The following is a 72089-nucleotide window of genomic DNA, read 5'->3' as shown; positions in this document are numbered from 1 at the left end:
ATATTTGTATATTTTTTTTATCAAAGGTTTAGACTACATACTTTTTCATAAGTTTGTTCATAAATATTTTAAGTTACAAAAAATTTAAAGTGGTCTATTTTTATATACACTCTGTATAATGATTCTTTTAATGTTAGCAATTCGATTACTTTTGAAATAATAGTTTTAGGAAAATTATTTTTTAGTTTTATATTTTTTTCATTTATTAGATATTAATTTATTCATTATACATTATAAGAGTCAACTTTACTTTTTAAATGACAACATACATATTTAACTATTTATTTAAATGTAAAATAATCTAATTCAGATAATAACTGGTCTTTAACAACTTTTGGACCAGGACTTAGAAAGTAATTAAGATTTTTATGTATAGGTGAGATGACAGATGTTACCGAAAAATATCTAATGATAAATATTGCCTTACTTCCAGTCAATGTCTAAAATGATAATAACTCTCTAAATAATAATTCAAAGGTTCTTAATTTCTATAATACTTTATGATTTATATATTACTATTAGGGCATGGAATTATATGCATAGATAAATTTTGTTCCAGCCATTATGAAGGGTCCTAATTTTGTGCTACCTATGAGTAGTGTAAAAATATATTTTGTTTTAAGAGGAATAAACCCTCCTATACTATATTACTATAATATCTGTAACAACATGTTATTAATTTCTCTAATTATTAAAAAAACAAAAAATTGTACTGGCTGATAGTGTGTTTTGAATAACTTAACAAAATTTACAAATTTATGTAAATAAGTGCCCTAATTATTATTTAACCAATTTAGATTTCGTGTCGCTGCTGTTTATTCAAATGATGATCATAAATTAGGATCAGTTTCAGAACACTTTTTTTTGAATAAAGGTCCTCCAAATAGATCTTTAATACCACCAACATTGGTTTCTGCTAAACCAGTTAATAACACTTCTATCTTATTAGAATGGCAGGTAAAAAAAATAATAGAAGTAGTATTAAATAGTTTTTTTTTTTTTTATATCATCAAATTGTTTTTAGTATTTAAATTCGGTTTTGGTGCCAGTACAAGGATTTTATGTATATTATCGTGCCACCAGTACTGCAGGAGATTATACAAAAGCTATTGTAGATGGTCAAGATGCTCGTACTTTTATTGTAACACATTTATCTCCAAACACGTCATATGATATAAAAATGCAAAGTTTCACTGTTCGTGAAGCGTCCAATTTTAGTGCAATATTTATAAATAAAACTTATGGTACTGAATTATATGTTCTTGAAAAATATTTTATTAACAATATCTAATTAAATTTTTTTAACAGGCGAACTAAAATCTATAACAGATAATCCTAAATGGATTGATAATACAATTGAAAATAATAATATTAATTCAACTATTAATGGCATGAAATCATTGTATGTTTTACTTGGAGCTATAGCATTAGTTGTAGGAGCTATATTATTGTTAATATTCTTCTTAGTATTTATGTATAGTAGACGTGTTTCATCTCAAACTACAGGTAAAAATTGATATTGATGTTTATACAGAACAAGATATGACAAATTTAATAATTTTTTATTTAGGGAATTTTTTTTTACTTTTTTATTATTATTCAAATTTGAAACTGAAGTAATAGCATAATAAGTAAAATATTTTTTATTAACAAATTTTATTTTTAATTCACTAAATAAGCTTTAGAGAGATGGTGTGGCTGAGTCGGTAATGTGGCAGTGCTTGATGAACACTGCTTTGGGTTTTAAATTCAATCACTGGTGGTATCATTTGCTGAGTGAGATCAGTTAGGTAATTTGAGTTGTCATCCCTTTCTCTGGCAACAGAATTACCACACGTATCAGTGCTTAAGAAAACCTCATTACAATAACGATTAGATCTCGCAATTTATTAATTTTCATTTAACTATACATAACTATATTTTCCACAATCTTAAATTTTTCATTAGTGTTATGTACACTTTTCAATTTAGATGTATAGTGATAATCCCACTAAAAAATAAAATTACTTAACCAGAAGTCCTCTTCTAATATTATTTGAATGAATTGAACTTTCAAATGACACTATGACACTAAGAATGCTTTCTTGAAACTGTTATGTAAATTACTTAATAAATTACTTAATAGTTCTTTGTATAGAAATTACACTTTTTATAAAAGAATATACTCATGAGAGAATTTATCGTTTAATTTTTTGAAAAATTCACTAAACCTCAAAAGAGAAGTATACCCCAATCTATTAAATTGTTCTTACTTAAATTATTTTATAAAATAACGCTACATTTATACTTGAACTTTCATAATTTATTAATTTTAACATTTATAGTTAACGAGGTAAAAATGTTTAATTTTTAGGGTAATGTCTTCAACTAGATAATATTTTTGATCTTTTGATTTATCATTGAGTATAATTTATCCTGTGAGAGCTGAGAAAAAGTAGTGACAGGCACAAAAAAAAAATAATAATAATAAAATTAAAATTAACACATTACGGTAAAATTAATAACTTTAGTTTTATGTAAAAGCTAAAAGAAAAGAGAAGCTATAAAAAATGTCAATGTATTTTATTTTAAAATTTTTTAAACAAAATAGTTTAAAAATATCTCATGTATTTTTTGGTATTCAGTTACTGTACCTTTTAATATTTGTAAAAATTTGAATTTTTGCATGTTTTTTTGACTGTATTGAACATTGTTATATGTTATAAAGAAAAGAGTAGAAGTAAATATAATCTTTTCATTATTATAACTTGTATAAAGTATGGAATTTTTTTTTATAACAATTATTATTACTTGAATGACTTCCTATCATTGAAATTATTATTTTATATAAGTGGAATTATACTATGAAAAAACTTTTAATCCCTACTATACATTGTACTGTCTTGACACTAGATATATATATTAGAAATGCATTAGAAGAATCACTTATGTGCATACTGGTAGTATCTTTTAAAAAAATTAGAAGTTATATTATTAAAATATTAACAAGATTAAAATCTATTCATTTTTTATATCTTATTGACTTAATAACTTCTTAATAAACTTCTAAATATTTATACATATGTATTAAATATTTTTATTCCCATGGCAGTAATTTAAAAGCTAAACTTTAAATATTAATATATTTGAATTAAGGTTTTTCTGCTCAAAAAATAAATTAAATCACAATATTAAAATGATGAATTTCTTTATATATAAATAAATATCAATTACCAAACTGATCTCTTACTCGGAAAATGATACTACCTGTGACTGAATTTGAACCCAAAGCAGTGTTCATCAAGCACTGCCACATTACTGACTAGGCCATACTGTCTCTAAAGTTTATTATCAAATTTTTGAACTTTTGAAAAAGCAGTAAAAGACAGTTGCTGTTTTTCTTGTGTGCATGACAAGAATTAAAATATATATCAATTTTCATCTATGTATATATTTTTAATGTAAATGAATAATATATAATAAATAAATTTAATAATAATGAGAAAAAATATGTATTTTCATAGAAAACATTTTTTTTTATGAAATTCTAGAACTAAACAAGAGTTCAGAAGCAGTATCAGGACTTGAACCTTTATCAATGAATGGATTTGCTTTAAATAATGGAAAAATTATAAATGGTTGTGCAGTACCAATAACAACAGACCATAATCTCACCCATAATAACCAATCTAATGGATATATAATTCATCCCATTAACATTACAAACAATCCACTTGCTCCAGATGCAAAGGTGAAATAGAATTTATATAATATTTCACTAAATTGATTATAATTACAATTATTTTTTAAATGCTTCTATTTACATACAATATCTTTGTAGTTGTTTTTTTAAATTATATACTTAATCATACATTGTTTTAGATACCTTGTGCAATTTTTTTAATTGTTATTAATGAATTTATTATAAAAACATTTTTAAAATTATTAAGCTTACTTTTCTTTTTTACAGAATGCCATAGAAATTTCATATTTAACAAATCATAATAATAATTGTTCAGAAAATGAAATAAATTCATTATCTAGGCGAGCTATGCCTATACCTCCTGATACACCAAGAACATGGCGTTCGAAGGATACTAAAGAAGAAAACTATGTATGATAATTTCAAGACTGATTGAATCTTAAAAATTTATTTATAAATGTTCAAGAAAAACTTACAAGACTGATGTTAAAGTCCTGTTAATATTGCTCATCAATATAATATTTTTATGTCAAAACTTTACTTAATTTTTTATGATTTTGAACTTGAACAATTATTTAAATATATTATAATAACTTTTTATTTGTGTATTATAGTTTTCTATATATATATATATATATTACATTTTTACTTAAACATTATTTTATGTTTGTTAACTAATGTCCTAATTAATTACTAATGTGATTTAGATTAAGTATAAAATAGATTTTTGTGAATTATATATTTAAAATATATATTATTATAAATTAATTTTGGTATAAAATTAGTATCAAAAATTGTATTTGACTACTTGAATTTGTAAAAATAACAGTCTTTTTTTATTTATAAAGAACCGTATTACATGAAAAAATAATTTGTATACTTTTTTTTATTTAATTTTGAATATTAAATATCAGTATTTTTATTAGTCTTATAGATATTTTACTAAACTTTTGTAATAACTATTATTTACATGAAAATAAATTGATGTCAAAGTGCAATATTTAAATGTATTAAAATAATTCATAATTATTACAAAAATAATAATAAAACATTATAATCCTTTTTTGTGAAGCCAATCATTTATTTTTGTAACATGATCCCCATGAAAACATAATTGACCGCACACCTCATGTACTTTAGTAGCTATAATCTGTTTACTACCATATAATTTTTCTAAATATTTTTTAAGTGTTTCTTCCAGAGCCCATATATTTCCATCAATATTATTAATTTGTGTAATACGTCTGGTCCCTCTCATGGATATTTTTAAGTAAACAGGAAGCATATGATTGCGAGTACGATGTACAAAGTATGGATACTGACCAAATTTAGCTAAAAATGAAACATCACAATAATTATGTTAGTATTTTATATAAGAAAATTTGGAAAAGAATAAATGATAAAATGATCATACCAAAAAAAACCTTTAAGAATTTAATACATTAATAATTCTTATAATAGGAATCAATATTCATAGTATAGTGACATGAGTACTATAAAACAATTGTAATATATCTGTATAATATGAAAATGTTCATTCTATTTATAATACAATTAATAAAACTACAAATTATTTGTTAAGAGCACAATAATAAATCAAACAATTTTGAAATTACTGTCTAGAATTAATGAATGTAAATTTTTGAATATTAAAGTCTAAAACAAGAATTCTGGGGCTGCTGAAATTATGTTATGCTCACACCTCTGAGTAACATTCCATCTATAATTATTTACCGGAGCCATTATGAACAAATGGAAAAAACCTTTTTTTACTAATAAATTATTATATTAATATAATTTTTTGGTTCACTTTGTCATACTTTTTATTATAAAAATAACTACATAGACGTTTCAAATTGTAAAAAAAAATTGTTTATTGTTCATTACTAATAAAAAGAAAAAACGAGAAAAAGTTATTTTCACATAATTTATTGAGTTAGAACTGGGGCTGCTGCAGTATCCTCAACACCCCTGCTAGTTGCACCCATGACTGTAATCCATATAAAAAGGCATTTGTTTTAGTTATAGTATTGATAATTTTTAATATTTGTATTGATTAAATCAAGTTTTTCTCAAGGGAGACAGTTTTGAAGATTTTTCATGACAACTTGAAGCATTTGCTGAGATATTATTGTCCTTTCTGTACATTAAATAAACTATTTATAATTTTAATTATTAAATTACCAGTTTGAGGCTTCCAGCCAGAAGGTAGATTTTTAGTTTGCGGAGGAGGTGGAATTATAGTTGGTGGTAGAAGTCTTTCAACATATTGCCATTCTTTTGGATCTGAAGTTACCTTAAATTTTGCATAGTGAGAAGGATCTTGAGCAATAGGACTAGAACGGTATGATGAATCACGTTTATTCAATAATTTCTGAAAGTATATTAAATAATAATTGCATATTGAACATAATGATCCTATTTAACACTATTCATTTTTTTGTAAAGAAAAAAAATTGATTACTAATTAATTTTAATTATAAAATCATATTATATAATGAAAAAGAGAAAATTTGCTATTATTGAAAAAGTTATTTAACAAGCATTGGTTTTCAAACATATTTTTTTAAGTTTTAAAGACCAATATTGATCACATGCTAATTATGCTCATAGCAATTTAGATTAATTAAGAGACATTTCTCTGATTTCAAACCTGATGCTATCAAAATATTATATGTATAATTTGTTAGATCTAGTCTTGATTACTCCAGTATCATCAGGAATCTCACTTTCAAAACATATTAATAAGATTAAGAACATACAAAATAAATTTTACAAAGTATTGAAATGAAACTAAAATAAACTCTCTTGCATTAAATGTAATTAATAATATTAACTTATTATATTTAGAAAATCTTAGAAAACTAAATGACTATTTGTTTATAAATTATTCAAAGATTTTATTGATGGTTCAGATATACTATTACTATTTTTTCTATGTGTCCCAATGCAATTAACAAAATTTACGAAGTATTATTCCTTTAAATGTACACAATATGTTTGACCAATATATTATATTAGTCAAGCATCAAGTGTAACTCACGTTTTCCATAACCATAAGCTCTTATCCGTTACTAATGAAATGTTATTAACAAACAGTACTAACTATATATATTTGTAAACTATAACTTAAAATGGGTGTTATCCCATAAAATAAAAGAGCTTAGTAACATTATTTTGAGAAAACTAATAGTGAAGATTGGAAAATTTTCTTTAGTACTTCAAATGCGTTACAAAAGGTCAGATTAAAAAAAAAAATTATTTAATGCAACCAGTCTATATTTAATTAAAACCTGAAATTTTTAATAGGCTTGTTTATAGATATTTAAGTGGTACCCTGAACATTTTATTGAAATCTGTTGGTTTTAGACAGAGCTGTTATTAGGATACTGTTTTGCAATTTTATGTATGTTTTATATTACTTTTACAAAAAAATAAAACAAATAATACAGTATTTACAAATTGTAAAGTTTTCTTTTGTATACATGTTGCGCTAAAAATGAATTAGTTATTATTATTAATATATGTTATTTATTATACTTTATTAATATTCTATTCAAGTATATAATTAAAAAATTTTGAAAATGTAAAAAAAATCTAAGTTTATACTTTGTTTTTAATTATTTGTGTACTGAATCTATATAATGTTTGATATAAACATTTTAAGTATGATAAGTTCATTGGATTTTAACACAAATATGAAATTTTCAAAATAACATCAACTATTAACATTGATTGCATACAAAAAAATGTTACACTCTTATTTTTATAGATTTTTTTTTGTATCTATATATTAGTTGTTTAAATTCTATATTAAAGTAACAAATAATTTTGAAAAATAACTCATGTGAAATTTTTTTTGCTAACACATGAAACTGAAATTATAATTATACATAAAATAATTATATATTAAATTATGTATGGTATTTTCAGTTTGTATTAATACTAAAATTAATATAAATCGTTATTTCTATTAGTAAATAATTGTATATAAATTTATATAAAATAATATATATTTATATAAAATGACTTACATGAAGAAGGATTGATGGTACATTATACTTAATATAATTATTGCCAAGTAAAACTCGGAGAGCCATCTTTATTTGTAATTAAAATTTAATCCAATCAATAAGTGACAAAAATTAATTTTTCAATAACTACTTGAGTAGATAAAATTACATAGAATAAATCATAATTTAGTCTAATGACAACATAAAGAAATATATATTTTTGTCAGTACAGTAGTACAGAATATAATCACGGATATAATATTATCTGTGATTTAACTTTATTATTATTACTTTGATATTTTTTTAATCAAATTGTACTTTGATAATAGGGATATTGTAGATATATTATCAATAATATTATTATTAATATGACCACAGATAAGATAAATCTTATTTTATCTTATCTGTATTATGATTAAGTCAGACATTTCGTCATAAACGTCAATTTCCCGCCTTTAATTTTATCAATTTTTCATATTTAGAAGAATTTTCATTCATTACACGTAAAAGTACATTTTGTCATGTGTTTTGTAGTAAAAATATTTATTGTTATGTTTGAAGACAGAAATTAGTAAAAATACATTTAAGTTAAAATTAAAATTTTTAATGGCTCCTCGAAGTAAAAAAGTGGAAAAAAAAAAAGATAGTACACTTATTGATCAATATAACAATGATAGATTAATCATCCTTCCAGGTATTTCGTTTTATTGTTTTTTTTATTATGAGTTTTAAAATCTTATGAATCTTTTAAATAATATTTTTAGATAATTTAACAAATTGTCAAATAGAAAGAGCGAAGTTTATTGATTTAAGACATCCTCAAACAAATGAATTTGTTAAGTTTTTGTATTCAGTTGAGGAAAATACATTAGCACAAATAAGGTCATTACCTTTCAGTCACAGGTATTTTATGCCATATTTAAAATGAGCACAGTAAGGTTTTCAATAATTTTTAGTTATAATTTTATATTTTTATAGGACTTTATTCCAAAAAAATGAAGTTATTCCTATTAATAAAATTGATTTTATTACACCGATTAATCCGTTATTTATTCTTTTGCCATACTTAACCAAAGTAAGTAGAATAAAGTATTTTTATAAGAATGTTGTGGTTGAAAAATATTTAAAAAAAAAGTAGTCTATTAAGAAACTTAATTACAATCTAATGAAATTTTTTTCACTCATTACTTTTAAAACAATAATTATGTTAGAAAAACTATTTTTTAGTCTCAAATATTTCTCGATTCATTTTTTATTTTATTCATTGTACATTATAGAGGAGTTAACTTTTTTTTTTTAATAGTGACAGACATATTTAACTTTTTTTTTTTAAATATGAAATAATCTAATTAAGATAATGACTAGTCTGTAACAAAATTTGCACCAGTACATCAAAAGTAATTAAGATTTTTATGCATAGGATGTAGGAAAGGTTTAGCCAAAATGATTATTATAATTCACCAAACCACCAGATGCTTCATTCGTAACATTTCCATTAATCTTTAATGATGTCTTTAGATTTTCTTTCTCGCAAAAAAATCTTGCATATTGTCTTGAGACAAGCAAGTCTTTCAAAATACTTGCTTTCTTCTTAGCTACTTTGAGGTCTATATAGTTCTTGCAATTTCTTTTGAATTTATTGGTTACTTGATTATTTACTAAGATGTTAATCGTTTCAACTTTATTGTTCACTGTGAAAGCCCTGTTAAAAAACTTTAAGTACTTCATATTGTTATATTTGTTTAACAATTCAATTCAGTAACAAATCACGACTCTTAGTCATTTTTAAGACATTTTCATTAAAATAGATTTGACAATATATTATTTGACAGAAACGATTTAGATTGTTGCTAGACTACAAAATTATTGAGATATTATATTTATATATAATTTTTAAATAAATATATTTATATCTACTTATTTTAATTTAAAATATTTTATAAAATAGTGAATAATATGCCCTCATACCAGTTTATTTGTTTTAGTTATGCCTGATTAATTCAATAGAAATTCAGGACTTCCTTTATTTTTTTTATGTGTATTTCGCGTATATCCTTAAACTACCCTGGGGAAAAGCTGTAAAGCATTACCTAAAACATAGTGACCTAATACGTAATAAGATATAATATTTTAAAAGAATATTCATAAAATTTTTAGAGAAATTAAATAAACTTTAAAATAACTAATATCTTTATGTCATATGTATTGAGTGTTATATACTTAAAACGGTAGCACTGTGGAGTTGTAACACAGTGTGAATGTGATATAGGTGGGACAAGTATAAATAATATTCGATATTTCAGAAACATTTTATGAAGTTAAATAGATAAAGTTAATTTTTTGTGTAAAAGTTGCCGTTTTGAATTCTTCTCGTGGACAAGAAAATGGTCAGATAAAAAGAAAGTACACCAAATGATAATTAAATTTCTAAGTTATCTATAAAAAAAAAAATTGTTTTTATTCATCCTTTTTTTCAAAAAGTTATGGCAGTTTTAAATAAAAAATGTTGAAAATTACCCATTTGTAAAATCGTTATTTTTTGAGGGACTTTCTCCATTTACGAAGAATGAGGAAAATTTTTAAGTGTAATGTCTTCGACTAGATACAATTTGTGATCTTTTAACGTATCATTAGTAGAAACTAGTTCTGTGAGAGCTGAGAAAAGGTAGTAATAGACAAAAAATGAAAAAAATTAATAAATAAACACATCATAGTAAAATTAATACCTACTCGCTTCGCATCGTAGCTAAAATATAGATTAGAATGAAATCCAACTACATATTAGCAGACGAAATCGTTGTGTAACTAGGCACAGAATATTTCTGAATATTATACAATACTATCTGATATAACTATACAGAATATTTCAATTGTAGTATCTTTTTAAACATCAAAGGTTACATAAAAATTTTTTTTTTTGAAATTGTTTTTATTCCATATCAACACAAAAAATATTTTAGTGAAGTTTTGTGCTTTTCTCATAAATTTACTGTTAATAGTAATTATATAAGTTCCTGATCATACATTTATCTAAACAATACAATTTTTTAAATCCTCATAAGATTTTCTATTTAATAATATCAATCACAAACTTTCAAGTTAGATTAAAAAAGTTTAAAAGTTCAACATTTTGAATCGAAATTCTACGCAGATTATTTTTAACATATTAAAAATCAAAATTAATTTATATAAGTAAATACTCATTTTTACTACTTAGTAATAATCTTAAAAAAGGTGATAGAAACAATATAATGACAAATTTAAAATTAATTAAATCAAAAGTAATTTTCGAGGTGTCAATGTTATTTTTTTTAATGGAAATAAACACATTTAACTAGCTTCTAAAATAGAAAATGATGTAATTAAGAATATAGCTGGTTGTTACAAACTTTTGGACCAATATTTCAGAATTTATTAACAATTCTAAGTAAAGATTAGAAATGAGGAATAGCTGCTGGTATTTTTATCATATTTTTTGGTCTCACTCTTCCTTTTGCCTAGGTTTAAAAATGTCAGTTACTTTTCAAATTCTTAATTTAAATTATTTCTTTACCTGAGTGTTTTCTTTTCATAAAATTATAAAAATATATTACTTTTTTTTTCTTGAACATGGGATATAAAGGTAAAATGTATTTTAACATAATAGTTTCTAGGATGATTTATAAAGAATAAACTTTTATTTTTTTTGTTAAATAATGATAATTTCATAAAAATGTATTGAATAAAACTATTTATTTTTATTAACAATGATAAATATTAATTTTATTTTATAAAAAATAATATATATAGATTTTTTATTAAATCTATCAAAATTATTTGTATTATATGAAATTTAATAACTATGTATAATGACAGGTATCAAGTAATTTATATTTATATTTTTTTACAAAATGATTATTTTATAAATTAACAGATTCAATCTGTAATCTAGATTAATCGGCATTTTATTAATCCGTTCAAAGCCCTAATTTTTACCATAGGAATTGGGAAGAACTGAGCAAGGGTATAATTACCCCTTGGGCTGCTTTATATAGAATAATGAGGCCCATTATAATTTGCATTTTCATAGTATGCTAGTGTGTAAAAGTTATTTTTGAATTATTTTGCTCATCATTTATTTTTATTGATAGAAATATTTTTGAGATGAGATTTACCACCACCATTATAGTGGCTCTCTGGACTGTTGCCTCCCAGTCTTGGATAAGTGTACTATTTATTACTTATTTTATCAGATAATCTAATATAATATATTATATTATAAGGAAAAAACTAATGCGTTTTTTTATTTTTATAATTTTACTTAAATTATTTTACATTAAATTTAATTTGTATGTTTACTTTTTAGTCTTCTTCAATGTTTTGCCCATTGGATCAAATTTTAATTGATGAAAAATGTCCTGAATTAAATACTGTATTAATGGAAATATCAAAAATTGCTAATTTACCAAGTATATGTGATGATAAAGGTACAACTATTAGTATGTTTTTAGTGGTATATTTACTCTAGTTCCATGAAGGCCATAGCCTAAAATGGCAGGTAGATTAGTGTTGTGTCAAATATGTAATATAGTCATCCTTATTATGCTTTTAAATTGTGACACAATGAAAAAAAAAATATCAAATTATAAAAAATTTGTCAGCAATAAATTTCATAGTTAATAAAGTATAATGCCTTGAAATGTCAAAAGTTTAATACGCCACTTTGCTTTTGCATTAGATTTTAACTAATTAAATTGTTTATTCTAAAGTAACTACTGGCTTCAAATTGTGGAAATTAAATAAAATTAATATGATGGAATGGTTAAACAAGAAAGTTGATAAAGTTATTAAAGTTTTAATGCTTAAACAAATAAATGTTAACCCAAATGCAGCTGTTTCATCTACATTTAAATTAGACAATAACCTACATGATTTGAAAGGTAATTATTTTATTTAAACAAAAAGTAATTTTTTAATATTTTTATATAAGTGCCTTTTAGGCAATTAAGTGATCCAATAGAATATGTGTATACTATATGTGAAATGTATTACTTCTTAATAAAGGTGAACTAATGAGAAATTCTTAGACTTGGGATTCAGATTTTTACTACAATATTAAAAATATTCTAGTGTCTCAAATTAAAAATCTGGCAATATTTATCTAAAAATCAATATATATGTAGAACTTTTTGAAATGTTAACAATTTTATACCTATATTTGTTTAAGATGAGTATAAAAGATATGCATTTAGCATAATTTCTGAGTATTTACCTAGTGAGGTGCAAGTATTATTACAAGAACATCTAGGATTACCTGAAAAAGAAGAAAATAATAAACGCAAAGCGGAAAATAATAGCTTTATAGAAAATAAGAAATTTAAACATAATGAGTCTGAATACAATGAAACTCCAATAAAAGTTGATAAGGTAGAATCTAATTTTTTTTATTAAATAATCTTTTTAAATTGCAAAATTAAATTATTCATTTTTTAGGTTGATACTCCTAAATTAACAGCAAAAGACAAAGCTCTTCATAAAGCAGCCTCTGGCACTAAAAGTATATCATCATTTTTTAAAAAGAAATAATATTCAAAAGTAGTGGTTTTTTTTTCATTATAGTTTTACTATTTTTTTTTCTAAAATTTTAATTATTTATGCAAATGAAATACAAAAAAATGTATCATTTGCAAAGTATTTACATTTTTATTTAAGTAATTTATTTTATTTACTAGACATAATATATTTAATTTTTTTAAATAATATAAAAAATAATTAAAAATTTTTTAAGTGTGTATTTTAAAATTAATATATTTATTATTTATATTCTTTTTTATCAAAATAAATTTTTATAAATACAAATTTGTAGCTATGTGAACTTGGTTGAATATACAACTATAGTTATCATCATATTTTAATAGACTAGAACATTGGAGGCATTTGCAACATATTTTTGTAACATGTTCATAAAAAGTTTGTAAACAAATTTTTGGCTTATGAAAATATTGGCTATCCTATTGTTTTTTTTTTCAAGCTAATATGTTAATTTATATATTGTTCAAGTGAGCAAAACAAGAAAATAATTTGCATTGTTTTATAAAATTCTGATTTTTTAAGTAAATAAATAAATTTCAATAAAATTGACTCGTCACTTTTTAGGCATAAAATAGAAAACATACTTGACCATACTATTATGAATATGTTATTAATATTTAAACAAATTATTTTTGTGACTCGTCTGCTTTTGAGTGTGCCATAGATGTATATGATGATTGTTGAACTATGACATATACAACATCTTTAAAAGTATAAAACATAGTACAATTTTTTTTCCAGAAGTTTATAATAACTTATATTATGTTATTTAAAAAAAAAAAAAATCCTATCCCCTTTTTCGCTTAAAATAGTTTGTAATTAAGTTTTTTTGAATAAAAACAAATTTTTTATCTTAAAAAAAAAAAAAAAAAAAAACTAGTCAATAACAACTATTATTTTTATAAGAGGGAATTAAACATGGTTCAGAAATGTCAAAAAATAAAAATTAATAAATTTGCACTTCACTTCCAGTATTTTAATTTAATTGTAATAACTATCAATACTATTTTTCTCAATTTGTTAGTTAGGTATATAAACTCATATATAGTATGCTTGAAATTTGAGTTTTCGGGAGAAAATATACTGCGAGGTAAAGAAATATTTTCTATTCCGAGGAATTTTCATTTGGGGAACATTCTTAAAGGCATATCATTGTAACAATTTTTTTTAAGAAGTCTTCAAATAAGTACCTTTCTTTGAATTATTTCTTTTGAAAACTTGCCTATTCACAAGGAGAAGTATTAAAATTGAAACATGCTTATTAGGAGTTAACTTTTGGAAGCATTTTGAAAATTTTGTGTCCATTAGACATATATTAAATTAAAACATATATTTTACTTCAAAAGAAAAAAAAATATTTTGACAACTTAAGCCAAGTTAAATATCCACTATTCACTAGAAGGATAAGATTGTCAAACTTTATTTCAGTTAAATATATTTTGATATTGTTTAAGATAATTAATTAATATTAGCGGAATAACATGAAGATTCAATAATAAAAAAAATTTAGCGTCCTTTATGCAAGTCAGCTGTAGCTATTTAACTTAATTTAAAAAAAATTGTGGAACCAAAGCCTTTGAGCATTTGGTGTTTTAATTATGACTCTTTGTTCAAGTCATTGATTTAAATAAAATATGATTTTTTGATTATATGTAATTAAACAATACAAATGTGAAAAAGTATTTTCTAATTACTGTAAAAAAAAGATTTTATTAAAAAGAGTTATTGTTATTGATTGGTTTCTGAAATAACTCTGATTTCATCAATTTCAATTGCTAGTGATTCATGTCTAATTTTGGCAATGTGAATTTTTTTATTTGACATGCATATGGAATAATGATAATTGGAATACATGACTGGAAAAAATTAAAATTATTAAAATTAATTAATTAAAAAAAAGTACATGTTCATATACTTGACATGCTTTGATAGTGATCATCAGATGTCATTAAATTTTTGCTCATACTAATTGATTTTGCAATAATATCAGCTACTTGTTCATTATTTTCCAAATCTCCACCAGACTAAAAATAATTTTAAATAATAGTAAATAAGTTAAAATAAATAATAAAAAGAATTTAAAGAAAGAATGGTTTCATTTAAAAATATATATATTATTTCGATTATTGTTATTATTGTAATAACATATAATTATATGTTATTTAATAAACTAGAAAAAGTACTTATGAGATTTGATAAATAAAATCATGTAGTGCAAGATTACATTTAGTTATTTAAATATTAAAAACTTAAAATTAGTTCATATTCTAATTTTGGACAGTTGACAGTTTTAACATATATAACATTGAGATAATTATGCTTAATAATATACTTTCCTTACAGAAATTACAGCTCCATCCATAGTTAAAATTAAATATCCCATTTGTTCTAAATTTTTTTCCATTATTTTTTTGAGGGTATTTTATTAATTAAATTAACAATTGTTATTATACTAGGCAATTTTATTTATTGAGATAAGTAAATTCTGAATAAATTAATAATTACAATTTAAAATAGTTATAATTGAATAAACATATTAGTGAAACAAATTTTCAACAATATTAAACATAATGAATGTTGTATCACTTATATATTATATCGAATGAGAGCATTAATATGATTGATAATGGGAAAACACCATTACCAAGAATTGATAATGAATTGTAATCATTAATATTAAAATTATCAAATACGTTTCACATTTTTATTTATTAATTTTTTCAAAACTTTATTAATTTTTTTTCTGCGGTTTTTGTTGTTTAATTAATGCTTCATTCATACCATGAAAATTTAAATAAGTCAATGTTAATGTTTATGTATTAAAATTTCAAACATTTATTAGAAATGGATCAAGAGAATGCTATTAATTTATTAATGCAAGGCGCAACTGCTTTTTTCTTAGAAGTTCCGTCTGGAATGGAGTTTGGGATTGATATGATGTCTTGGTCTACTGGTGAAAAATTTAAAGGTATAAAGATGATACCTCAAGGTTTACATTTCATTTATTATAGGTAAGATATATTTTACATTGCTTGATTATATTTTCAGGGACACCTGGAGGTGTCCCTGTAAGTGTCATTGCATTCCTTGGTATTTTTGTGTCACTATGTAAAAAACATAAAATTCTAGTCACTTATCTATTAATATACTAATGTATATTATGAGTTGTACATTTGTCAATGTAAATAGATTCTGCGACCTCTGTTACAAATAGAATTGAAAATCAGTGTTATTTGGGGGAAGCTAGTCTGCATTGTATGTTTGATGGATAGGGAAGAAAAATATATTATTTGTTTATTTCTAAGCTTATTTCAAATAGTTAATAATATTAATAGTAATGTTCTAGCAAGAAACATGTTATGTAATTTTTATATTTATTAACATTAGACCATAATTAGGTGTATGAGTATATAAAATTTGTTTGGAGGAGGATTGGACAATTTTTTAAATTAAAATATAATTTTATTATACATATTTTTTGGATAGTCATTTTTTGTTGTCTATAATCCTTCTAAAAGTGATAGATGGTGGTGAAAAGCTGGTGTTTTATTTTTATTACTTGTAGTTTCTCCATACTTTTTTTCCAAGATATAAAATTGTCTATGACTTTTGAAATACTGGTCCAAAATTTGTTGTTTACCATTTTTTTTCTCGATTAGATCTATTTATTTTTAATTACTTTTTTCAGTTTTAACTATTATATCAAGGTATATACTTTATTAATTGTCTAACAAAATTTGTTTTTAAATGGCCACATTTTAGCTCTCTTCAACATCATTTTTAGGATAATTATTTATTGAATTACAAGAATTTTAATATATATTGTTTAAGTAGTACGAGCAGAGTATGTTATTAATATATACCAGTACAACGATCTGTACCCATCATCACTACATATTTATTCTTTGTATTAAAATAATTTTAATTCAATAAATACTCCATCTTAAGTTGTTATAGACCCACGAAATTGGATAAAAAAAGCCATTTTGAAATTCAAAAATAATTGAAACATTTTTTTTATTAGAAAAATATAACATAATTAAAATTTTAGAAAAAAAATAGTAAAACTATAATGAAAAAAAAACCACTACTTTTGAATATTATTTCTTTTTAAAAATTGATGATATACTTTAGTGTCAGAGGCTGCTTTATGAAGAGCTTTGTCTCTTTTGCTGTTAATTTAGGAGTATCAACCTAAAAAATGAATAATTTAATTTTGCAATTTAAAAAGATTGTTTAATAAAAAAAATTAGATTCTATATACCTTATCAACTTTTATTGGAGTTGCATTGTATTCAGACTCATTATGTTTAAATTTCTTATTTTCTATAAAGCTATTATTTTCCGCTTTGCGTTTATTATTTTCTTCTTTTTCAGGTAATCCTAGATGTTCTTGTAATAATACTTGCACCTCACTAGGTAAATACTCAGAAATTATGCTAAATGCATATCTTTTATACTCATCTTAAACAAATATAGGTATAGAATTGTTAAAATTTTAAATAGTTCTACATATATATTGATTTTTAGAAAAATATTGCCTGATTTTTAATTTGAGACACTAGAATATTTTTAATATTGTAGTGAAAATCTATTAAAAAATTTAGAATTGTTATTTTCAAATGTAATATTTCAATTTCCGGCTCTCTTTATAAACCCTAGAGTGTCTATTTCCTTTTTAATCTATAATTGATTTTAATATTATAGAAATCTGAAATTTTAACTTAATGTGTTTTGTAATTCTATATTAGCTTTTAAGAAAACTATTATATTTTAACCAAATAGTGGTTATTTTGATTGAATAATATTTGTTAACTATCTTTACAGTGCTATTGATCAATATGGAAATACAGCTCCAAGATGTGGTTTTTTTCATTTTTTTACTAAAGGTGAATGCTTAGTAAAGAAATGGGATACTGTCAAAGAGGAACTATTGGATGTGTCTAGAGAAGAAATTGTTCGCTATAAAACAAATATTCTAAATTTAGATAAGTTTTTAGGACCATATCCATTTGAGGAATTAGAAAAATGGAATGGTTTATCATCATTACTCACTGGTAATTAGTTTTTTTATGGATACCATTAAGATTTTTCATAGAAATACTAATTAGAGTATAAAAAAAATCTATATTACTTGAAAATAATAATTTCTCACTATTGCTTATCTTTTAGTTGTATACTTTCTTTTTTACTATTTTAAAAGGCTATTTCTACCTTATCTGACAAAGAGAATATTTTGTCAGATAACAGTAGAGTGTTAATAACTTCAAATTACTTATACAGTTGTAGATAAACTGTTCTACAAAACTTAAAATTTTATTTTATTTATTAATTATAGGAAAATTAATTGATAAACTTTGTCCTAAAACGCAAATAATTAGATCTGCAATGGAGTTATTTCCTGCATCAAAAAATGAAAATCTTAAAAAAAGAAGGCCATGGGGTCCTGTAAAAAGTGAAAATGATTTTGGAAGTGATCTTTTACCAAATTTAGTTCCCAAAGCAGAAAGTCAATTCAGGTAATTCAAACTTAGGAAGTTTTATGATCTCTAATATTAGAAAAATTCTTAGATCATTTAAAACAGTGTCTCAATATTTTGACCATAAATTTTCAATTTTTTAATGTCTCCAACAATAAACACAGTTATATATAAACCATATTTAAGTGACCCTTTATAATTAGCTCACAATTTCATATTTCAGAAATATTAAAAAGAAATCAGCTTTTATAATAATTGCTGTATAATCTAGATTCTTTTTTTTTTCACCTATATTCCAACTACTTGGGGTTGGGCACTCTTATCCCAAAATTCCACATCATCTACACACACAAAAGCCTTGCTCATATCGCATTTAATAACATCCCTCCATCACTTTTTTTGTTTTCTTTCTACCTCAATTTCTAACTTTTCTTCCTTCTACATTCATTTCCATAACTTATCTCACAGCATCCAAATCCTCTCTCCTCATGACATGATCAAACCATCCAAGTCTATTTTTTCTCATTTTATCCACGATTGACGCTACACCTATATTCCCTCTTATATGTTCATTTCTTTTTACCTTAGTATAAGGGCCATCATACATATCCTCTATTATATTAATGTACCTTTTCGGGAATTCTTTTCTTGTTAATGCCCATTTTAAAAATTCTTTCAGTACTCTATCATACACTTTCTCCAAATTTATAAATACCATATCATAGCTTTTTCTTCTTTTTCTTACGCTTTTCTTTTTTATTTTAAGGTTTACTGAACCACCAGAATGCCATTATCCTTCAGGTTCATCACTGTCAGAAATAACTAAACATTCACTGGATTCTTCTTATATACTACAAAAAATGACTGAGAAACATGAAAAGTAATATTTTAATATTATATTACAATATTTCTATTTGGTGGAGGACTGTCACAACTTTGAAATTGCAAATTTACAATTTAATTAAACAACTTTTGTGTTTTTTTATAATAAAATAGACTTATATGAATTTAAAAAAAATTATCTAATAACCAAACTGTGTAATATTGAATTATTCTATCAGATTTATTCATTAGGCCTAGCATTTAGTTTTGTTAATAAATTATTGTTTTATATTTCTTAAAAATATATCATATAGTTGCATCAGTCTTCAACCTGAAAAGCAAAAAACTGTTTTTGATTAAATTATTATCTAAAGTTTTTTTCATAATTTAGTAAAATAGATTTGCTGGCTGAACTTCAGTTCTGTTACATTTGTTTTTTGATTGGTCTTAACTATGAATCATTTGAAAGATGGAAAATGTTATTTCAATTATTCTGTTTGAGTAAAGATGCTGTAGTTCAGAATCAAGTTATATTTGTCAAATTTCTATTAGCTGTTCGTAAACAATTGGAAAATATCCCAGAAGATTTTTTAGTTGATATTGTTGAAAATAACAATGTTATATACAATGGATTTAAAGAATTTTTTAGGACTTTGGAAACTGAAGATTTTGAAATAGAAGATAACCTTAAAGATGGTTCAACTCAGTTAAAGAGATTCCTTCAACATAAGTTTGGATGGGAATTTAATGGATTAGAAGAAGATGATGACGATGAAGCACCTGTAATTGTAAATTTAGAAGAATATTAATTTTATTAACATTTTTTTAACTCAATAAATAATAAAATATTTTTTTAATTTTAATATGAACATTTTTTTCTTATATGATTTACCAAAATGTAAAATATATGTATGTTCAGGCTTACATTTAGGAATTGTGTCGTCCGATGCTCCACATAATGCTACCTTATAAATAACCAATTAATTTGGATTTACTCTCAATTTTTTTGAAGTAATGGGTAAAAAAAAATGGTCTTCAATATATGAAATTCATATTATTTAACATTAACTACAAATTAAACATTTTTTCCAGTCTCTCCCTAGGCACTAGTACTCCAATGCCCCCTAAAATGTGGCTTTGTGTATGTTGTATCCATTGTCAGATCTGTTTTAAGAGGCTGAGTAGGAACTTAAAAATAATACCCTTTTTCAATAACATACACGCAGCAAAATTAAAATAATTCTTAAATTTGGGAATGGCCAGTGCTGGATTGACCCTTAATAGTCAATTCAGCATTCACTAATTGGGATAGTTATGAAAATCACGAAAAAATCATTAAATATTGATAGTTATAAAACCATTTTTGTCTCAACTTTTTTCAATCTGATTAAAAAACTTGTACCAATAAAAATTTAATTTACGTGATTAATTAGAATAAGTAATGAAAACACCTAAATAGCTATTTAATTATTTATTATTATTATTATTATTATTTAATTATCTAACAACAATTGGAGAGAGGATTATAAAGGATATGACTCTCCTAGATTTTTTTTTTTATAGACGGTCAGCATTACTGAGGGCGGCCCTGGAACTGCCGTTAGGCATTACTTCAGGGCGGCCCACGCCGTCTATATGATTCACGCCATAACGTTGTGAATCAGCCTGAAATTAATCAAGAGCTGATTCATAACGCGGTGTGGTCCCCTCCTGTTAATCGGATCCCAGAGTGGGAACCGTTAGGGAGGGTTGGCAAAATAAATCACAAAACACGAAAATAAGAACTTAAGGCACCCCAACCTAGACTAGCGCCTCAGGTCTTCATGTGTCGGGCGACGTGGCTGCCTCTGTCTCTGGCGTTCTGCTTCCTCCTTCTTTTTCAAGATGGATTCGGCGAACGCCTGGTCGAGCTTCCATGGTTCCCGGCTCCTCAACATCAGGTCCACCATGGACCCGGCTGGGAACATGAACCTTAGTCGAGACTCCAAAGAGTCCCGTTCCTGGGCCCACACCTCGCACCGGAAGAGTGTGTGCAGATCGCTGTCAGCCTCTCCCGGACGATCCGAACAGTGGTCGCACGTCGGCGCAGTTACTTTGCGAATACGGTGTAAGTACTCGTTAAAGCAGCCGTGGCCGGACATCACTTGGGTGAGACGATATGTAGACCCGTAGAGGAAGACCGAATGTACGACGCTGATTAAGAGATTGGGCATGAGTCCCGCCAGGCTATTCATGACTTTCTAGGACCGTTGGGCCGCACGGGTAATGTGCGGCCCGAACTTTAGACGTTTGTCTACTACCAGACCCAGATAAGTCAGCGGGATCTCCACCCCCAGCGCATCGAGATGCGGAGGAGTGAACTTGTATCTGCCCGTCTTGGGCAAAATGATTTAATACTTATGCGAGGCCCTTCAATAATATTACGATTTCAGAACTCCTGGGCATCTATGCTTATATTACCTCCTCGCGCCGTCCTCGATTAAAAAAAGTATAGTCAACCATACGAATTGAATTTTGGTACCCACTAAATATTATATAGTCGCGAAAAAAATCAAGTCAATATTGGGGTGCTATATTAATTCCCCCTTCCTTAAACATATTTTTATATAAAAATGAATATAGTTTTTACGTTTACAGGGAGGAGGGCTTAGACTTCCTATTTTCGCTTTACGACTAATTACTTGATATAAATTTTGAAAGATTATAACAGCCTATAGGTTATTCGCCTTTACAAATGTACTCAGTTTCCCCGTGTGTAGATGAAATGTTAAATATTTGTATGTTATTATTATAATTTAATCTAATGCATTCGAATTTCATTTAATGGTTTTAGCATAAAAATAAAACGTTAAATGTCGATAGTTCTACCGGCATGGCCGTTCTCTTGTCATCCGCGTTAACAACACTGTTATTTCAATTCCGTAGAAAGTATCAACCGATGTGTACTACCGATCAGTCGTTTCGTGTCCGCATGTGTAGTAGCACGCGGCGATTGTCTGCGAAAACGTGCGTTCATTTCGATTTAAGAATCGTCTCATTTATTATTTTTGAATTGTACTTTGTTTAATTATCCAAGTGCTTTATGTGTATTGACAGCTTGTGAAACTTGTTATTCCGTCACAAGTAAAACAACATTTATTTTTTTAATTTTGGTGTGTTAATAAATCATTATAATCATTATGTGGATTACAATAATTATGACGGTCACCAGAGTGTTGGTAAGTATTGTGATGCATTCTTTATATTAATAAATAAAAAATACATAATTAATAATTTGGAATGAGAAAAAACGTCTAAATAGTTTAAACAAATTTCGTTGAGATAAGGAATAAATATTTTTTCTCATACTGTATTATTCCATGATTTTTTTTCTAAGGATAATATGATGATGAATTTTATGATACAAGTAGAAGATAAATGAATTGAGATTGGAAATGATTTTAGTTGGTAATTGTTACATAAACCGAGGTAAATTACCGGATGAAGTTTTCTTAATCTAATTAGTGTTTGTACAAACCAAATTAAAAATGTTCGTGACTAATTAGATGATGTGCGGGAAATATGCGTTACGATTGAATTGCGAAAAATTGTTTTTTAATTTTGGATAAATTATATTTACTAATAATTATCAGTAAACATAGTTATTAAATAATTTTATACTATTAAGGATGTGTTTAGGATTTGTTAATGGGCACAAACATATTTTAAAAATCAAGTTAAAGACAGTTGAGCATATGTCCCGGTTGTTGTACCCTAAATACGCCATTGTATAATACGTTTAAAGTATGGGCATAAGAAATTTTTTTTTTCGAAGATGAAATTATAGTAATAATACCATCATAATATTGCAGCCAGAATTTTTTCGATGGAAGTTTTAACTTCAAAAGTAATTTTTTTTCTCGTATTTTCTGAAAATTAATGAAAATTTAAATAAAAAGTTCCGTTGGCGTTATTACAGGGGGATATGGGTATTATATTCTCTACCCATGACAAAAATAATTACATGGTGAAGATATAATTTTTTCCTCTTATAAGGGGTAGTGAGTAATTTTCCCATGTATTATATTTTTGACAAAATCTTAGTTCTCCAACTGAGATGGTTCAACAAATTACTAAAATTATTAAGTATAACTATTCATTAAGTAGGTTAGGTTATAAAGCTCAAATCTCCGTTTGTTTGTTACTTAAATGATTTATTAATTTTTTTATTTAAGTTGTATTGCCATAATACCATAGTTTTATATTAGATAGTAAAACTTTCAATAAATAATTTTTAGGTTTTTAAAGTAGAAATAACATTTTCCTGTTATTTTATATAAGTATTATTTGTAAAAAAATTAGTTCAACAGATTACCGAGAAAAGTCTAGATATTTTTTACTTAGATTTGGTTAGTAAACCTGCCGGAGCCAGAAGAAGTATCACTTTGTTTAAACAAAGTCACACTTCTTTCCTTTATAAGTTTTCATCAGATAACATGGTCCAATATAATTCAATGCAGTGGATTTATATTCTAAATACCTCCTTCCCTAAAAATTGTTTTACCTTATATTAAATTTCATTTTGTTTGAATTTCATGAGCTAAATTCATTTTTTAAAGGGTTTTCTAAGGTTCTTGAAATACTGCCAATGTTTTGTCAACTAAATATTAATCATTGTTTATAATTGTAAAATGAGTAAAATAATTGCAAAATGGGTCTCTATAGTCTAAGAATTTATTATAAGGGCTCGTGTCTGTGAATAAAAGGTCATAATGGGACTGGGAATATGTATTTATACATTTTGTTAAGTTATTATAATCACGTCACCGCCAGCAAATATTTTTTATTAATTGATTCGAAAACTTAGTAATTTGTTGTTACTGAGATTATAATTTTAGGGTGGACAGAGGGTTGTCTCCCCTAAATGAAAAATATTTCTACGTTACTACATAATCTTATGACAAAGTTGCAAACTTGAGACTCTTCAAAACGGCTCAAACAAAATTTGTAAGTACAAATAATTCCCAGCCCTAGCCATAAACATTAGCAATTAAGTGGATCATTGTAATCTGAACGACTTGCATTTAAGTTTGTACATGCTGTAAATTATAAAATACTTGTACCTTAGCAATCATAGTAAATAAAGACAATTTTACTTTGGTTATTTTGATTAAGATTGCTTATACTTCAATGTCGCTAAATTTCATTTTCTTCGATTTGAACCATTACAAATATATTATATACGATGAATCCGTAAATCCAGATCGAGGTCACACGACTTGAACCGCCCGTTTTTTTTAAATTCTTTTCTACCGTTGTTTATGCGACACGTTTTATTCCTCTCTCTTTTTCTGCGGGACGGTCCGGTCCGTTTGGCGGCGTTGGTGGTTGGCCATTTTTTAAATATATTTTTCGAATCGACCTAAAACCGGAGGTAATACGTGACCAGACCAAAAAAACTATTATTGTGCCAAAGAAATCAAATGTTGAACAAAAATAATGCGATTAAAATTGTTCGTATGACTTGATACTTATGACCGTAACATTGTTTTTATTTGTTGATAATCATTATCTCTTTTGGATTTTACATATTCTAGCAATATTAGTACGTTTTTTTTAATAAAAAGAATTCTTTAGTGTGTTTTAATACATAAGTGATGTTTGAACCAAATCGAACTTTGTTTGAAAATTGAACTGAACTTTTTTTTTTTTCGAACCATTCAAAATTGAATGGTTCGACACAAAAAATAAGGATTTGTAACATCACTAATATTTTAGTAAAACTTTTCTATAGAAATTATTTAATTATTATACTAATTTTGTCATTATATATGAAGAAGTTTTTTTTATTACTTTTTAGTATGCAAAGTTTATTCATATAAAATTCTTGCTACTTCAGTCAAGTCCATATTTACCTATTTTTGTTCATTTTTTTATCATTTAATGCTTTGAAGAAGAGGGGAAGTCGGGTATTTATAAAATATAATGTGAAAGTTGTAAAACATATTACGTAGAACAAACAAAAGAAACATAGGGGTCAGGTTTAAAGAACACTTAAGAAATATTAAAATTCAAGAAGTTGATAAATCGCCTATGGCTTACCATTTATAATCATTCTATTAAAACTGTACAACTAATTAAAAACGTAAATAATTACAATGAACTTAATGTAAGGGAGGGAATGGTAATGTTTAAAAATAAGAATAATTAAGGTCTTGGCTAACTGAAAAATTAATTGTTAAAATTGTGTAAATTAGCAAAATGTGATAACGGCACTATATGATATGGTCACTGGGGTTAATAAAAGAATATTTTTCGCTTGGGATGTCAATATACTTTTAGCGTTGATATGGTAACCTTGTTCTAGAAATACGTATCCGCGGTTATTTAGTAATTTGTATGGCGTTTTGAGTTAAATATTTTCAAGTTTTAAATAATATAAGCTACAAGTGATCAATTCTTTTTATATGAAGTGTTTATTTTAGTAGCCATTTTGACTTTGTCCCCGTAACTCAAAATGTCTTAATCGAGCCATGACTCCAATAACTATATTACTTAGTTTAATAACTAAATTTTAATTTTAAGATCGTATGATTTTTTTTATAAAATAAAATATATACATTTTAGTACAGAATAAATTAACAAAGTAACATCTAATTTAACACTGTTTAAAAAGACACCCATCATATTATGAAGTATATTACATTGAATATAGGAGGGAAGTCGTCTCTCTTGTAATTCTAAGAAACGCATAATGTACATATAATAATCATGTGGTATTTATGTTCATTTTTATGTCTTAAAGTAGACTATATTTATTCATAGTTTATATCAATTGCCCCAAGTTGATTTTTCCTCCTTAAATACTGTAATCATCGTTAATGAGACGTATTTATTACTGACCGTAGATTGGTGAAGGTATACCGCTGTTATAATAATCATCATAGGTTTTCATAACGACTAAAAATAATAGTAGCATAATGGGTATTGAATTTTGAAAATGTACGAAGTACTTAGTTGTTTTGTCAGTCTTGTCATGTCTAGAAAAGTCTAGGCATGATCATTTTAATAATACATATACTTTGTAATATATTTTATGTACTCGGGTAGTAAATCAAGTGTATATGCATAAAGATATGTAAAGGCAATGCCAGCACGAGGTCAGAGCGAGCGAGGAACATGCTTCGGACCTCGCACATAGCAGTGGCGTAGTTAGGGTTTTGTTTTTTAGGAGGTTATATATAAGAAAAAATGTTATTATCCCCTCCAAAAGAAAAAAAAATATCTTCACCGTGCAATAATTTTTATTGGGGAAATCTATACTACTTCAATCTCCTTTGTCCTGGATCAGGGGAATCCTTGTCCCCACTAAACCTAGCGCCGGCATCGTATAAAGATGTGTATTTATAAATTTAATACGTTGGGTCAGCGGTTGTTTTATAATGTTATCATATGCAGTTTTATGCCTAGAAGAACACGGACCTGAAAAAAACCATATTCTATTTTGTTTGGCTGCAGCTTGACTGTGATTAAGTACATTTTCGATTAAATTAAATACCCCGTAATTTAGCGATGTTGAAGAAAATTTAAACGAATTTTGTCGCATATCAAATTCGTTACTAGCGAACGATGACAATCTTTTTTGATAAGATTTTACGGTTGTGTGAAATAAGAATCGATTTAGCTTTAAGGCTAAAAACCTATTACAGTAAAGAAATATTGCTTGTGTTAAGCGTGTCGTGCTCAGATTATTACTGTAGTATTATGCATAACAACATGTGAAACGTGCAGATAGTATGTAGGTGTGCTGTACTGAAGACAAAACGTCGAACTCGTTGTCATTTGACGAATGTTTAAGATGCTTGCACATTGCTTACTTTTGTAAAAATTAATGCATTAATGTCTAGGAATATGATGGCCTAACCCACACTATAACGCCATTTGCATGAATATCGTGTTCAATCGAAAAGCTTCGCACGAATAATAAATTATTTAGCAGTATCGACAACAGTCCAGTAAATATTTATCGAGTAGTTAATAAAAATGCGACTTATGTAGTGCACATTAGATAAAATGCGTTTACATTTTCATGATTATTTTTTTTTATACGTTATCTGAAAACTGAATATTATTAAACTAATAAACTGTAAAAAATTAAAGATAAGTGGAACTATTGGTAATTTTTAATGAATAATTTGAGGAATCAACGTATAATTTATATACATTTAAGTAATTAATCATAATTAACAACATATATTATTATATGTAATAATCAATTATTTTCTTCTTTCCGAGAAAAATAAAAACTTGTTGTATACCAACATATATGTTTATCGTGTTAAATATATATATTAGACTTCTCGGAGAAGTTAATATTTATTAATTTCTTTACTAGTTGTAGTTTATATTTTCAGTTTCTAAAATATCTTTGTTCTTTTTGGCTAGTTTATCGAAAGTATTATATTTATTTACACTAAATTATGTTCTTAGACAAACAGCTAATCTGGCTTTAAGAGCAATATTACGGTAACTGTTAAACAGTATAATTAGCACTTACAAGAAGTGTTAAATAATTATTTCGTCACGCATTAAAAAAAGAATATAAAGTACGCATCGATTTCGCCGTATTCTTTTCTCCCGTACATCTCTAATATATTTTTCATGTAATTAATTTTATGTTTTAAAAATTGAAATTTTTATATTGATTTTTATTGAAGTCAATATCTTTGTGGGATTTTCTCATTTTCCACTATACTTTATATACACATTTTACTAACGAATAGACCACAGTAAATACTAGCCACTGTTTGAGCGATGTCAATAATGTTATATTAGCTTGTACGCTTTCACCTCTGTCAGTTGTCCATCGGGTTTTAATACATTCTTTCTTGGACATGTGCCTCTTCATTCCAGTCTTCGACAGTTAGTGAAAACGTTCTGATTACTGTCATTTTTGTGTTGTGTATTACGAGTCTTTAATTAGTATCGTTTGTAGCCAGAAACAGCTTATTAATGCATTAACCAAAACAAATTTCAACACATTATAATTTAGAAAATTTAGTTTTTTTATTTAATCAATATTTTTTTTTAGTACTGAATAGGTTTAAATAAATTATAAGAAATCATAGCCCTAAGCTCTGTTACTCCATTAGATCCATTATTTTCTTTTATACTTTACTACGATGAACGTATGAAAGATCACCAAAGGTGCTAAATTCGATTATAAAAAAATTTAACAATATAATATCTCTCTTTTATTTGAAAATAACATTAAAAAAAAATCGCATAATCAAAATAAATTTGTAGTTAGAAAAAAAACAAAATTTTTGTTTATAAGTTCTAATTGGGGTTGAAAAAATCCATAACATCAGTATTTTTAAAAGTTTTAACCTACCGGGTTTGTATCAATCTATTGCCCGGGTAGTTTTACCAGAAAAAAATCCGTCTTAAATAATAATTATACTTATAGCATAAATAATATTTTTTTTATTGACAGGCACAAACAAGTAATAATAATAATAATATAAACATATTATGTCATCGCTAATAGCCTCTAAGCCCACATCGGAAATAAAATATCGTTTCTTTAATTTTTATGTTTTTAAATAATGATTATATTAAATATAAATGCACAATGTTTTATTTTAAACAAAAAAAAATCATTTTTAATAATAGACTTTTTTTTATGCTAAAAGCAAACTTATAAATAAAAATTATCCGGAATTTTTTATGGGTTTTTGAAAGTTACCTGGATTTATCCTAAAAAGCCCACTAGGTTTTTTCTGATGGGTTTTTTTCACTCTAGTACCTATTAAAAAAAAATATCTATAATACAAAAGCGTATCACTTCAGAGGCGTGACTCTAGGGGGTAGGTGTGACATTGTAGTAGGCAAATTCCCCTCTAAAAGCTGCAGTCATTAAAATATATTTCAGAGGGGTAATGGCCCCCATCGCTCTGCTTACTTACGCTACTGGTATGACATAAAAAATTGCAGCTTAGCTACATAAACACTAAGCATCACGAATTTATGTAATGATTAAGAACGTTATTAAAATAGTGTAGGCGTATACTTAACAGTTAAAAGTTTGCACGTAAAGCGCTTGGCAGTATATCTTTAATGGGTTATTAGCGGCGACCCGATTTTTGAAATCTGACTATAATGAAATTTATTGTTGTACTGTTTGTTAATTGTCAGGGTGGTTTTGCCTGCCGATTCCGCGATTTGTCGTGATTGAGTTTTTTACTTATTGTTTGGCGTATCGTGTGTTCTACATTTTTGCTGCCTTGGTGAATCGAAGAGGCGAACCCCAGAGAAAGTGGCAGCGACTTGTGAGTCAAACGATCAAGGCCACAACGACTTATACATTGAATCCTATAGAACAATGCGAACCACTTCAATAATAATAACAAGTACAACAAGGATAATACCAGTGCCGTTGACGCGTGTATTATTGTACACCATGTGCAATGCGCAAAGAGAGATGAAAGTGAAGTGTTTGTTTCACGTGCGACGATCATACTACTTTGTTAGAGCTTAGGTACGTCTCGCAGTCGAGTACACACGTTTTTTCACATTTGAGAATACTTCATTGTTATTAGGCGTCTCACGTTAATCGGACGGACGTGATGCTTTCTCGAAAAAAATCGAAAGAAAATAACCATTTTCGCCCAAATCTCATGTGTTATTGTCTATCACAGTGAATCCACGACCTTGGTACTTCACAATTAGTAAATTAATTTAACGCTGATGACTGTACTCTGGTTTGGTATCTATTTCGTCGCTTTGTTACGATTGACGCGGAATTATTACCATAACGGTTGTTAAAAAATTTGTCGAGTGGTAAATTTTTTGAATCGTTTTTTGATGTCCGATAACAACAACAATAATAATAATAACGTTTGTGTTGGTGCCGAATTCGATTAATTCTGAGTATATTTTACTGTGGTTTCGGTCGATTATTTCATTTAAACGCTGGCCGATGACATCAAAAACAACTGAAAATATAATTGAGGTCGGACATAAACGTTTCCTCGTATTTCTCAAATGCCTTTGTTAAATAATTTAACATGTCACAAATGTCATTAGACATTATTGCTTATTCTGAGCTAGTGGTATTTTGTTTAATCTTTGGAATGATTTATATATTCTTGGTAATCGACATAAATAAATGTTTACTTTAGACACGGGAACGGTTCGTGTCAGTGAAAATTATACTTCTCACTAAATGTCACAGATTTATTACTTAATTTTGAATAACTTAATAAGTTAAAGATGTTCACAATAAAAGTAGAGTAGTCCTTTTTTCAAAACAAATTTCCACGTGGAAAATACTTGTTCTTCTTAGTATATTGCACAATCTAGGTAGACTGTTCTGCAGGTACTTTCGTAATTTTTAATTTGTTTCATCTATCCGCATGAGGAAATGTGCTATTATGATATTTGCATTGAACCGTTAGATATCGTTTGGATAATCGCCCAGCGCATCTCTTTACATGCTGCGTTCTCAGACATGAACTTCCTCGATTGACTCGTCACACCGTCGTCGTATGTACAAGTGATTCCGGGTATGTAACAGTTAAACGACATTTCGAAGACATCGTTAATCTTATCGCGTTTTACTATCGGAGCCTGCAGCTAAGAACTCTCTAAAAACATTGTATTTTATCAACTCGCTAACGACTTTTCGGTTAGATTATGTTTAAGTTAGACTTCGGTTTGAGGATAACAAAATGTTGCTAATCCACCTCAAATATACTGAAGTAATGAACGTAAAAATGATCTCCCCCTCAAGACTTCAACACCAGTTTATTAAGTCCTAACTAAAAAACACGTTTCTCTACCGTTCAAAGCGCTTTTTATTAAATATATTTTACTATTCAGAGTAAATATTTTTTAGCGTGTAATGCAAAATCAGTTTTAAGACTCGAGGCAAGACGTCTTTAATTATATGTATTTTAGACAAACCGAGTTTTTTTTTTACATTAATTTAATTTTCTATTTAATTCTCTTCCTCAAAAAAAAAAAATACAATTTCTACATAGCATTGTATATAATTTTGATGAATTTCTGGGAGGAGCTAAATAGTAAACTGAGGCGGTTAGTCCTTTACCCGACGTTTATAATTGTTGCGTATACTACATATCAATTCGATTACAGATCGATTATTAATATTTTAATCGTTTTCATTATCACTCCATAATTTGTATTTGCAATATGCATTGTAATGTATCATCAATGTGATATCGACTTATTTTAAAAAGTTAAATGTTAGGAAATTGTGAATTCGGAGGTGTAAGTGAAGTGATATAGATGACCTTTAATTTAAAAAAACCAATATTTGGTTATACAACCTTAGATACGCTCGTGAAAATATCTGGCACTAACTAAAGGTCACTAAACTACGTTTAATATTAATTTGACTCGTTGTTTTGTTAGTTAATGTGCACTACAAGGGTTATCACTATTGTATTATAGAAAACAATTCATCACCATGAATCGACTTCAAATTTTTTGGTTCTATAATTTTATTGTATGAATTATGGTTGATTTTTTGTATAAAATTAAAAATAATTTTCATAGCCATTTTTAAAAATGGAGACCATTATAATTTTAGTGCACCAAAAAAAAAAAAATCACTGTACATATGATTCTGATATTACAGAATAATTAAGTCGGTCATTTTAATGTTGTAAAATCGTATACTACATTAATTTCTTGATACATTTAAATTAAAGTGAAAAATAAAAGATTTCACATTCATGGGAAAAATAATACTGTTTTTAATGACATTTTTTTAATCTGTTGTTATTTTTGACTGACAAAATGTGTATCATAACACTGCGTCGCTATTTTGTTTGTTTTTTTGGAGCGCGAGAACGTTGCATTCAAGAAATGAGTGCAGTGAAAACTCTAAGTACGTTATCTAAAGTATATCATAATACCTCGATCATTAATTAGTTTAGTTTAGCAATACTTATTATAATAAGTTAAAAAAGTTCAACTTTAGTTTCAGGCATTTAAATTACATTAATTCGTATTTTTATAAAACCAATTGTCATGGTAGTATTTTGCATAAAAATTATAATTGGGCCTTAAAAAACAGGAGGCGTCTTATTGATCGGTATTGCAAATTTAATTTGATATTCGAGCAAAAAAAAATGTTTAAACGTCCATAAACCGTAGCTAACAGAAATATTAGTTGAGCCTATGATTGATGACGCAAAAAAAAATACTTATACGCTTGTACTAAAGACTTCAATGCGCGTAGAGGAGAAAACTGTGTACCGCACGTTAAGTGAGAGCACCATAATACATAGTCAATGATACAATGTGTAGATAACTAGCGATTATGAACGGTCAAGTGAAATGCCTATAGATCCAGTAATATTTTTCCTAAATTGTGTATGGTAACTATTGAATTAAAATATTCGACGCATTTTAACCTGTGGGTTTTGTTTTTTGACCTTCCACTCCTCTTCTTTTCAAAAATTCACCAATAATTATCATTATTATGATCTTAAGAAGAGATGGAGGGAATATAAAACGTAATTGTCGGCAGCGAAGTTTCATTTAAATACACCGGCCATATGGTTAGAACATGAATTGTTAATATCATACGAGCGGAGGTCGTTCTCTCCCAGTTGACGCCCCATAATAAAGCGTAGTCTTCTTGCGTACTGTCAACCGAGTTCATCTGAAACCATAAAAGTATTAAATAAGAAATGTGTTGGTGATTAAGACGGATGTCGTTGTATTGTTGAAAATAGCCGACTATTAAGCTAGCTGTGTCGAGCAATGAAGTTTGCTTCATAGTTTCTTTTATAATTTCTCGTGTAAAGTCAATGTCATCCAAGAATAAATCCCAACTAATGTTTGTTGTGTAAATCTTAGATCCGTGTAACGCCTACTCTTCATAAAAACGTAAAATAACGAAGTGTAAATTTTTTAAATTTGTAATTCCATAACAGCGACCGAAGCATTTTAACAACGTTATAATCTATGAATTTCAATAGCTTTTTTTAGCATATACTATTTTTTTTTATAACGATAACTACGTTTCTTGTTATTTAAAGATCGTTTTAAAACGATTTTCATTGAAAGAGAATTTTATATGATTTTTATTTCATTTAATTAATATCCATATGTTATGCGTTGATTGCAGGATAGAGGGTAGAAATTTACTTTTCATGCATTCTTAAGACAGTAATTATTAGTGTACACCGAAGAAAAAGTTAAATAATTTACTAATTGATTTTTGTTTTATTCCAGAAATATGAATGATGCATTCCGAAGCATTGGTTTGGTTGACGACGGGAATTGGCGGTCCTCTGTCGATAGTATGGCTGTGCTGGGCTATTCTGGTTCTTTGGTTTGGCCGAGGCCAGTGGCGACCGTCAGACCCGCTGTTAATCGCATTGCTCGGTGAGGCTATTGCCAAGCAGATAGCTTCATCTTCCGGATCAGCGTTATCGCTGTTCAGGCCAGACGAACCAGCCTTATGCAGTGCAGTGCAATGGTTGTGGACGGCGGCACATACTATGCAAGCCGGTACTTTAGCTTCGTTAGCGTTGATGGCTGGATTAAGACGCAAAAAAAGTACGGTGGCAGCTGGCGGACGACCACTATTACTCTATCACCTAGCTAGTCTTTCTATAGTGAGTGCATGTGTTGGAGCCGCCTCACTTATCGCTCAGGCTGATCCGTGCGCTCCTCCTACGGACAGGCGTTACGCTGTTTTTTCCCTTGTACTACACGCATCCTTAGCTGTCGTAGCTTTAACTTCCGCAGCATTAGGTTGCGCTGCCGGCCGTAAGAAAGGTCCGCCTAATCCTCTACTTGTGAGCTCATCTTCTGATTTGTCCTCGTGCATGTCAGATCTATCCACAGTGTCTAGTTGTAGTCGTGGTGGTATCCGTCACAGTGTCAGCGACTGTAGTGATCGGGTGGTACCCTATCGAAGCGACTGTGCGCTGGTGCAAGATTTAATGCGCCTTCCGACGTCACCAGCTAATGGTGCACCTTTGACGTTTTTAAACGGTGGTCCTAGAGCTCTTTTGCATCAAGATCACCGTCATCAATTCAATCATCAGGATGATACGCTTCGGCGATTAGACGAGACCAAGAGACTTATCGATACGAATGCCATGGCCACTACTGGTACACTCGATAGTTATGCCACTTCTACAATGGGCTTACCGCCATATAAGTACGGATCCAGATATCTCCCGTCCACTACATCTATGTCCGCATCGTCAACGAACAGCCGAGCGCCGTGTTTGGCCAAAAAAGTATCCCTAGTTCAGGACGTATCCATCGGATATGCTGTGGCAATATTGTTTATGTGCTATTTTGTGGATCACATACCTGTACTGGTAGGTCTTGACACGATTTTTTGCTTTATTAAGATAAATATTAAATTTATAATTATGTAGCTTAGATTTCACGCTTCGTTAACTACAATTATAAATGTACGATAGAAAATGATTCACATTAAAAAATTATGATAGTAGCCCAGTTCACACAGTTTTAAGTTAACCATAATATTTGCTTAAATAATTTTATTCATCTTTCCGAAATTCTCATCATGAGCTTTCTTCAGAATATCCATTTAAAATTGAGTTGATTCAATTAGTAATCCTATTCAAACTTCATAAATACGTATGGACTTTTCCTTAAACCTACAACAGTGTAATTTAATCGTTCAAATCAAGAAGATAATTGCTTGATTATGCATTTGTATATAAAAGCGATATTAACGTTCACTTTTTAAGTGTAAAATTATTTCATTTTAGTGTTAAATTATTATTTTAGTTTCAAATTTAAAAATAGTGTTTACAAAAATAATCACTTTTTAATTCAAGAGCTTGCTATAATCCTTTATATTTTTAATATCGGCGTAGAAAGTATTGTAGTAGGTTAAAAATATAGTTAAAATTCTAGACCAATAAGTGTTACAAACTTAAGTGTGTAAAAGAGTTGTGCAGGTCATAATTGTCAAATCTATAGTTACATGCAATGATTTCTTAAACAGAATTTTTTGGATTCGGCCTTATTTAATTAATACTACGCGATTTGTTTTATATCCAAGACAGTTATATGACAAGATTATTAATTTTGTTCATATTGTTTGTTCATGAACAGCTGTATAAAAAATAATAATGTTCTGTAAGTATTAAAGTGTGTCGTCAGATAAGAATTAACTATGATAATAATAATAAGAATTATTATCGATGGTCGTTATGGAAGAACTCGTTAATGCGACCCAACTATCTGATGTTTCTCTTAGTCTTTGACAATCTTACGTCTTAACTCCTTTTAATATATTGTTGTGAAATGTTGAAAACATAGTTTTTGACAAAACTCTAAACTGGTCCAAACGGCTTAAACGACACCAATTTAAAATGATCTTAAATCTTCATGTTAATTTTCGTTTTATGATAACAACAAAAATTTCATACCACAAATATTTTAACGAACAACATTTGTAATTGAAAAAATTACAATATAACTATTTGACACGTGTGAGTGTAAAATTGTTTTATCCTGAAGAAAGAAGTTTGGAAATAAACTGCTAAGTATTAACCTTCCATAAAAGTTACACTGTGTGTTACATTTTAAGAATTTATTTTTGTTCAAATAAGATTGTATGTATGTTGCTTATATATTTAGATAGATAATATTACATCATATTGAACTGTATCAAAATGTCAAATATTACAAAATTTTATATATGGCCCTCTTGCACTCATATTGCGATGTGTATTCCAATGTTTCGTGTATCATAAACTTGCATTGTATGTACTGTAACTTATATTATATTACGTCGACTTATAAGCCAATCGCGAATGTTTTAGATTCACATTATCGAAGTAATAATAAATAAAATGTCTGATGGGACAATTTAAAATAATTAATAAAAAAAATCCATAATGGAATATATGACTAAAAACGTATTTATTAAAACTCAAATGTGTGTTTCGTAATATAACAAGTTTTTATGATTTATGGAAGTATTATGATAGTGTGACTCACAATTTTCATATTTATAGTTTCTCTTGTCCACAAAGTTTAGGTAGTCAAATGATTATTTTTCTATGTTAACACACGTAGAAATATTACTCTCTTACGTATATTTACATACGAGTTATGGAATTTATTTAAATACCTCATCACGTTCTATAAGACTTTCCATATCGGTATAGCTCTCTTTTATTATATGCGTGTTTATGTACTTAGTAGTAGTCGGAAACGAACGATTGCCAAAAATCAGTGTAATGAGGTTCGGCCGTACAACAGTTTTAAAAGGATCGTCGTTGATATTAGCCTCGTTTCGTCAACACTAGAAACTTATTAGTATTTGCGGCCTCCAATTCGTTACACGGTATTGTCTGGGATACAATAATATGAACAATTAACGTATCCGGTGATAAGGTGCCTAATGTCCAACAAAGAAAGCCTCTATTCAGCGCTAATTATTATTGGAGTATTTCGCAGTAGACTTTCGCAATCTCGCAGAGGATTTCCTATGTTCATTGGGTAATATATTATGTCTAATGAGGTACGATAAAAATAAATAGACAATAATAAATGTTTAATATTTATTTATTTTTTCATTCCTGTAAACATGCTGTGTATGTATGAGTATGGCATACGTGTGCTGTTAACATAGCTTTAGGTTTTTGAATACTTAGCGAAAAACGAAAAGACATTATTTTGACTTAATATTATTACACGGCGCCTATATTATACGTCATGTAGACTATCACTTCAATATGATTGTGGACGACAAATTGATTTCCATTGTTTTATTACCTACTCCCAGACAATTTAATATATGTTTTTTAAACCTCTAGGAAGTATATTGGAATTGAGATTTATGTACGAATTCATCTGGGCTCTGATGAAGGCCGTTTGTTGTACACGGTGTTCATTAAAATGTTACAGAACAATGCGGGATCGGTCGATTCACCCACGTACCTCTAGCAATGACAATATATATTTTGGTTGTTCTCTTCAGCCTACGCAGGCGCCGTCATAAAAATATTAATACTTTTGTATTTTAAAACCGCGTATACGATATCAATATAGGAATGGACTGGTAAAAAATTGTTTAGATTTCATTTTTCACGATAGTGATCTAAAAATACATTCAACAAAGTCGAATCTGATCTTCTGTTGATCCACAATAGTAACAATGATAACTCAATGCATATTGCACACGACATTCGTAAAAAAGATAACTGAAATAAAAATACAAATGGAGGTGTTGCAAGTGACACTTAAAAAATGATCTAACATATCTAGCGTATGGTGTTGAAGCTGAGAAGTTATGTGAAAAAGATGTTTGACACAAGTACACTCTGTTAAACCAATAATGCGTATTTTAGGCGTGGGCAACTCTTTCTATCTTTGTATACGTTAAAAAATTTTGTTTGTATTTAAATTATTTGAAGCTATGGAAAAGTAGTACATTGATCTTTATCCGTGTTCAGTACGACAAAACCTTGGTATTTATCGATTTAGTGACGACAGAATACTGTTAATGTTTCAATCACTGACAAACGTACGTATGTTGTTATCAACAATATAACAAATTACTTTGGTTTGACATTACTCGATATAGTGAATAATATTTATAACGGCAGCAATATATTAGGTTGCTACCATCTACCAATCAAGTCAGTTGCTTTGCATTTCGAAAAAATGCAGAATTCTTGTATAATTTCTAGATATAACCGATACAAGTGTAGTAGGACCGTTTAATGGTCCAGCTCCTCGCATCACATCCTAGATTTTGGCATTGTTCCCAATTATCGTTATTGTTTTACAGATCTTTGTCGTTAACATCCCCTGTCAATATATTTTCATGAGACTGTATCTTATCTAGGGAGTCAAGTGTTATAATTTTCAAAAATGTACAAGTCATACACGCGGTCTATTACCCGTAACCACTCAGTTATTACCAGTGGTTTTCGCGACCATCAAGTCGGAACACTATGATTGTTACATCATTGTCATAATTTATTAATGATCATCTACAGTCTGTTGTGCGGCGAATGTCGAACATCGTGCACACTGCTGACCGTGTTTTTGAATCGTGTGGATCATGCGCTCCATTTAGATCGAATTTTACGTTGGCTCAGACAGATATTTCGAACGTGGTTTGTGGTAGGCGATCGAGAAAGAGCAAAAAAAAGCGGTCGTCCCCATTTCGAAAACTACACTTGCCGCCGGTGTAGTATTATTTCAGTACTTTGCTTAATATCGTTTCGTGTTTGGGTTAAGGATTCTTATTTTTATTATTTGGTTGTTGTTTGGCTTGCGCTTGGCTGGGTAGTTTGTTTACACATCGCACATGTGGTTTCTAACGTTCCGACGACTAATATTCTCTTTTGTCTGAAATTTTGTTTTCGCCAAAGAATTAGCCCTTTCACCAATATTTGTTTTGAGTCTTGTCAACTAGAATTTCCTATTCTGTTCTTCGTATGTTTTCTTATAATAGTCGACGTTGTTGTTTCGATTTTTGTTTTCTATCTAATTAAAAAGTAGGGAAATTGATTGAGTGTTTTTATTTTTATTTCAACGATAATAAGAAAAGGTAGTCAATGAATATTATCTATCTGTGATTTGGTATCTTTATCGAATGACATCCAAATTTTACCAGTTATAACAACTTTCAGGAACTAATTACTGTTTACAATCGTGTTATATTTGGTTTATTAATAATAAAAAACTCATATATTGTATAAAATCAGTAAAAATGTGAAAATAAGAGAAGGAGAACAATTGGTGAANATTGTAATTGAAAAAAAAATAAGTGAATGATTTAGTCTGAGGTGGATAATAAAACACGTTCTTAATATTTATTAACGTCTCTTTACGCTGGAACCATAAGGAAAAAAAAAAAAAAAAAAAAAAAAATGTAATGATTATATCTAAATACAGAGCGATTTTTTTAATGCTAGCCACTCGATTTCTCTTAAAATAATAATTATACTAAGAAAATTATTTTTGGTGTTTATTAGTTTCGTATATTTCTCGATTTATTAATTATCCGTTACTTTATTAATTCATCTCTTATACGTTATAAGAACGTCAACTTTGTTTTTTTAAATAGTGACATGCATATTTAACTAGCTTATAAAATAAAAAATGATCTAATTAAGAAAATGATTAATCGATAACAACGTTTGGACAAGTACCTAGAAAGTTATTCACATTATTATATCTAAGCGGGAGGAGGGGTATGACCAAGAAATGTAAATGATATATCATATAATATTAATAAATATTGGCGTAGCTGAACCTCACTTATAGTCTATATTTTAAAATGGTAATAACTTCTGAAGTAATAGTTCAAAAGTTATTATCAACTTATCATTTTCTTTACTAGATAATTTTCTATTTTATAAGCTTGTCAAATAATATAATAATAATAATTTATTTGACGCCCTGTAGGCAAAAGTTTATAGTTTATAGTAAATACATCAAACATTAAATAAAAATAATAAATAATATATGATATAAATATTAACAAGATAGGTAATAACAGAATAATAATCATGTTACTATATAAAAAAATCAAGTTTTTATATAAGAGATTTGCTAAAAAGTGATTATTGAAAAACAATATAATATTTGAGTTGTGAGTAATTGAGTTATATATGATTAATGAATCACTCTGTTTAACGAACGTGTCTTGTATATTTATTTGTGGTACAGCATTATAGATTTAGTAATTACAATCTTTCATAAATGTTAATTGGTAAAAAAAAATTAGAAAATATAATGAAATTTTAGCAATACGTATTTTTATTTTCTTCTTTTAGAAGAGGAGAACGCCCACACTTTCGTATAAGGTCAGTTTACATGATGTTTGGACAAAATATGAATATAATTTGCCACCGCATTTTTTTAACACAACGTCTGCATTGGTAAATTATTCGTCATGTTTTTTTTCTCATTACAATAACTGATATGCGGGAGAAAATGATGATTATATTTGCTCGTAAAATTACATTTTAAAGCGTTGCGAGTGTTTATCACATATGCGCGAGATCTTGATTTGTTTGGAGAAAGATGTTTTTGTACTCCAAGTACGATTAAGTGTAGGATTTCTTATTTATTCCATAATTATTCTTCTTATTTATGTTTGGTAAGGTGATTCTATCTGGATACTTTGCGATGCCGGCAGCCAAAGTAGTGACCGCATTATGTAGTGCGGAGCTTACCGTAAGTAGTCCACATGTAGAGTAGTCACTAGTCGTATAGTCCTTTCATCTATGAACTCTATCCGCATTTTTTGCTATTCGATCTGTAAATATCAAGGCGCAATGTTCAACTAGCATAAATAATTTGACAGGGAAAAAACCTGAGGACTTATAAATGTAATCATGCAAAATGCAACTTGAGATATTTTTTGGTTTAATAAAAAACCATTATGATATTTTCGAGTTTGATGAAAAGCTTACACTTAAATGTTTTCACTAACTTCAATTTCGATTTTCAGACAACATTTTTACATTTAGTTAATTAATATTTTTTTTATATTTTATAAAAGACACTTAAAATTTACACATTTTTGTTAAGATTATTATTATCATTATTATTATTTATAAACAATCTCAGTCAAATACATTGGATCGTATCAACGTTGAGTCTGGTAATTTTGTATGGTTTTAGTTTTCAATAGAATTCATAATTGAGTATTATTTTTATTAACAGTTAATCGACACGACTACGGATTTTTCAAAAGAAGACAAAAATATCAGTTCCGTTTATCTGTAAAACCATTTTGGAGTTTAAGTTTGTTCTGGTAACTATTATCAGAGCTGATAGTGTCATGATGTACGTATACTGGTCTTTAAATTCATCTGTATTTCTAAAACGTATATTGCTATTAAATCTCAACATATTTTTATAAAATTAAACTTGTATTCTGTGTCAAAATAGGACTATATTAACCACAGTTTCAGATGGTTAATTTTTTTTTTAAATAACTGTTATTTTGAAAATAAAACGACTGACCTTTAATTTTTAACATACTTAAGTATCAAATATTTGTAAATTTAACTAGTATTAATTTATGGTAATTAAGTACACGTCACATCATGACATGCGTATCTGAGTTCTTTTAAATATTCCCCGTCTTCGTTAATTTAACATAGTTTTTACTCATATGGTTTAATAAATAATGACAAAGAAACTTAAGGCATGAAAAAGTATTTAATCTGTATTGTGAAACAGTAGAAACGACCAGTACTAAATGTTCATATTTAATGATATTTTAATGTTTTACTTAGTTTCAAAATATTTAAAAGGTATACGACAAATTTTTAATTCATTACTATTAAAAATATAAAAATTATTCCTGTAATCCAAAGTAATTACATTGTTTTGGTGATATTGTAACGGTTTGTACAAACTAAAAAAAAAAAGAAAAAATTATCAATATCATAAAAATCAAAATACGATTCCATTATGATTATGGAACGAAATTCTTAATTTATTTGCAATTCGTTCGATTTAACTATAATTTCTTTTTTTGAGTTGATACTTTGTAAAAAAAAAAAAAAAAACTGTACACACTCTATCAGTAAACCTGATTTTTGCAATGAAAATTAACACTTCAATAGAAATTGCGATTCACGACAGAAACGGTGGTCTGAATAACGAACGACAGTTAAGATTGCTGTTGGTGACGATGAACTACACATTTTTATTAGGTTTTTAGGTTATTGAAGAAATAAACTTACTAGACATAATTTATTGATCGTCATTATTTTTATAATTTAAACAAATGCCTATGTTATTACTTAAATATACACAAAATTATTTTATGGTGCCATTACTTTATGCAACGAAAGATATTTTTAAAAATATATTTTTTAACTACGACTTAGTTATACTTGTAATTAATAAATGTCGTTTTTATTAGTTTCAAAGAGTTTTTCATTGTCTTATAGTAATGCACAATATAGATTTTTGTAATTAATTTTCAATAAAAACTCAAAATATAATTATTAATTTGACGAAAGTATTATTAATATGATATTGTTACTTAGTCAATGTTCTATTGTACATTAGTCAAAGATAATATTTAAATTTTTATACCACCAGACATTTGTCACAACTGCATGTTATGTAAATGATGTTTTTTTTTTCAAAATTTCTTTTGTATTTCACATTTCAGTAAAATTAGATGTTAGAAATAAGAAGTCGTTATTTTTAAAGAAGAAAGTTCACGTTCAATTAAAAAAAACAGTTCTCGTGTTTGGATAAGACATTTACCTCGTGAACAAGTTACCAAACATATTTCGTAACTACATAAAAAAAAAAAAAAAATTAATTATATTAGTCCATACCTGTTTCATTATAGCACTGAAGCGATGCGTCCGTTCTCTATTATTCAAAATATTAAGTATATCAGTAACGATGCGTAACTTAAACAATGATTGGTGGTACGATTTAAAATAAAAAATGTAATCGGAAACACTTTAACAGATATATTCTAATGAATAGCAATTGTTTTAAATTTTACTATTTTAGATATTAGCGAAGATACTTCCGGATTAAAAAATGTCGCAAAGGACTCTATTGTTTATTAAAGTTCATCGAATCGAAAAATTTTACTTATTATTTATTATATTAAACAATTTTTTTGTGTAATGACCTTATCGTTAACAGAATTTACAATTGCGTGTATAAGGTTTTTATGGATTGATAATACATGTTATCTCACTTGGTTATTTGGTACACTTGGACTCTTTTGACATAAGCGAAACGATATTTGAAAATAAATAACTTAATATAGATTTGAAATTAAGTAGAATGCTTTTAAAAGTTGGAGTACGTCAGATGAAGGACAAACAAAAACGTTTCCATTAATTTTGAAGACCAGCGTAGTGTTACTAACAGCTAGTTTTATTACTCAAAGTGTGTCCGTTAGTGGCAGTGATCAATCTGATATGGTCATCAATCGATACTAAAATCAATAGTTTGATATGATTACAGGAGTGTAACTAAATAAAAAAGAAATTGCTTCAAATTTAACATGCGTTAACACGTTCATTTTCAACGGTTTTTACTTTTTTTTTTAATATGAAAATTACATTTTTTAAATTTCATGTTACTACTCACTCAACGCGACGTGTAAGTGTTTGAAAAGTTTTCGGTTGTGTAAAAGTCAAATGTTTATTATTTTATTTTAAACCTTAACACGTTAATAAATATTGTTGAATTTTTGTTTTATTAAAAGTTCTTATTTTTTCGTGAATAGACGTGATACATTTAAAACAATAATTTTAAGGCCGTTTGATTTTTCATCTAGATTACAACCCATACACAAATACAGCGTGTTAAATTGAAAAAATCGGTATAAACGTTTTCGAGTTGAACAGATGCCAAATACAAAAAGTCTATGTGCGTTAGTACTATCAGCGTATGTGATAAATGACAATCAACAATAGCCGAGGCGCCAGACGGTTCCCTAATTTTGGGGATGCCGGTGAAACGTTTAAGAAAGTTTATTCTAAAAGAATTTATAACTTTTTTAATCGAATAATAAAATGAATTCGATTTAAATGTTACGCGTCCCGAGGCGTACTGAATGGGTTATTTATTGTTTTTTGCTTCTGAACGTGTAAAAGTTGTAACAATCAAAGTCCGACAGTTTATTGATATATTGAGTACAAACGTTGTATGTTTTTCGTATTGTCACTATAATTATATCTTATTAGGCGACTGTAAATTTCAATTAAAAAGTCATTATTAATACTATCTCTGGTATCGCTACGGTTTCATTTCCACGTCTGTGTGAACGTGGCTTCCGTTTTCTTCGCATGCCAATACACGTTGCGTTCTTCGTTATCCATACAGAGCGAATCGATTTAATCGCATCTCACGCGAACATCTGTCCTTTTTTTATAGACTTTTCTCGTCTGTTGTTAAATGCCACCGTGTCGGCAATTCATTAAAAATAAAAAGTGCGTCTGCACTTTGGGTTAATAGGGTAACGATTACTGTTTGCGTTTAATGAGGATTTAACAAATGTCAATTGACTGCGTGACCTCCATTTGTCACCTTTCAACGTTTTTTTCACATGGTTATTGACGACTTTTGACATTGCGATCGAAAAATAGTCGACAGTTTCCGTTTGATGTACAATCGATTTTACATAAAATACAACTGTTTTTTTTTTTTGTTACCGCAAATTTTGCGTGCCATATGCAACCTTCATTTATTATTACTACTAATTTTTGTAGTATTGTCAAAAAATATACTAGGCAGTCACAGTTTTATCAATTCCCTGTCTGTATAATACTTTACACGACCTACGAAATAGAACGATGAATTGCGTGCGAGATACAATTACTGTTGATAAATATTATATACATCGTACAAGGCGGTGCAAGTGACTTAAAAGTATTTTTCGTTGGGCCGTTCATTGCTGACATCTTTGTAAGAATTAGCCGTTTTAACAGTTACCGAATCATTATAGTATTGCAAAGTGTATATTTTTCATGGTCGAAGAAAAAAATTACGCCTCATACGTACAACTCCAAAATTATTTTTAATGAATGATACAGTTTTTAATAAGTACCTTTGTGTCGCCATTAGTAACTATTTATGTGTATTTTTTCTGATGTAAAAATATAAAAAAAAAAAATTTATTAGAAAATTAACGTTATGATAGATGTCGTTATGAGTGCTATAAGTTACAAAAGAAGTATTTTTTAATTAAAATACATATTAATCGGTATTCAGAAATGATGAAACCATGTAAATTTTTAAGCAATTTTTACTTAATGATTAAGATTGTTGGAATCACTTTTGACTGGAATTGAAGTTTTTCTAGTTGAATTTAAAAGAAATCTTTGGCTTGTTAAAAACAGCCATCGTGTGCATGAAAAACCAACAACTCACTAGTGTTAGTTATTGTTCGCCCAAGGGAATTAAAAAATATCGGATTAACCTCATTTTACAATTGTAGGTTTGGTACCTTAATAGGGTTTGTTCTGAGCATTGCAACAATTTGTGGGAAATTGAAATACAATATGAAAGTCTTGTGTATTTGTTATAGCGCACAGCTCATAAGTATACAATACTTATTTATTTAAATCTATCATGTGCTCTCTGTGGTTTTCAAGTATTTTTTAACACACGAATAGTTGTAATTTACAATGTGATGATAAAAAAAACAACAGTTACTATGTCGCCAAATGAAATTGAAACATAAACGGAAAAAATATTCTTTTACTAATTACCGGAATAATAATAAAACAGTTGCTGTTGATTAATAACTCAAATTTATCATTGTTTTTTTTTTACATTTATAAAATAATCACAAGTGTTTGGTGAATGCTATTGTACATTATTATGAAATTCAAAGTCGCCGAAAACCATTACCGTCTTTTATAGATACGCCAATTGTCTATTGTTGTTATTGATGATGGGTCTAAAGAGTTTTCATAACAAATTAATAATGTAATAGGCGTATGCATGGGTGTAATAGGTACTGTGACCTGATTGAAACGGAAACCATAAAATAGTTGTTTTCAATTAGTGAATTATTGTAATTCATTATATTTGGTTGCAATTTAACTGTACAATTAATTGGAAAATATCATGAAACGACCAGTGACTTACAAGTAAAATATCATTGTTGATCATTCGAAGTGCACGAAATTCGTGAAGCCTGAAAATATCACTCGCTATTGTTATTCATCGAAACACTTGCGTAATATAACTTTTTTTGTATCTTTGTATGATTTTTATATGAATTTTTAAATAGATACGTTCATAACTAGGAAGGTGCGGGTCGGTGAAAAAATTATAATAATAATAATAATAATGATCGTGTTTTTATGTATAGGTGGTGTCTATGAGAATTATTTACTTAATTATTTTGTACATGAGTTCACATTGTGTATTTGTGTGTGTGTGCGGAATTGAGGTCAATTACATAAGTCACGTTCCATCACGTTCCATACTCAAGGCGTTCGATCGTATCGACAATAGGATCTTGATCTTGAAAAATAGGTTAAAAATTATTGCCTTTTTTGCATCGAGTTCACAATTGAGTAATCCGCATTGATCTAAAATTAGACATGTTTAACACTTCATGCGACCCTCTTGTCGAAATTAAACAGTTTAAATGTTTTTACAAAATTTTATTGGTGCAGTGAAATTGCATAAATAATTTGTACCTAAAACACACAACACAAAAGTTGTTTTTTTTGCATTAAACAAACAACTTAATGTCGGCTAATGATTTATAAGTGAAAATTAATATAAATATTATTGTAAAACGGTATTTTGATGCATAAAAAAAACCTGTAGCATAAATCGACCGTGTGCATTCACGAGGAGTTTTATTTGCTCGTACGTTTTTTTACGTTAGTGAATAATATTAGTTTTCAGGTCCAGTTCCCTTACAAATAAATCAAACTCTCGAAATGGCTTTTGTTTATGCGAATGTACAGCAGAAAACTCAATGTAGTTTCCGTCTTCTTGAGGAATCAATTTAATGGGCATTTTTTTACAACACGAGACTTCAATTTAACCCATTTAAGCGTATTTTATTCGTAAAACTAAAAGCCCACCAAGTGTGTACTTCATTTAGATTATGACGACATTCTGTAGTTAAGTGGTATAAATACGATACTCTTCGATTTAGGAATTAGGATTTGTTTCTACGGCTTCATCGACGTACAGACAGTTTGATGAGTAATCGAATTAAAACGGAATTATTGTCTATTATTTTAATTATGTAACGCAATACATTCTTTGTAAAATTAAAGTGCCGTCTGAGCTATTTAATAAAAGTTTTCTAGTATGTGAATTGTTCATTCATAGGCACTGCTAGGAAAACATTTTAGGGCGGCCAAGTAATATTTGTTTTTTACGCGGCTACTGTGTATATATCGTCAAATGATGAACTTAATAAAACACTATGATAATAGTTACAGCTATTAAAACGAAATATTAATAACACGTCCAGTGTATATTTTCACGAAAATTGTGAATTCTTATAGTTTTTAAATGCCATTGATATGTTGTAGATGTTTTAAAATGTAACGAATAATATTACAATAAAAAACGATTTAATAAATATTCAGCTCGTAAACGTTGTGATTATAATCGCGTGGTGAGCAAAATAATGTTAGGTAATTTCGCAAGACTATATTAAGAACACGAGAGTTTGAAAACGTTTTAGAAACGATTGATGACTAATACATTTTTTTTTTAAAAAGTACGAACATTTAATAATTACGAACGCTGTGTGCGTTGGAGTAAAGAAGTCGAATAAATAATGAATTTAATCCATTACGCGTGTTATTAAATGTCCGAACAGTTACGAAATGTTGTTAATGAATTTTGAAAGTAAACAAACTGTTTTAATAATATTTTAGTTTCTCAAATAAATATAATGAAACTATTCCGCTATTTGCGCTTGTACGACGTGTACACCATATCGTTAATTTTTGTTGTTATGAAATATTGATTACACGCGAAGCGCACACCGTTAATATTTGATAATTAATAATTACCGTCAAGGATGTACGGTCGTTGTCTGAGACCTTTCATCCTCTGCTCTCATTTCCAAGGGAATACCGAGTGCGTTGGTCGACGCGTTAAAAAAACTGAGCTTTTGACGTTACATCAACTCCAAATCAACGACGTTGCACGACAAACAACGTTGATTATAACGATAATGTAGTTTTTTTTTTTTTACTTTCCACTAGAACATCAAATACTCTAACTTATTGCACACACACACAACACACGTGGGCTTTCTTCTTCGTTTACGTTATATTAAAAAAATAAAATAGTAACCACTGAAAATCGATGTATTTTTTTACATTACATAATTATGGCTGAATCACTCAAATTTTTTACAATTGACCCTACAGTTGTATAGCTTTAGAGTATAATTGTACAGAACGTGTCCGTCATATCGTGTTTACAAAATATTAGTTTTTTCTAACGCAAAAACGTTTTTTTTTTTTAAAAAAAAAAGAATTCCAGTTCATATTAGAAACGGATATCGTTGTCTCGTTTGACAATAGATGTCAATCTTTTTCATTCAAGTGAAAACGTGAATTTTATTCTTTGTCTGGTAACTAAAATAGTGAATACCCGTCCAATAGTTCTACAGATTAGATTTGGATTTTTATCAGAAATTATTATAGAAAAGGCTGACTGTTATTACATGTAAGGACGTGGAAGTTGGGCAATTAAAAAAAAATATATATAAATACAAATGTAATTGAAATAAAACTTTCTTCTTATTTGCTTACACATAATCAGCCATTATAATTTTAGTTTACTTTCAATGACATATTTTTCAAGACTAATATATATTTTAATTCGTTGACCGTAAAAATGAAAAACGTGTACATATACGTAATTATTATTAACGTGTGTATTTATAGCGAAGAAGTTAAAAATATTGTTGTTGTTGTTCTCGAACACGATCAGATTAGAGAATCGCACTTAAGTATATATTATTTCTATACGTCAGCAAGATTCGTTTAGACTGAAAATGAAAGTAATTTAATAATAGCGCGCCGTGAAAAAAATTTAATGATTACGATGCATTTTATTAAAAAAATTCGACTTGTTAAACGGGTTTGGAAAATGATTGCTCTTCAATAATTAATACATACAATTTTAATCTGTTTCAGTTGCCTCTCGTTAAACTTGTGCGTATTGCGACTTTCTTCGATTTTAATATCCGGAAACAACTGTATTTTATTTAATTAGCTCTGCTTTCTTGCGCTGTTCCATTGGATCAAACCACCTAAAGTTGTTTTGAACGTTCTATTCGTATGCATACAATTACTGCTGTGCCCAGTAAGCTTGTGTTCTATTACTGTCACAAATCAAGACCGTAAGCTTAAAGATCGCTCGGTTGTCTGTTGCACAGAAATTTCTTTGTGCTAGTGGTACCCGCGGCACTCCAATGCCTATAGTGATTTTTACACGCACGTCACGTACAGCATTTCTCAAGCTTTGTATTCGCTCGGATTGTCTGCTGCGAAATCCGAGTGATACGACGATTGCTGTTGTTCAACGTATAATAAAGTATCGGACGTTTATTTCTGCTGTCCGTGCTTTTGATTAATGGTGCACGCGACATCGCACGTTTTTCTCCTATCGTATTGCATTGCTGCTCTGTTGGATATTGTCCGTACATTGTGATGTCGTCGTTTTTGTGGTTCGGAAGCACCGGAGTCCAGCGGTATTATCCGGAAAGCGACGACAGCACGCCGTGGACGAACGACAACCGGTTGGACGTATGCTTTTTGTTCGGCTGGGTCACGCGCGCACGTCTTCTTCGTTTTTTAATAATGTTTGCCCGTTTTTCATTTGCTATTATTCCGTCGTTTCGTTTTGTCAATCACCGACGGGGCAGACACGTTTATTACTTTTTCGTAACAATAAAAACGGTGAATAACAGTAATAACGGCTGAATCCAAACACCGATTCGCATAGCGTCTATACGTCACGTGCTCGCGTTATTTGCACACAGGGACAACGGCGGCGCGCGCCTGGGGACCCGTTGTCCGGAGGAAACACAATCTCACGGACAATAATCGGTCGGTCGGTTCGGTGCAAATCCCGTTGACCACCCGGTACGTTGTGCGCATACCCATTTTGGCGCGAACCGTATTGTTATCACATTATCTGTTCGTCCGGCCGCCGGCACATCGAATTCGCGCACTGGACGTCGTATTGTTAGTGTAGTACATCGACGTACGTATAAAATACACGTATATCCCATTGGTACAGTGTTGGAGTAAAAAAATCAATGCAGCAAGTTTTGTAAGATATAAATAAATTTTAGCCGCAATGTGAAATATAGTCGGCGGTGCGGTGTATTACCCCACGTTTGTTTTTTGTAACCGCCGCCGGCGACGCTCAAAAAACGAACCACCGCTCGTACATCACGTGTTCTTGAAATACGATAATTCGGCGTTTTTATCATTTCTAATAATATATATTTGTATATTTACACCGCCAGACGATTAGTTTAATGGCGTGTGCATTTCGAAGTGAGAAAAACGGCGGTTGACTCGGGCCCGGGGACACAATAATGGTTTTAACCGTTATTCGTGTAAACTTGATAAATGGATATTCATTCGCTTTGTGCGTGCGTTGGGCACATTAAGTAAATTGTACGAAGAAGCCTCATAAAGTCAACTGAGGCTTAATAGGAGACGTCTCCGCGAGGCGTTGGCCTTAAACGAAGCTTTTATACCTCCGGTGGGGCGGCAACCACATTTATCTTTCGAAGCAAATATCAGACGCGCCGTCGCCCTCCAGTGATTTTGATCACGTAGCCGGTGGTCACTTAATCGATAGTCTTAAGAGTATGTAATGAACACTAATTTATGTCGTACGATTGTTATACGTACACCTTGAAAGACAATAATTACACGATACGCATGACCAATGTTTGGATTGAGTTGCGCTTTACAATAGTCAATTCGTAAAAATTTGTGAGATAATGTTTCGACGGATTCTGTCAATTAATACGTTGTATCATAATCATTCCCTTAGGGGTTCCGTACGAGACAAAAAAAGCGGGTTATTTCATTGACTGTTTAAGTAATCAAAGTACACGTTTATCCGTCAATGTGCCCTCTACTGAAGAACCGAACCGTTGCTCTTAAGTGGACTGTGGTTCAACTTGACTTGATTGATGTGATCTCGATGCATGTGCAACGAGGCGAAACGCTGTGCCGAAGAGCTGAATCGGTCGTAGTTGCCGTGATTTAGTTACAGGCCAAAACGGCATTGAAACCTTTAATCTTACACAATGCTTCTTTTTTTTAAGCAATTTATTTTTAGTGTTTGTAATTTTTAAATTAATCGTATTCTTTAATAAAGTTACAGTTAGGCAATGAAACATTAATAAAGCCAGGTCATAAATGAGTGACATGTCATGGACATGCGTTTTTTCTTCATATTTACCTTTATCATTTTCTGCCATTGACTGTATACTTACAATGAGAATACCGTTTTATGAACTCTTCCACGGTCCCAAATCACCGTATTCGGTGTAATAATAATGTATCATGTTCCGCATGTACTAAACAAGCATTATTACCGTATCGTTATAAAGTATTCGTAACGCGGTACGTTATGTGTACAAAAACAGTACTTAAAAAATATATTCTCTTTCGTTGTTCGCTTAAATATTGTATGAGACGCTTAGAATGCAAGGGGCCATAAGTGACATTTCTTTAGTCTCGAGAATGTTTTTTTCCATATAACACCATGTAAAATAAAATCCATTTTTATGTATTCTTTACCATTTTTTTTTGCTAAGCAGAACTATTAGTCCAACCGTTTACCTGACTCAATTTTTAAGAAATGTTACCCCTTGCATTCTAAGCACCTTATATGACATCGTTTAATTAATATTGTTTATTATAGATGCTACTGGCTTGTGAACATTTCATGACGTCCAGCCTCACGATAGACATCGAATATGAACCGGTGGTGAAAAATTTCCCCATGTTGGCGGCATTGGCCGAAGCTTGTCTTTGGCCCATTGTGTTGCTACTGTTCGATGACCAATTCGTGCCCAGACTGTCTAACTTGTATCGCAGGCAGAGTGCTTCGGACATGGCGAAACCCCCTCAAGGTGAGCATTATCTTGGAGCGTATGATAAAACTACACGTTCGCATTTGTGGATGTCTGCGGGGGGTAATTCGTTCGCGAAAACCTATCATTATGTTTAATATACTCGGCTACTAATGATAAATTACAAATTTCTCGAATTCATTACACTCTATTTCTCACTATAAGAACAGTGCATTAAAAATTTCAACAACAGTTTTTAAGTTATTATTATTATTATTTTTTTTTGTGATTATTTAAATCTAAATACTGCCACAATAGAGGTTTTTAAAAAGAATCGTATGTCCGCCCACATTGACTCCTCTGTTATCCTCTGGATATTAATCATAGACCTTTTTGGGTTTATTATAAATACCATTATAGTGCTTTATTGGCAATGAGTAACTGTTGTTGTTCATAATAACACATCAAGTTTACGCACACATATTTTCCAGTGAAAGGTCCGGTTGAATGTATAAAGAAGAGCTGTCATTTTTCCTGTGTCTTGGATTTTGTTTTATTCCATCTAGTCTGTAATGTGTTATTGTCCGGGACCATGTTTTAAAACGTCATTTATTCTATTTTCATAGAATATTGTATACGATTGTACTCGTGATTTTCCACGATCGCGTTTAAACGCATCACAATGCCCCATAGCTAATATGTAAAAAAAAAAAACACCGGCCATTATTTATTTAGCAAAAACGGATATATGCTTCGGTTGCATCCGGTGAGCGAATAAAAATGAATTCGTATTGTAGATAAAATATTTGCGACGTTATTTACACTCGGTCAGTTTATTTGAATTTAAATTTAAAATGACATTTTTTAAGAGACGCGTCGGTTTTAGCGTTAATTACTATGGTATATGCTAATGTGTTTAGAACACACTTTACTGTAAATCTAGTAGTATGAGATTTTGTTTGAAAATCTAATAGTTAATAATAGTCGTTGTTGGTTTATTGTGAACCATGACCTCGTCTAATTCGTTCTTAAGAGTACCAGTTCATTATTAAATCCGATGGGTTGATTGAACATTTAAAATACTGACAATGCACGTGGTTTAATAACTGCCGTTAAATATTTTATGCTGGTTTTTTAGGTTTACATGGAAAGTTCCGACCTTACAACGGTTCACTTCAAGATACCCGTAGGCCCCCATCGTCCAACAGCGGTGGGGGAGGAGGTTCGGCCGGCGGCGAGTCAGCATCCGCGGCACACCGGTTTCCAATTACCAACGGATCGCTGTTTGCCAGTTTGGACGGACGAGTTCCGGTTCTGCATCACTACAGACGAGGTGAGCCCCGGACGAAAACCATAATAATATTTCGGGTTTTGTAATTTACATTTTCTTTATTGACCCGAAAACCGTTATGGTGTGCTATTACAATATTATAACCCAAAAAATGCACAGTTTTTAGCATAATAAAAAAACCAGAAATGTCCTTATATATTTAACGACATTGACGGGCAAACCATATTTGCGAACTTCGATTTATATTTTAATCAAACCGGTTCTCGTTTAATTTCCTAATCTCCGCGCTGTAATCAATCGAGCGCACTGAAAAATGTAATGCCGTTTTTTGATTTTTCCTCGTCTACACGGCGACACATAATACGTCGTAATGCGTGTTCTGTCGTCATATAGTTACTGTGTATCACAACGCGTAAGACGTTTTTTGCGGACCAAAAAAAGATCGTGTTAGGCACACTGCTGCATAGTTTCGTTGCTTGTATGCGTCGCACGGACTACAACGATAAAGTATGCGAGACGCATCTTGACATTATAATAATATTTTTTGGGTCAGCGTGTACACAACCGACAAAATTTACAGTCGTCGAGAAACATCAACGTAGATCGTTTTGTGGACATAAAAATTTACAATACCTGTTCACGTATTCAGATAGGACTTGTTAAGATGCTCACTGACGAAACGTAAACAACGGATTTTTCCACATAAATTTAATCTTAACTCCGTGCAATTAATGACATAAACTTGTTTTGGGGAATCTATTTTTGTTCGCAATACCTGACATGTTCATTAATGTCTTGTAATGACCATTACTGTTATTTAACTTGAATGATTTGTGTATAGAACTTTATCCTTCGTTTTGTTAAGAACATGGTGATGCCTATTTGATAACCAGTTGTAACGGATCGTTAAAAATTAATTAACACGTTGAACTATTAAAGTAATATAATTAACTAATTTTTTTACATATAAATAAATAATAAAAATAATTAATGTATACGTTATTGCCCTTTTTCGCGTGTATTTTTCAAATATCAATTTCTAGTAAGATGTAAAGTAAAATGAGTGTATTTTTTACTCTAAAATGCAAAGGAGCTAATAAACGTTTGAAGCGACTGGAGAATCAAATAAAACGATTTCCTAGAGATATTTGTTGAATGACATTTGGCATTTTTGTTCTTTAATTTTATTTCCGACGAAAATGATAGACCTCTAGTTATTTTTATATAATAATTTTTAGGATGAAGATAACCTTAGATTATTTTCGTCCAAATTTACTTACATTATAATGTGTGGTAATTCGTATGTTAATAAATTAACTGTTCATATTAAGGACGAGGTTTTAGAATTGGTTTTAAAATAAAAATATTTTAATTTAAAAAAGCTATTGAAAATATTCGAATGTTTAGAATATTGTTTTGATATTTTCAATTTTTGTAGGTGCTAGAGCAATGAGCGGCTTGTTGGTTTCCTCTTCATCACCATCGCAAGTACCGTGTTCGTCTCCACATTTCATTCACACTCAAAATTCAGCGAGTCAGTCATCACCACTGTGCTGTTCGGCAGCTGAAGATGAACATTTTCACCATCGACACCAAAATCGTCATCGATTCACCAACATGGTTGTCGCGTCTCTGGCCGAGATTGATTCGTTGGCGTGTAAAGACGATTGCGCTACACCGGCGGACAGTCTAAACGAAGTGCAGCATGACATGCGCCAGCGTTTACCACAGAATTTACAACAGCTTCGCGAGAAGTTGTTCGCCGCCGACGACGAAGACGAGGATGCAGCTGTTAGTACGGTAGACCTCGATGTCGAGGACGCCGGTGCTGTACCAGCGACATTGGACTCTTCGGATGATAGTGAGGAGGGTAACCGGTACGATAACGACGACGATAACGACGACGACGTCGAATACGCGACTTTGTCCGCGCGCAGTGTTTGTTCTGCCACGACAGCCGCAAACGACGACTTTGAATATTTTGCGGCCGCGTCCGGAAAGAGATCCACGGCCAAAGCCAATAACCGTGTAAATTACCAGCGCGCGCCAACTAGGCGGGCGAGGCATCAACACCAACAGAACCAAAGACACTCGAAACCGTCGCCATTACCACCTACCCCTCCGACGCCTCGGAGGCCTAGGCCTCGGTTGACTACTATGCTGTCCGTCGATTCATTAGTGACCGCACGTACCGAACACAACAATTTCGACCATCATCTTATCTCGTCTCCTGTCCATCGTCATCGCCATAATCAACAACAACGACACAGGGCTGGTAGAAGAATGGGTGGTCGAGGCCATCATGGCGGCAGCGTACCCGACTTGAAACGCGTTTTCATCACAGATTTCCTTTGATTACTTGTTTTAGAAACAAAACGTACAGGACTATGAAAAAACATGAAATGAAAATTATTTGCGTTAGCCAAATATAAGGCTAGTCATTTTTCAGTTCAGTCCTTATACGAGTTGCGTTCAAGTCAACCTTGTTTTTCATCTACAATGATGTTATTTATGTAATATTTAAAATAATGTTTAACTATATTTACATGTTTTTAATGTACTAAAGTAGTCTGAACGTACTAAAATTAACTTTGAGTTAAATGAGAAATAATTAAAACATTTTTTTATTGCTTTTGTGTATCCGGGTGTGTCATTGTGGTAGACATCTGGAGGAAAAGGATTTATTTCCTCTTTGTTTAAAGATATAACGAACGCATGTGTTTCCACTTCTATTATTAACCACCACTTTGTGTATTATTTTACTTGCATTTAAATAATATAATTTTTTCATCCTTCTGAGAAGATAGTTGTTATATTTGGTATATAATAAATCGGACGCTAGTTATAGTTATATTTTTTAACTAACTCATGGAAATATTTAAAAATTTTAATTCAATTTATCTCTTGGACATATCTAATATCCGTTTTACTTAATAGACATTTTGTTTATAGTTTGAAAAATAAATTAACGTGTGGTGCCAATTTATGTTTTAATGAGTATAGATTAAGTTTCCGACATGTTAAGCATACATAATTATTAGTTAAATTTTAATCAATTTTTGAATTTATATAATTTTTAATATTATTATTTTGTTGTAAATAAGTTTGTTTTTGTTTTCATGTATTATATCTATTTTCAATATTTGTTCACTAGTATTACCTGTTACTTAGATTAAATTTATTTTATGGACAATTTAGATTTAAGTTTAACTTTATTAATACATCTTCGGTTACTTATGTATTATTAACCAGCTTTGTGTTAGTTTATTGACAATAATAATTTATATTTAATTTAATAAAAGTTCATTTTTTATTTTTGGCCAATAATATCGATAAAATCAAATATCAATATACATCGTTTTAGTCTTCTGTCAGTAGGTAAATAGCTTTCGTGTGCATACACACGACATTAAGTTTTTAATTTTATTTCATATAGTCGAATTGGACACAATTATAAAATATAGTTATAAAGTTCATATCATTGAAAAAATGTAAAGATTAATTGAGCCCTCATTTCACGATTCAACAGATATCAATGTATTATTTAACTATTCCTCATACTCTATTCTTACAACCTTTAGAATACCACTCTAATCAACATTTAGTTCTTCATAAAAACGTTTTCATTGATAGTATTATTTTTAAACTAATTTCATTAGAAGTTTTTACTATTTTTATCATTCGATTATTGCAAATATATAATTTCATAATCTTAAAATAAAAATTTTGATAGCAATAAGAATATAAAATACTAAAAGTGATTGACCTGAGCGATTTTTCGCTCTCCATCTTTCTATTAACATTAAAATGACATTTTATAACAAAATTAAATAAAGTGTGACCTCTTTATATTATGCGTTTGTAGATGTAACAACACTAAAAAAATATTTCAAAAATAGTGCGCTATCTATGTAACAATAAAAAATAAGTGTTTTCAAAGTATTTGAGTATAGATACCATTATAATTAATAAATATAAGAAATAATTTATATTTAGTTTACTCATTAAGTACTATTCGAGATATTGATTTTGACCGATTAATTATGTTTATAATAAATGCTCTTAATATAATTATATTGAAAATAAAAAATATAATTTTACCATTGTCTGAGAGTGTATAAACTAATTGGCTGGAAAGTATGGTAATTTAATCGGAGAAAGTGTAACTAAAATGGAATCCCAAAGATAAGACACCACTAAAAGACCCATACAAAGGTGGATAGACAAAGTTGAAAATTATTAATTGGAAATTGGAATACTAAGAAACAATAAGACTCACGGAGTTTAAGAGCTTAAAGGATCCATCACAAGTTTTAGTTATTTGAAAATAAAATACTTTTAGATTATTAAAATTAATAGGGATTCTCTTTTAAAATTGTTGAAGATGACAGTAAAGTTAATATTTTTTAATTCATTACACATATATCGGTATAAAATAATATTTTGAAGTGCATAAAGCAAAAATAACTTTTTTAACTAGAGAACATCAAAAAGGAAAAAAAATATTTCTTCGGAATATACATAATTTATTAAATAAATTACCTACAATATAAAAACATTATAACTAAAACAGAAAACATAACAATAAGAAAATAAAAATAAGATAAAAACAAAAAATCTTAAATACTTTTAAATTACTAAAATTAATAGAGATTCTCTTTTAAAACTGTTGAAGTTCATAGTAAAATGTAAAATTTTTAATTCATAACATACATATCGGTATAAAATAATATTTTAAAGTGCATAAAGCAAAAATAACTTTTTTGACTAAAGAACAAAAAGGAAAATAATATTTTCTTCGGATTAACCCAACCCAAATTATACAAAATTTATCATCTAAATTAACTAAAATAAAAAAAATCATTAAAACTAATAAATACAACATTACAATAAGAAAATCAAAATAAGATAAAAGATACTAAAGAACTACTATTGCTTAAATATAAAATTAATAAAATTTAAAAAAATATAACTGGCATTGTATTAATACAAATCTCAGTTTAATTAACAGTAAAATGTAAATTTTTAATTCATGACACATCATATATCGGTATAAAATAATATTTTAAAGTGCATAAAGCAAAAATAACCTTATTGACTAAAGAACAAAATGAAAAAAAATATTTTTTCGGATTATACAAAATTTATTAACTAAATTAAACTACAATAAAAAAAAGCATTATGACTAAAAAATATAAAATTACAATAAGAAAATAAAAATAAGATAAAAGAAAGTAGAGAACTACTATTGGTTAAATAAAAAATGAATAAAATTAAAAAAAATATAACTGGCGTCTTATCAATAAAAATCTCCAAAAAATGCTGAAATCGAATCCAGTTTATTATTTATGAATTTTTTTTCAATTTGTAATTTATCATTATAGCTGTTGGCTAAAGACTGGCACTAAAAAATAAAAATACAAAATTCAGTAAAAAATAAACATGATTTGTCAACGAACATACTTCTGCAAGATATATATTTTTTTGCAAATGGAGTACAATATTAGGGGCAATTTTTCGAGCTAATTCAAAGATGTCGAAACCGTNAAAAAGCATTATGACTAAAAAATATAAAATTACAATAAGAAAATAAAAATAAGATAAAAGAAAGTAGAGAACTACTATTGGTATTGATCTTGACACATGTTCCTTAGGGTGTAGTTTTTTTTTTTAGAATAATTAGGTCCGCCCCAAGGGGGCGATGTTACAATAACATCCGCTTTAAATCGATTAGCCAATTTAAAAAAATCTCCCACAATAAATACAATGTGTTTCTCCACACCGTATATTTTTGTATTGTGTATGGCCATTTTAATTTTTTCGTAATCTTTGTCGATCGCTATGACTGAAAAATCAAAATTAGATATGCACATCAATATTATAATTAACTACGAAGTTGGAATAACATATGCTAAATAACTACTTAAATGATGGCGTTTATTATTTGATAAAAAAATAAAATAGTTGTAATCGTGTTTACCTTTGGTGTAGAACCTGGCTAATTGAATTATATTCCCACCAGCTCCACAAAATGGGTCCATTGCTACTTTGCCCTTGCAACGTTGGGCCATGTGATAACTTAATATCTCCGGACAGACCGAATAGAAACATTCGGTGTCCAATTGTATGCCTCGATCATATTTATTGAAGAGACTGTACCGTTTATCCCAATATTTTTTTAGTACATTATTCGGTCGCACTTATTTTGTATTAATTTTATCGGGATGAGAACTCTGTGTAAAAAAAAAAAATAAAGTTTATTGGACTTATTAATCAGCATAACAATAATCGTTACTTTAAAATGTATTTCATTGACTTCCAATGACTTCAATTGAAAAGTCGAATCAATGTGATGGACTTCTAGTTTTGTATCCGGCAATTTTGTGATTCCTTTGTTATTGTCTGGATGAAGTTTATTTGATGGTAAAATATTTGAATTTTCTTATTTCTACTGTTATAACTAAATCTATTATTGCTATTATAGTAACTAAATCTATTATTCCTATCATTATAACTATCACTATAATGCAGGAGCCTGCCTCAACACTCCTGCATTTGACGCGTATTCGATTGATGTCGACACCTGGTGGGTACGCCCCCCACCAACCGCCGGCACTGGGGCATCCGAATCCCCTGATGCAGTAACTTTGTTGCTGGTTAGATCCATTGTTCATTGAATACGCTTGTGAGGGGGCTGCCCTCATAGCCTAACCCTCCGGCTAGTGAGCGGCTAACTTCACTGGTTGCGTCGTGCCCATTTGTCTCCGTTCACACCCAAACGCTACCGCTTATTCGTCCGTAAAGGCTTATATCACGGCTACTCTGTAATATCTACAGGATTAACGAGCGCTTCTGCGGCTCGTTGTCCGCGACCGCTTATTCGTCAGTCCAAACCAATGGACTGCTTATTTCGCGGCTGACCTGCATATCTGCTGGCCGTTCCTCCATCCGCAACCTGAGGACGCGCCCGATTCCCCGAGCTAGGAAAACTGCGCTCGTGCCGACGTTTCGTAGCCCCGTAGAGGAGCCCGATCACACCGACACTGTAGCGCAGCTCAACGGGTAGTTTATTCAATGTGTCATCCGAAAATCCAATGTGTCCTGTTTCCAATGTCCGGTAAGTATTTTCGCCAAACATAAAGTCCGACCCTTTATTAATAAAATGTATTGTGATTGTCTTAATTTACCAGCATTGTTTGAAATATTCACATTTCCCAAGACTATAAGTACTTGATTGAAATTTTACTTAAAAAATTGTTTCATCTTAATTATATTTCAGTTTGAAAATGGACTTCTTTATAGAATAACGGTTTATTGCGGAAGAATGTAAACTGAATGTTACAAAAAAAAAAGAAAAACAATTAAATTAATTATGTTGAAGATATTTTTTTTGTTATTCTTAATTTAAGTCATATTATTAAAAATAAAAATAAACTATTCCTATAGTATTGTAATTATGTATATTTTACCGTAGTAACTCCAGATATGATAAAAACTATCATTATTTAAACCATACAATTTTATTTTTTATTTATTTTATTATTCATTTTTTTAATTGTTGAAATTTCAAAGGAATCTTTCGTAAATTTAATAAGAATAGTTTGAGTATTGAAAAAAGCATTTTTAAGTACAATTCATTTTGTCCACTTAAAAATACTTAAATTTTCGTTTTGTCTTTTATCTTATAAAAGAATTTGACGTTTAGATTTTTAAAATGTTATGAATGATATATTGATGTAATGATATAATGATATATTCTCGTATGTAGTCTGGAACGTATAGACATTTTCATTTAGTGGAAAAATTTGTTTAAATTAAAATTTTAATTACATTAATATAAGTTAAAATAAAATATTTTTTCTACAGAAGATATTATTATTTATTTTATTTATTTATAATTTATAAAAATTTCCATTAGAACTTAAAATTCTTAATGTATTCAAAACTTTTTTAACATCACTTCCTAAATACTATACATGTGGTGTAAATGTATAACAACAATATTTGTAGACAATATAAATCCTGTAAGTTTAATGCGTTTTTATTATTTAACGATCATGACTTTTGGATTAAATGATTTAATTTGTATGCATTAATCAATTAAATCAGTCATTTGAGAAACCCCTTTTATTCAAAAGTAAAAATTATATGTTAAAAGAAATGTCATACTAAAATTATTCAAAATTTAAATAATTAAATTAATTTAAAAAATTATATATATCCATTTAACTGTACTACAGTGTGTTGTGAACTTACCGAATGATTTGTGTAAGATTATGAAATTATAATATTATAAAATCCATAATGGTAATTGTTGTAAGACATTTTACAGCTATAATGAATTAATTCAATATACATCAATTTTAAAATTAAGTGACTTAACTAAACATCCATTAAAAATGTGTAGGTAAATCGTAGAATTGGCGATGATTACAGAGTATTTGATGATTCTAATGTTATAAAACTAAAATTGGTAGAATGTAACATTATTTTATTTAAAGACATTTTAGTTTCTTTTTATAGTTATTTCAATGGAATTTAATTACCGAAATGATGAAGTAGAGAAATGGTACACCAAAAAATATACAAATAATTATTTATTTTATAGAGGTAAACTATTTCTGTAATTTCCATATCGTTGATAATAATTCATATGCTCTGTACTCGAGACATAAAAGATTATGATCACATGAGATTAGTTAATTATTTTAACTATGATATGATTTCGAATATATTATTAAGTTAAAGAAATGTGTTTTGAATGAGTTTGGTGTTATATCTGTCATTCGAGAAAATCCTCTAGTACAAAAGAAAAAATTGTAAAAAGAGAAAAAAAAATGTTGTTTGCTTAAACTTTCATTAATTACTTTTAGTATCTTAAATTTAAGTAATTAACATAATACACTAAGTTATAATACTATAACAGTTGCGTACACAGAAATTAAATTTGGGAGGATTTTTTTGAAATTTAAAGAAAATTAGATGTAACACTGCCCATATTGTTCGCTTACAAAAATTCCTGTTTTCGATTACTTTATTATGGAAATATTTATAGTGTAATATGATCTTTTAGCTTCGATGCGAAGCTGAGAAGGTATTGGTTTTACTAAGATGTTTTTTTTTTTTTTTGTGTCTGTTACCACTTTTTCTCAGCTCTCACCGAACCGATTTCTTTCAATGATACGTCAAAAGATCACAAATCGTATCTAGTCGAAGACATTACCCTTAAAAATTGAAAAAAATTCCCTCGTTCCCCGTAAATGGGGGAAACCTCCAAAAAAATTACGAATTTAAAAATCGCTAATTTTCGAAATTTTTTCAATTTTTTTTACTTAAAAATGTCGTAACTTTTTCAAAAATGAACATATCAATATAATTTTTTTTTATATAGATGCTTGATGTCTTTACCTATCATTTGGTATATTTTTTTTGTAAATCTGACACTTAACCTGCCCACAGGGGGGGATTTAAAATGACAACTTTTTCACAAAAAATTAACTTTTTCAACTTAACTTTTGAAAATGTTCCGGAAGGTCTGACACTTTTATATATATCTTAAATTAAAGCTAATGTAATGTACTTTAATTTGAAAAAAAAAAATTTGACCTCTGGACTTGTCTTCATGGTGAAAACGGCTACCGAATGCTATTTTTGTGTGAAAATTTTCGATTTTATAATTTACATTTTTTACTTTAAAGTGCTATAACTTTTTAAAAAATGTATGGATCAATACAATTTTTTCATGAGAAGTAGTATTTATATACATCTTTCATTGGATATACTTTTTTTTTAAATCAGACTATTTCCCTATATATGGGGGGGCTTCAAATATAAAAAATGCATATAGAAAGTAGAACTTTTTCAACTTAACTTTTGAAAGTGTTCCGGAAGGTCTGACACTTTTATATATATCTTAAATTAAAGCTAATGTAATATACTTTATTATGGTAAAAAAAAATTTCGGACTTTATTTTATCTTCATGGTGAAAACAGACATCAAAGTTTATAAAAAAAATACGATTTTTGTAAAAAAATTCTTTTTTATATTTTTAACTTTATAATGCTATAACTTTTTGAAAGATGTATGGATCAATATAATTTTTTTTTTATAGATGCGATGATGTCTTTACCTATCATTTGGTATATTTTTTTGTAAATCTGACACTTAACCTGCCCACAGGGGGGGATTTAAAATGACAACTTTTTCACAAAAAATTTACTTTTTCAACTTAAATTTTGAAACTGTTCCGGAAAGTCTGACACTTTTATTTATATCTTAAATTAAAGTTAATGTAATCTACTTTATTATGCGAAAAAAAAATTTCGGACTTTATTTTATCTTCACGGTGAAAATGGCTACCAAATGCTATTATTATGTGAAAATTCTAGATTTTATTTTTTACATTTTTAACTTTATAATGCTATGACATATTTAAAAGTGTATGGATCAACATTATTTTTTTATAAGAAATAAAAATTTTTTAATAATCCCTTTTTCATTCGACATACTTTATCTTAATTAGGATATTAATAATGAACTAGCAGATCATGTAGCTTTTGGAATAATCCACCAATTTTTTAAAATTAAACACTATCTAAAGATTTGCATCGAAGCGTTTTTTTTTTTATAGTGATTTTAATCACTGTCAGATATCGTTATACTTGATTCAACTATCCCACGTCACCACTGTGCTGGGTTTTCTTTAATTGAGGATATTAAAAAGACGTGGAAAGGGACAAACATTTATAGGTAAGAATGACCCGATAAGGCATTTAACATTTTGTACGAGTGTCACTATTGTTCTTGCCCCGTTTAGTTAACGCTTGTTATTAATTGTACTTGAATCAGTATATACATTTTAAATAATCTACAGTTAAATGAAATTTGTATTCGCTATTACATTTTTTTTAACACGCTTATATTAGTTTCACATGTATGTTGTTTGTTGTTTTTTATTTTTTGTAGTTTACAAAATCGGTAAAAAAAATGCATCATTGTAATACTTGTGGTAAAACATTTGCAACTATAAGCAGTCGTATGCTGCATATGAAAATTTATACTGATGAGCGATTTAATTGTGAAGTATGTTCAAAGTATTTTTCGAGAAAGAGCAACTTAAAAAGACACCAGAAACTGTTACATAGTAAGTTAAATATTTTCAAAATTGTTTTTAAACACAAAATTTAATCAAGCAAGATTTTATTTAAATATAATTATATTGTATAGAAGAATTCCGGCCAGGATAATTAAATGTAACTGTAAGAAATGTTGTAAACCCTAATATGAATAAACCTTTGCAATATGTTACTATACCTGATTGTAAACAATCGACTTCGAATAGTTTAAATAACGTTAAGAAAAATTATTTTATTATTTATAAGCATAGTAAATATTACATCTTTTCTAAACGTCATGACCAATTTTCGTAATTTTAAGAAATCTTATAAAAACATTTATAACTTAGAAGCCAATTTTTAATATTTTATTTTGTTATTTAAGTATTATTATTAAGTACAGTAATTATTACTAATCGCACAATTTATTAAAAAAATTCAACTTATTATTTATGAGATGGAAAAAGAAAACATTCGTTTGACAATTGTTGGGTTGATGAAGAATCTAATAACCCATGTTTACGAGCAGATCTAAAATTCTCGGTAGTTTTACGTCTCCGTACTGAGGTTGCATTGAATGCAATGGCGCATCCAGGGGGGGCAGGGGGCGCGCACCTTCTCCTCAACTACTGGCTTACTGATTAAATTAAAACACCTTTAATTAAAACTTGATATCTAAAAATCCAAAAATAATAAGTGCATGCGAATTGTATAGGAACACCCATTGCTTTATCAAAATAACATCAATAATAGAATATATATATATATATATGTACTGACATACTGTATTATAACTCTATATTGAAGCAATTGTGTTATTTATAGAACACGCTACATGTATATTTTATTTTAAATTTTAACGATTGCTTACAACATATAGAGCATATAGAATATTATTAAACACCAAGAGTTATATAGAAATGATTACTATAATTTATATTTAAATGATTTATTACAATAAAAATGCAAAACAAATGATTTTACGAAATTTTGAATTATTCTCATAAATTTACTGTAAATAGTATAGTGACTATGGAATGATCGAGAATCTTCGCGGCGGATAGGCAACACAAAATGCATATATGCGCGAATGATCTCGATCGCTCCGTAAGAGAATCTTCTTGAACACAACACGATACAAAACGGCGCGACGTCAATCAATTAGTTAGCCAGTCGTCAGTTAATCGGTTAAATATTTAAGTACACGTAGTGCATTAATATAAGTTTTATATAAATTTTCTTAGTGTTTTAAACAATAAACCGTCTATATTTTTTCTGTTATATAAATTAGTGTTTTTATTTATTTTAAATCAATAAGTGAAGCACTAAAAATAGCAATTACAAAATTTCCTGAATGCATATTATCTTAAGAATACCATTTTTTAAATTCTCATAAATTTTTTTATTCAATGATGTCAATATCAAACTTGCAAGTTAATCTAATAAAAAGATCACATTGGTTTTACTATAAACTTTTGTTAAAATCAACTCTAAAGAACCAAAAAAATTGGCAAAAATTAAATTTGAATGAATATTTTCTACAGATTATTATAAACATATTAAAAATCAAAATCAATAATAATTAAAAGAAAATACATTTTTTTTTGCTATTGATAGCTTTTTTTGTCAATTTATACTTGTTTTTTAATAATTAATAATAATCTAAAAAAATAGGACATAGAAAAAATCTAAAAATAAATACATTATAATTTTTCAATAAAAATTACAATATTATGTTATTGATTATTAATTTCATACTAAATTGAATTACTCTAATAAATATATATCTTTATATTATAATCAGAATATAAATAAAGAAATAGGATTTCACTTTGCATTTGGATTAATTCACCAATTTCTTCATATTTTTTTAGTTATAACAGTTATACGTGAACTATTATCTATCATATCAAATACCTTATTATAGTTTTGATCACTAAGCGATAAATAGTCGTTTATAAATAAGCATAGCAAACTTACCTTCATTATTCTGAATAAGTGCGAATCACAGAAAAATGGACCTTTAAAAGTCTCATACAAAGGTGGATAGACAAAGTGTTTGGTACAGAATGCCTTTAGCAATGATTTAGTAGACCATTTGTTATAAACATCGTTGATTATATTATATCTTGTGACAGCTGATCCCCAACGTCTTGCTTTACTCACCCCTTTGCCCAACCAGCACGACAAATCGTTGACCTCCGTGTCAATTGTCATCCGTGTACAGTTCATTGCCGTAAGTCAGTCAGACAATTGTTTTTTTGCGTCATAATTTTTTGTAGCTAGCGCCTTCGCTTGAATGGAAAGTTGTTCGGCCATTGTACTCCGCTATTTTTTTATTTGTTTATTGCACCCTTGTGCTCAAAGTCTACGTGCTCCTCTTGCATGCCACTAGTGATTGGGATCTGACCATAACTAAATATCTTCATTGCAGTAGTCGCTTTTTCGCGGTCTGTTCTCATCTGCCGTTACGTACCTGGATTTACGCTCAGACTCGACATACTCAGATGATCAACACCATTACCACAAGATCTCATACAGTCCACTCATCATTATCAACAACTTCATCTATTCAGCTGAGTTTATATTATTTCAATGTTATTTATTGTTTGTTTTAATTGAGATTAACTATTTGTTTTATGCCACTTCGCTGGCCACTGGTATTTAAGGGCTCCCCGTTACCCCTTAAATTTAAGATACTCTCTGAGGAATTTATACATATGGTTATTTGTTATTTAATTATTGTCTACTCTCGTTTACTTATTAGATGTATAGTTAGCTGTCATCCCTCAGGTGACCCATTCCCGTTTCAATAATGACGATTTAAACAGCCTGAAGGTAAAATGGCAAAACACAAAGTTTAAAATAATTAATTGGAATTAGGAAAAAAATCATATAGTCGGAATATACAAAATAAATTAATTAAATAAAAAAGCAATAAAAAAAAAATTATAATTAAAAAGGATAACATTACAATAAGAAAATAAAAATAGGATAAAAAAAAATTAAAAAAACGTAAATACTTTTAAATTACTAAAGTGAATTCTCCTTTAAAATTGTTGAGGTTAACAGTAAAATGTAAATTTTTAATTCATGACACATCATATATCGGTATAAAATAATATTTTAAAGTGCATAAAGCAAAAATAACCTTATTGACTAAAGAACAAAATGAAAAAAAATATTTTTTCGGATTATACAAAATTTATTAACTAAATTAAACTACAATAAAAAAAAGCATTATGACTAAAAAATATAAAATTACAATAAGAAAATAAAAATAAGATAAAAGATAGTAGAGAACTACTATTGGTTAAATAAAAAATGAATAAAATTTAAAAAAATATAACTGGCGTCTTATCAATAAAAATCTCCAAAAAATGACGAAATCGAATCCAGTTTATTATTCATGAAATTTTTTTCAATTTGTAGTTTATCATTAAAGCTGTTGGCTAAAGACTGGCACTAAAAAATAAAAATACAAAATTCAGTAAAAAATAAACAAGATTTGTCAACGAACATACTTCTGCAAGATATATATTTTTTGGCAAATGGAGTACAATATTTGGGGCAATTTTTCGAGCTAATCCAAAGATGTCGAAACCGTCATGCCCCTGATCTTGACACATGTTCAATAATCGTTACTTTAAAATGTATATCTTTGACTTCCATTGATTTGAATTGAAAAGTCGAATTACGATTACTATTTTCGAAAATTATTGTATTCAATGTTTCATTTTCATTATTTTCGAAGTCATCATTAATTTTCCATTGAGTAGTGTTGAACGTAGTCATTCCTTTATTATTGTCTGGATGAAGTTTGTTGGTGATATTATTTGATGGGTAAAATTTTTGAGTTTTCCTATTTCTACTGTTATAACTAAATCTATGATTGCTATTATAGTAACTAAATCTATTATTCCTATCACTATGACTAATACTAAGATTGATTTTCTTCTTGTAAGTCTTTGAAGAAAAAAAAGTTTTTGTTGACTGAAAAGTCAGTGTTGTTGCCGACCTTTCTGGAGGGGTAGCCGCATACAAATCCGTTCCGATCTCCAAACAGTCCGTTGCCAATGACCTCCCGGCTATTTCACCGGCGGAAGTGGCTTGGTCACCACCACTTCCTGCAGTCGCAGTACCAACCCCGTGGTTGGCTGCAGGAGCCTGCCTCAACACTCCTGCATTTGACGCGTATTCGATTGATGTCGACACCTGGTGGGTACGCCCCCCACCAACCGCCGGCACTGGGGCATCCGAATCCCCTGATGCAGTAACTTAAAAATACAGAATTCAGTAAAAAAAAAAAACATGGTGTGTGAACGAACATACTTCTGCAAGATATATATTTTTTGGCAAATGGAGTACAATATTTGGGGCAATTTTTCGAGCTAATCCAAAGATGTCGAAACCGTCATGCCCCTGATCTTGACACATGTTCAATAATCGTTACTTTAAAATGTATATCTTTGACTTCCATTGATTTGAATTGAAAAGTCGAATTACGATTACTATTTTCGAAAATTATTGTATTCAATGTTTCATTTTCATTATTTTCGAAGTCATCATTAATTTTCCATTGAGTAGTGTTGAACGTAGTCATTCCTTTATTATTGTCTGGATGAAGTTTGTTGGTGATATTATTTGATGGGTAAAATTTTTGAGTTTTCCTATTTCTACTGTTATAACTAAATCTATGATTGCTATTATAGTAACTAAATCTATTATTCCTATCACTATGACTAATACTAAGATTGATTTTCTTCTTGTAAGTCTTTGAAGAAAAAAAAGTTTTTGTTGACTGAAAAGTCAGTGTTGTTGCCGACCTTTCTGGAGGGGTAGCCGCATACAAATCCGTTCCGATCTCCAAACAGTCCGTTGCCAATGACCTCCCGGCTATTTCACCGGCGGAAGTGGCTTGGTCACCACCACTTCCTGCAGTCGCAGTACCAACCCCGTGGTTGGCTGCAGGAGCCTGCCTCAACACTCCTGCATTTGACGCGTATTCGATTGATGTCGACACCTGGTGGGTACGCCCCCCACCAACCGCCGGCACTGGGGCATCCGAATCCCCTGATGCAGTAACTTAAAAATACAGAATTCAGTAAAAAAAAAAAACATGGTGTGTGAACGAACATACTTCTGCAAGATATATATTTTTTGGCAAATGGAGTACAATATTTGGGGCAATTTTTCGAGCTAATCCAAAGATGTCGAAACCGTCATGCCCCTGATCTTGACACATGTTCCTTAGGGTGTAGTTTTCTTTTTTTGAATAATCAGGTCCGCCCCAAGGGGGCGATGTGACAATAACATTCGCTTTAAATTGATTAGCCAATTTAAAAAAATCTCCCACAATAAATAAATGTGTTGCTCCACACCGTAAATTTTAGAATTGTGTATAGCAATTTTAATATTTTCGGGATCTTTGTTGATCGCTATGACTGAAAAATCAAAATTAGATATGCACATCAATATTATAATTAACTACGAAGTTGGAATAAAAAAAAAAAAATCAGTAAACGGTTGGGTTGATAAATGACTACTTAATTTATTGTGTTTATTATTGGATAAAAAAATAAAATAGTTGTAATCGTGTTTACCTTTGGTGTAGAACCTGGCTAATTGAATTATGTTCCCACCAGCTCCACAAAATGGGTCCATTGCTACTTTGCCCTTGCAACGTTGGGCAATGTGATAACTTAATATCTCCGGACAGACCGAATAGAAACTTTCGGCGTCCAATTGTATGCCTCGATCATATTTATTGAAGAGTCTGTACCGTTTATCCCAATATTTTTTTAGTACATTATACGGTGGCACTTGTTTTGTATTAATTTTATCGGGATGAGAACTCTGTGTAAAAAAAAAAATAAAGTTTATTGGACTTATTAATCAGCATAACAATAATCGTTACTTTAAAATGTATTTCTTTGACTTCCAATGACTTCAATTGAAAAGTCGAATCAATGTGATGGACTTCTAGTTCTGTATCCGGCAATTTTGTGATTCCTTTGTTATTGTCTGGTAGAAGTTTATTTGATGGATAAAATATTTGAGTTTTCTTATTTCTACTGTTATAACTAAATCTATTATTGCTATTATAGTAACTAAATCTATTATTCCTATCATTATAACTATCACTATGACTAATGTTAAAGTTGATTTTCTTCTTGAAAGTCTTCGAAGAAAAAAATTGATTGAGAATTCAGTGTTGCATACAAATCCGATCCTATCATCAACAGTCTAACAGTCCGTTGCCAATGACCTCTCGGTTATTTCACCGGCGTAAGTGTCTTGGTCACCACCACTCCCTGCTGTCACAGTACCAACCCCGTGATTGGCTGCAGGAGCCTGCCTCAACACTCCTAAGTCTGGTAAGTAGTTTCGCCAATCGATCTGGGCACATATAGTCCGAGCCCTTATTAATAAAATGTATTCCGATTGTCTTAATTTACCAGCAATGTTTGAAATATTCACATTTTCCGAAACAATAAGAACATGATTGAAATTTTACTCAAAGAATTGTTTCATTATAATTATGGTTCATGTTGAAAATAGACTTCTTTATAGATTAATGGTTTCTTGTGGAGGAATTTAAACTGAATGTTACAAAAAAAGAAAACAATTAAATTAATTATGTAGAAGATAATTTTTTTTTTATTCTAAATTGTCAAATTATTAAAATTTAAAATAAACTATTCGTATAGTATTGTAATTGTGTATTTTTTGCTGTAGTAACTAAATATATCAAAAAAATGATTTTTTTAAAACCATTAAATTTTATTTATTTTTTGGATTTATTATACATATTTATATTTGTTTAAATTTAAAATGAATCTTTCATAAATTTAAAAAGAATAGTTTGAGTATTAAAAAAAATCCAATTTTTTTTGTTCATTTTAAAATTTCGTTGAAAATACTGAAAGTTTCGTTATATCATTTACATACTGTTTAATATTACATAACTTTAATTATTGCAACATTTTCATTTCTACGTCTGGAATCCCAGATAACATAAAAATATTATTGTAATGTTAAATTAACGTAACAAAAGTAATGTGCAATATTAATATAACATTAATATTTGATATTAATCAATATCAGACATTAAATAAACGTTTAAATAACGTTGTATAAATGGTTTGTGAACCAAAAGTTCTTATTTATATAACCTTGCAATCTTAACATTATGTAGGCGTAATAAATTACACCTACATATATCAGAATACATACCTAATTTTTTTTATGTGATCTCTTCAACCTAAAAGACGCTTAAGTTAAATATATTTTCATTTTGTCTTCAACCTCTTATAGACAATTTTCATATTTTGGAATTTTAACAATAGTCTAGAATAAAATTAGCATACTAGTTCAAAAAAAAAAAAAAAATTGTTTTACTTAAAATAATATCATAATAAATAATAACAATTTTGATCATTATTCTAGAATAAAGAAAACTGTTAAAATATTTTATTAAAAAGTCAGACAAGTTATTGCTTACCAAATACAACCTTAAAAATTGGTAACTGGCTAA

General features: G+C 28.8%; 6 protein-coding genes and 1 long non-coding RNA gene across 8 annotated transcripts in view; 4 read left to right on the top strand and 3 right to left on the bottom strand.

The window, feature by feature from the left end:
• Positions 1 to 4368, top strand: part of LOC126904334 (interference hedgehog-like) — a 15856-nt gene extending 11488 nt beyond the window's left edge. The window contains exons 9-13 of the mRNA XM_050683315.1: positions 798 to 957; positions 1025 to 1244; positions 1309 to 1506; positions 3531 to 3730; positions 3950 to 4368. Coding sequence (XP_050539272.1) covers positions 798 to 957; positions 1025 to 1244; positions 1309 to 1506; positions 3531 to 3730; positions 3950 to 4099 — 928 coding nt within the window. The 3' untranslated portion in view covers positions 4100 to 4368. The remainder of the gene's footprint in view (positions 1 to 797; positions 958 to 1024; positions 1245 to 1308; positions 1507 to 3530; positions 3731 to 3949) is intronic.
• Positions 4369 to 4669: 301 nt separating this feature from the next.
• On the bottom strand, positions 4670 to 7960 carry LOC126904347 (probable 39S ribosomal protein L49, mitochondrial). The gene is made up of 3 exons (XM_050683334.1): positions 7717 to 7960; positions 5867 to 6056; positions 4670 to 5014 (listed from the first exon to the last, which is right to left on the bottom strand). Exons 1-3 carry the CDS (start codon positions 7780 to 7782, stop codon positions 4734 to 4736), a joined length of 537 nt encoding a protein of 178 aa, XP_050539291.1. The 5' UTR covers positions 7783 to 7960; the 3' UTR covers positions 4670 to 4733.
• A 181-nt stretch (positions 7961 to 8141) lies between these two features.
• LOC126904344 (ribonuclease H2 subunit B) lies at positions 8142 to 13801 on the top strand. 2 transcript variants are annotated; one of them, XM_050683329.1, is made up of 7 exons: positions 8146 to 8389; positions 8460 to 8598; positions 8674 to 8770; positions 12041 to 12161; positions 12444 to 12614; positions 12902 to 13101; positions 13168 to 13801. In XM_050683329.1, exons 1-7 carry the CDS (start codon positions 8302 to 8304, stop codon positions 13258 to 13260), a joined length of 909 nt encoding a protein of 302 aa, XP_050539286.1. In that variant the 5' UTR covers positions 8146 to 8301; the 3' UTR covers positions 13261 to 13801. The 2 variants fall into 2 exon arrangements, with proteins under 2 accessions (XP_050539287.1, XP_050539286.1); XM_050683330.1 differs by lacking the exon at positions 12444 to 12614 and having other exon boundaries at positions 8142 to 8389.
• Positions 13802 to 14948: 1147 nt separating this feature from the next.
• Positions 14949 to 15845, bottom strand: LOC126904353 (ragulator complex protein LAMTOR4 homolog). Its single transcript, XM_050683340.1, has 3 exons — positions 15608 to 15845; positions 15182 to 15290; positions 14949 to 15122 (listed from the first exon to the last, which is right to left on the bottom strand). The coding sequence occupies exons 1-3, from the start codon at positions 15668 to 15670 to the stop codon at positions 14995 to 14997; spliced, it is 300 nt and encodes a 99-aa protein (XP_050539297.1). The 5' UTR covers positions 15671 to 15845; the 3' UTR covers positions 14949 to 14994.
• A 103-nt stretch (positions 15846 to 15948) lies between these two features.
• On the top strand, positions 15949 to 20431 carry LOC126904342 (protein AAR2 homolog). The gene is made up of 5 exons (XM_050683323.1): positions 15949 to 16277; positions 18094 to 18323; positions 18605 to 18785; positions 19513 to 19626; positions 19960 to 20431. Exons 1-5 carry the CDS (start codon positions 16111 to 16113, stop codon positions 20375 to 20377), a joined length of 1110 nt encoding a protein of 369 aa, XP_050539280.1. The 5' UTR covers positions 15949 to 16110; the 3' UTR covers positions 20378 to 20431.
• Positions 20432 to 22490: 2059 nt separating this feature from the next.
• On the top strand, positions 22491 to 56686 carry LOC126904335 (uncharacterized). The gene is made up of 5 exons (XM_050683316.1): positions 22491 to 22786; positions 33819 to 34921; positions 51996 to 52206; positions 53285 to 53479; positions 54876 to 56686. The coding sequence occupies exons 2-5, from the start codon at positions 33827 to 33829 to the stop codon at positions 55790 to 55792; spliced, it is 2418 nt and encodes an 805-aa protein (XP_050539273.1). The 5' UTR covers positions 22491 to 22786; positions 33819 to 33826; the 3' UTR covers positions 55793 to 56686.
• A 15342-nt stretch (positions 56687 to 72028) lies between these two features.
• The window catches only part of LOC126904355 (uncharacterized), a 2702-nt gene continuing 2641 nt past the window's right edge, over positions 72029 to 72089 (bottom strand). Inside the window, exon 6 of the long non-coding RNA XR_007703730.1 lies at positions 72029 to 72089. This exon is cut by the window's right edge and continues 133 nt beyond it. This is a non-coding gene — a long non-coding RNA (uncharacterized LOC126904355).

Source organism: Daktulosphaira vitifoliae, unplaced genomic scaffold (genome assembly GCF_025091365.1).
Source record: "Daktulosphaira vitifoliae isolate Bord-2020 unplaced genomic scaffold, ASM2509136v1 Scaffold_4, whole genome shotgun sequence".
Classification (NCBI taxonomy): Eukaryota; Metazoa; Arthropoda; class Insecta; order Hemiptera; family Phylloxeridae; genus Daktulosphaira; species Daktulosphaira vitifoliae.
Note: the sequence above shows the minus strand (reverse complement) of the source record. Positions and strands in the feature narration are given on the sequence as shown.

Coding starts and splice junctions, on each gene's coding strand:
- LOC126904344 (XM_050683329.1), top strand. CDS start 8,302: ATGGCTCCTCGAAGTAAAAAAGTGGAAAAAAAAAAAGATAGTACACTT. Junction 8,599..8,673: donor TCATTACCTTTCAGTCACAG/GTATTTTATGCC, acceptor ATATTTTTATAG/GACTTTATTCCAAAAAAATG. Junction 12,162..12,443: donor AAGTATATGTGATGATAAAG/GTACAACTATTA, acceptor TTTATTCTAAAG/TAACTACTGGCTTCAAATTG.
- LOC126904353 (XM_050683340.1), bottom strand. CDS start 15,670: ATGGAAAAAAATTTAGAACAAATGGGATATTTAATTTTAACTATGGAT. Junction 15,291..15,607: donor TGGATGGAGCTGTAATTTCT/GTAAGGAAAGTA, acceptor AATTATTTTTAG/TCTGGTGGAGATTTGGAAAA. Junction 15,123..15,181: donor TCACTATCAAAGCATGTCAA/GTATATGAACAT, acceptor AATTTTTTCCAG/TCATGTATTCCAATTATCAT.
- LOC126904335 (XM_050683316.1), top strand. CDS start 33,827: ATGATGCATTCCGAAGCATTGGTTTGGTTGACGACGGGAATTGGCGGT. Junction 34,922..51,995: donor TGGATCACATACCTGTACTG/GTAGGTCTTGAC, acceptor TGTTTATTATAG/ATGCTACTGGCTTGTGAACA. Junction 53,480..54,875: donor TCTGCATCACTACAGACGAG/GTGAGCCCCGGA, acceptor CAATTTTTGTAG/GTGCTAGAGCAATGAGCGGC.
- LOC126904347 (XM_050683334.1), bottom strand. CDS start 7,782: ATGGCTCTCCGAGTTTTACTTGGCAATAATTATATTAAGTATAATGTA. Junction 6,057..7,716: donor TACCATCAATCCTTCTTCAT/GTAAGTCATTTT, acceptor ATATACTTTCAG/AAATTATTGAATAAACGTGA. Junction 5,015..5,866: donor TGGCTGGAAGCCTCAAACTG/GTAATTTAATAA, acceptor TTTCATTTTTAG/CTAAATTTGGTCAGTATCCA.
- LOC126904342 (XM_050683323.1), top strand. CDS start 16,111: ATGGATCAAGAGAATGCTATTAATTTATTAATGCAAGGCGCAACTGCT. Junction 16,278..18,093: donor TTACATTTCATTTATTATAG/GTAAGATATATT, acceptor CTATCTTTACAG/TGCTATTGATCAATATGGAA. Junction 18,324..18,604: donor TTTATCATCATTACTCACTG/GTAATTAGTTTT, acceptor TATTAATTATAG/GAAAATTAATTGATAAACTT.